This window comes from Silene latifolia, chromosome 1, assembly GCF_048544455.1.
Source record: "Silene latifolia isolate original U9 population chromosome 1, ASM4854445v1, whole genome shotgun sequence".
NCBI lineage: Eukaryota > Viridiplantae > Streptophyta > Magnoliopsida > Caryophyllales > Caryophyllaceae > Silene > Silene latifolia.
Genome location: NC_133526.1, coordinates 139,459,823 through 139,531,911, shown reverse-complemented (window position 1 = coordinate 139,531,911; position 72,089 = coordinate 139,459,823). Strand labels below are relative to the sequence as shown.

Genomic DNA, 72,089 nt, shown 5'->3' with positions numbered 1-72,089 from the left:
CCCTTTCTAGCATTAGGCTAGGACGATCCCGACTCCGGCTAACCCGGATATAGGACGTATCAGACGACTAACTTGCTCATTTAAAAACCGTATTTGCAAAACGTCTTATTAAGACAAATGGATCACGTTATGCACCATAAACCTAATTTGGTAAATGGATGTTTAATTTCCTTCTTGCAGGCAAATCAACCATAAATCCAACTTGACATCTTATACTTGATACTTGGATTAAATCAACCAACTTAGAAAGCTCTCACGTGTTAGGTTTAAATTATTGGATGCGCATTCATGCATTTAAACCGTTTTATCAACTTTTGCATTCAACCAACCAAGATCGATCAAGAGAGGCGCTACCGCGGCGGGCGGGATTGGGTGTCTGATTAAAGGGCTTCCCAATACGTACCTTCACCTCTTACTCAGAAACTTTGGATAGTGGACGACCTTATCCAGGGCGTACGAGAGTCATTCTAGAGATAGGATGCTAAAGAGGGACGATTCCTTATCTTTAGTACCTATGTCAAACACTGCTTTGTGCTTCGTTTGACCGAGGTATAAAGTGGATTCGAACGGGTTCCAAGCATCCCACAAATGCTTGGTGGCGACTCCGAACATCTATAATCGTTTCGAGACCCTTACCGAGACGAAACCGGCCGATCTAAAACGATCCAGTCGAAGGCATTTTTACCCCGCCGATCGTGGCTTTCAAAAGACCGCTATACGTCCGACAGATCGGCTCGGCGTATAGGTGGGCCCATGTCCACAGATGCTAAATTGTGTGATTAATCAAAGGCTTAAAAATGGGATTAATGGCTCACATTGGATCCCTTTGGCAATTACTCAAGAATTGACGGAAAATTAAGAGTGTGCTTAGGATGCCATTTTGAATTCATTTGCAAATTTTACTCTCTTATTCTTATATAAAGGGTGTTGATCAACATCTTCTTTTACACCTTTTACATATCTTCTTACACACCTTTACACACATTTTTCCATACATTTTCATATATGTTTTAGTCTTAGTTTTAGAATAAAATGTAGGTTAGATTTCCTTTATGTTATTTACATTTCCTTTAGCATTTCAATATTGTATTACAATTTCTATTCAAGCATTGTTCTTCAAATTCCAATTCCAATTCCATTTCCATTGTTGAGGTAATTTATTTCTAGTATTATTTCCTTATCATTATGTTTATCATTTTGTTCATCATTAGCTTAATTTACATAATGTAAGAGTAATATATCTTGCCTAGGGGATAAAGGAAGCCATGCGAAATAACTAATCACAATTTTTAAAATGAGATGTCACGATATTAAAATAGTTTCTATAACATGTTTGCATTATATTGTTTAATCTTTGGTTATTGGCTATAATCGTAGATTAAGTTTGTTAATTCGTTCTATAAGTCGAGAGGCACGGAATTGAATTAGACTAAGCATGTGTAGTAGGACGACCTAGTCATAAATGAGAGTTTCTCTAGGACCCGGTCTATGGTTGACACTAAAATTGATAGGTATGTGTCTCTAAGCCTAAACAATTTATCATTATCAATGCATTTCTAAATTAACATGACTAATTAGTAATTTTCATGTGTGACCCGATTTCCTTAGATGCTTTCTTTATTATTGTTTTCATTTTATTTGCATAACCAACCAACCAACCAATAACCGATAAACCGACCTCGATAGAATTCAATCCATAGCAACTTGTTTAGCAAACTCCTGTCTCCTTGTGGTTCGACCCCTATTACTACATTTATTTGTGTTTAGGGAATTTATCTTTGCATAGGTGTGTGATAGCCTATCACCTAAAAAGGAGGCCCAAGGGTATAAATACCCACATGTTTTGAGTTCTAAACACCACCGCCTTACCGTCAATTCTTATGCTTGGCTTTAATCTTGTAATAATCAAAAACTTAATCTTTCAATTTTCATGTTGATTTCTCTAAAATTATTGGGTTGTAATCAAACTATGGTAGGCTAGATCTTTACTACTTGGTGTAATTCATCCAAGGTGCCACCTTTTATCTATGTAGTGACTCTCTAATCCCTTATCTATTTACTTATTGTTTTCCTCTTGTGTTTAATGAATATGTTGAATGATTTGTTGTAAGAATTGATCATCCTTCCATCTATTTCATTTAACTAGTGCAAATTCTATGAAGTTGGTCTAACTCTTGTAGTATTGTTTGAAGCAATTTATAATCTTGTTATTTTTGGGCTAAAGATCACACCTTTGTAAGAGAGGAACACGGGTATTTCATAACTTGTATGGTTTCATCTTGTTTGTGAAATATCCTAGAATTACCCACTTGGTTATGTTCTTAATACCCTTTTTTATACATCATGCATTGGTTAATATGTGATGTTGTCTTATAAGGTGAGTTTTCATACATGGTTTTATTGTGATTACCAATTTATTGTGGGTGAATTAGTTGATAAGTGATTAAAATGGGAGAATAGAGTCTTACTAGAGAAAGGGTGGTTACCAAGGGGTTGTTACACCAAGTTTCCTTCACATATTGTTTCATTGCACTTAAATTGTTTGTTGAATTGTCTCCTTGCTAAAGTTTGCATCCTTCGTCATATTTCTCCATTTTCTCATATGAAAATCTCTTTCCGTGTTAATCCTTATTTGTTCATTGTGGATATCATTGTTGGTAATTAGTTTTAATTGTTGAGTCTTAATTGTCATTAGTGTTTTAATTAGTGGTTGTCTAATAGTTAAAAATCGAGTCTTTAGCTTAAGATCCTTCTCTTGGGTTCGACCCTTACTTCCGCTTTACTATTGTTTTGTTTAGAAGTTAGTAGAGTCAAGTTAAGGTTATAAATTGTTTGTTTGATAGCTTAATTCTAGTTAATTACGACACCTAGGTATTTTACCTATAAGTATGTTCTGAGAAGGAAGATGGCATAGGAGCGATTAAATTAAGATAACTTAAAGGATGAAGTAATTTAAGAAGGGTATTAAAAAGTTTTTAGATTATTCCTATGAAATAATGTAATACTACGGTTTTCTAAGTGGGTTACTCGGCCGAATATGACTTACTCGACCGAGTAAGTGTGTCGTGTGTTTTTGGACAGTTTACTGCCCAGGAATACTCGGCCGAGTGTGGGAATACTCGACCGAGTAGAGGACCGTTCTGACGGGTTTAATTCCGCAGTTTGGTTAAGGTGATTAGGGATTATTATAAATTACGCTTTTACGGTTTCTAAATCATTTTACCAAAACTCAACGACGCTCATATCTCTCTAATCACCCTAATCACTCTCAAGGCTAATTGATCGATCGCAAGTCTACACTTCCGTCTCTTGTCTCGATTTCTTTGGTAAGTCTCTAGTTCTTGTAATCAGCTAATAGGTTGTATTTTAGGGTTTGGCCCTAATTATTGTTTTGGGTTAATTTGGGGGTTTAGGGTTTGGTCATCATATGTGTGTTGATTGTTAATTATCATTGTTGTAGGTGATGATATGGTATTCGTTATGCATTTGTATGATTGATTGCAGCGTAGCGGATTGCGAAAAGGTAGGGTTTCCCTACTCAGTTCCTGTTTAATTGATTTGAGATTATGTTGTATTGCGTACGATTGTTTGTCTGCTGATCATTGTTGGAGTGTTGGTGTGGTGTTGGTGTTTGTGTTGTGATGATTGTGGTGGAGTCACTTGCGGGAGTGGCTTCACACCCTAGTTCGCCCCCCGTGGAACCCGCCACGGGAGGGATGTGCACATTAAGGGACATGGATATCGCTCGTTGATGAACGGGGCTTAGATGGGGATTGACTGCAGTCCCCCACTGGCGGCGAGGATTACTTGTTGCGATGGGAAAAAATCTGGCAGGGCTACACACTTCGGTGTGTAGTCGGTTACTATGTGAGATCTGGAGTTTGGAGGTGGATGATGATCAGCTGGTTGCCCTTTTGTACTTGTCTTATTTTCATTATACAGTGACTGACCCCGTTGTTGTTTTGTAAAATCTGTGGTGATCCATTCGGGGATGGTGAGCAGATTGTGACAGGTGATGATGTTCACTAGTTATGGGTGTTGGAATATGTGTCCTCTGACAATAATGCGATCACAACTGTCGATCATGATGATCACATGTTTAAGTCTCATTTTAAGAATACATGTGGGAAGTAATATTTTACAGTCAACTGGTCCACACATATCGGTAATGATTGGCTGACTAGAGTTTGACATTACTGTCGTGCGACGGTGGTGATCAGTTGATCCCCTTAGGTCATACCTAAAGGGTAACACTCTTAATTGATTATTTAATTGATCGTATTACGATACGGGTTAATTAAATTACTTAAAATTGACGGACGATTTTGGAAGTAATATTTACGTATCTCATTGTAATTTGATTAAATAAGATACGGTCTAAGTTATCGAATTGTTTTATTGCTTACAAAGTAATTATGAATTACTAAGTCGATTTTGTACATGACGTATTTTTATTAATACGTTGATTTTTAATATGCGTTGATTTTTAATATGTTAAAAATACATGACAAATTCACATGGCTAGTAACATGTGACAATTGACAAATGACAAAACATAAAATGGACCATCCATTTTATGTAAGTGCCGAAAAAATGGAGGGAATACAATGTTTAAATTGTGTTAAATTATTAAGTGGAGAGCATAATGATTATAACTAGTTTGTAGCCATGCAAACCTAGTTTTTCTTGAGAAGAATTACTTGCCCATGCATTGGCTCACTTCTCCTCTCCTCTCATCTCTCCCCACCGGTTTTCAAAGGATAATATAGAGAGTTTTTCTCTCTAATTTTATTCATTCATACTTCACATATTATTTCTAGTGTAAGAAATACAAAACTCTCTATATCTTAAGAAAAACTAGAGAAATAAAAACTCCAAAAATCATCCTCTCTTGGCCGAAATTACAAGAGATAGAAATAATACTTTGGGTCAATTTTAGTAAGATTTATATTGTTCTAGTTCAAATAATATTTATCTTTTAAGAGGTTATCTTGGGTATTCATCTTTGGGAGGGATTCTATCTTTGGATCCTTGTTCTTCCATTTGTATGGAAAGCTCAAGAACAAGTGAGTAGGAGAACTCATTTGTGCCCATATATCCGAAAACTCAAAGTAAAGAAAACAATTTCTTCTTTATTCTTATTCATGTTTGCATGCATAAGATCTAAATTAATTTTATGACTAAATTAATTGTAACATATATGAATATGTTGTATAATGAGAATAATAATTCTTAACAAGCGGTATCAAGAGCCTTAGGTTGTTTGCATGCAAATCGGTTATTGTTTTTCCGAGTTATACGATTAACAAATAAAACTTATAAATTTGTGTTTATTATGATATATCACGAAATTTATTATGCGTGTTAAAGTTTCTGATCCTAAAATGTTTTTAGGATATTTGGTTTATCTATGGATTTTATTGTTCATTTTTATTAATAATGGCATTAAAATGTGATTTTTATGATTAAAATGTCATTTTTGGACTAAAAATATCTAAACTTTGTTTTTCCAGTGGTTTTTGGATATGTTTTCACATATATTATATAATGATGGCCTTTAAATTTTCATAATAACATGACTTGTTATCCTCGAAATATGGATTTTTCAAGTTAAAATCATATTTAAATGGTTAATTAGGTTAATATGAGTTATATTTCGAATCTGGTCATAGAAATTTAGTATGTTGTCACATGAAATTTTACAAGATGTGTGTAAAATATTTGGATATAATGAAGTCTTTATGCATGATTTATGAATTTTTGATGAAAAATCACATAAATAGTGACTTTAATTAGTAAAAATTGCTAAAACATACTTCATGACTAAGAAAAAACTTTACATGTTGTATTTTATCACATATTTCAGATCTAAAAGTGAAAAGTTAAGAAAAATATTTTTTTCTCATATTTTTATGGTAATAATTGATAAATCGGATAAACCGCAACATTGTTTTTCTCGATAAATTTCGAAATTTTTAACCTAAGTTTTGAACATTATGAGTGTCATGGTATTTTTCCAGAATGTTCATGAGTTTAAATTTCAAATTTCAAATTTTTTGAAATTTTTATGATTTATTTGAAGTTTATGACATAATATTATAATTTTGAGTCCATTTATGAACAATTTTAAGAAATATAAGTTAATTATTGTCAATATGTTAGTGGAGACTAATGTTGAGTCCTAAGAAGGTTAGGGTAATTAACTTGTACATAAATATGAATTTATGTAATTATTGTGATTATAAAAGGTTAAATCACGCAAATCCGTAAAATCCGATTAATATACGATATTGGCTCCTTAAAGGCGATTTACCATAAAATTGGGCATGTTCATACATATTAGAATGCTGCATTTTATTTATGATTGTCATAATTTTATTTTTATGTAATTTTGAATTATGTAATTTTACTTAGTATGGCCTTAGTTTTAATTGATATTACCCGAAATGTATGGGAATATCGATTCGGTTGTAATTTATTGTGATCTCGTATCACCGTTTTGTAATTTAATAGATTTATTTTATTTACAAATGTATAATAGGAAATTATGTAATTCATTTATAATTTTATTTATTACTTTGTAATTTCCCGGAGTTTCCATGAAGACGGTGTTACCTCGAGATGTGTGCCAAGACCGAAGTTCAAGGGACCAAAGGAGTTGGTTTCCGAATTTGTAATAGTTTATTAGATTTACTATTTTAGGAAGGCCATACAAGGATTTTATTTTTATGTTTTGCATTTTATTTATATGTTGCATGCATCGCTAAATCGCCATAACTAAAACATGCATTGTCAATTTTTATCGAGTTTATCGACCGTGTCAATTACAATTATCGTAGTTCACCGCTTTAGTTCACTTAAAACGTGATAGATAATAAATTGACATGACCTCTCGCTAAAACAAACAATTGAGACTTAGCCTTACCAAAAAGTAGAAACCATGAAAACCTATTTCGTGAGGGAGTGCACTCGGCCACGCCGGGGTACAAACCTTGTTACGTAGGGGAAGTGGGTGATAAATGTCTATCCACCGAATTCATGTTGATGAGGGATTTATCGGCCACACCGTCCCCAAATTAATGTGGTTTTGGATCATGGACACATTTATTCGAAATTTGGATTGAGCTCAATGGAAGTATTCGTAACCGTAGTTTCATGTGTTCCGGGCTTAAGATAAATGTTAATGTAATTTTATCGACCAAGAGTTCTAAAAGTAGAATCGATTAAAGAGTTAATCCACCGAGTTATATTGATAAGGGTTTCATCGGCCACACCGTGCCCAAGTTAATATGAATTTGGGTCTTGGAATCATTTATAATAGTTGGGTAGAGGTCACTATATAAATGCTCATATCGTGTTAATTTATTTACAAGTATGATATTAAAAACGACAAATGTTTTATTCCTTCTATTTTTGTTTTGTAGACCACTTTAATTTCTCATAACAAATGGTCGCACCAAACACCAACGCCACACCTCTCACTAATGCTTCATGGCTCCGATCCTTCATGGATCGTTGTAAACTTGAAAAGAATGGGTCAAATTTCTCCGATTGGGATGCCCAACTCAAATTAGCCGCCCAAGGTGACGACAAGCTTCGTTACCTCACCAAGGCCTCTCCACCCGAACCTAATGCTAGGTCGAGTGCCGCCACTAGGAAAGCATATGAGGCTAACCACAAAGAATCCGCCGCAATGAAAAATGTGTTGATTTTTCCGATGGAGGCGGATCTCCAAAGGAGAGCCTTTAAAATGGGCACCGCTAATGAAATCTATTCCAAACTTGTGACAATGTTTTCACAAACTCCGAGGATCGTCCAATATGAGGCGGCCTTGTCATTCTTTGATCTCGATTTCAAGGAGGGCCAAAAGGTTAGCCCTCACGTGCTCAAATTATTGGAGCTAGTCGAGACTTTAAAGATTCAAAAAGTTGAAATTCCCAAAGAACTCATTGTAGATAGGATTCTACACTCCTTATCCAAAGTCAAAGCATATGTTCAATTCCGGGTGAATTTTAACATGCAAGACAAGGACGTGTCTCTTGAAGAGTTGCACAAGTTACTTGTGCAAGCCGAAAGAGACATGGGGTTAAATGTTAACCCACCTAAGGATGTGCTTAACATAAGCACCAAAAGTAAGGGGAAGTTCAAGAAGTATGGGAAAAGGGTAAGAGGCAAGCTCCCATGTCCACCAAGGCTAAGACTTTTGAAGCTAGCACTTCCAAGACCAAGAAGGGTCCTCTTGACAAATGCCATTATTGTAATGGTGTTGGACATTGGAAGAGGAATTGTTCCAAGTATCTTGGTGACATCAAAGCTGGAAAAATCACTCCAGTAGGTAAATGACTATCCTTTCTTTTATGTTTCTAATTCAACTATGGTATTTTAATACAAAGTTGTGATAATGTATCCCCTTTTTATTGTAAATAGGACCTCCTCCAAGCAAAGACAAGGGAAAGGAAAAGCAAGATTGAGAAATCATCAAGGAGCTAAGAGTAGCTTCTAATGAAGCTTGGCTTTTTTATTATTGTCTTATTTAAGTTATGTTTCGGATTTTTAGAACTATTTTGATTTCCGTGTTCGACATGGAAATAGTTGATCCTTTCTAAACAATTGTTGTATTTTGGATTTTGGTGGCTTGGTTTGCAACCCAAGTCACCCCTTTTATCGTATTTCCTTGTTCTAAAAATTCGTCTTTATATGCTTGCACATAGAAACATATGATCATCCACTTAAAGTGATCTAATAGACAACTATAATGATGGGATTAATTATATGTCCACAAGCTTAAGGCTTGTGTATGATCAATTATAAAGTAATGTTGAGTTAATGAACTCTCCTAAAGGAATGTCAATCACCAAGTACACTCATCAAATCTAAAACTATTAGTCAATCCATGAGATACTCCTCCTTGTACTTCAAAATCATTATTTGTGTCTCATAAAATATTTTTGAATATCTAGTGTATTTATTCTAAATATAGAGTGGGAGAAAAATGAAGACACAAAGAATACAAAGATAATTTGTATACTTGAGTAAATGAGATCTACGAAAGAAAGAATGATTTGTATACCTAAATAAAAAGTATACATGAATAGATGAGATCTATGGTCTCGAATAGATGAGATCTACATGACAAAAGAGACCAAGTGAAGTAATCAAAAGAATATGTTCTTAAGATTACTACACGAGGAGACCAAAAGAAAGTTTTGGAAGAAAATGACTAAAGAAAAGACTTAACAAGAGATTTGGCTAGTTTATGAACAACATTTGACCAAGAGTTTCAACATTGATATTTACTTAAGAGCCTAAATGAAACAAAGTTGCATCCTTGAAAATAAATGAGATTTATAACTAAAAGTTGCAAAGAATGATATGCCGGTATCTAAAAGAGTTAAGTTAATTGTTAACCACGCTAGTGTCATTACTTAACCTCATTATGAAAATGAAATGGTTAAACCTCCTTCCGGAAAAGGGTATTTTGAGAAGGACGTGTATTAAATGAAATTCACATTTAAATAATGACATTGCTACGCATCATTATAAAATGAATGAGTTAGAGATCAAAATCTCTTTCCATAAGTTTAAGATTGAAACCTTTTAAAAATAGGTATTTTGAAAGGATATGCTGGGAACATATATGGTTTTAATCTTAATAACTTGGCAAAGCAAAATGTATTTCAATTCTTGAAATGTTTCGATTGAGTAGTCAATTGCGAAACGTGTGGAATTAAGTGGGAGTTTGAAATTATCATGTGAAGACATGGAATTTAGTGGGAGCAATCATCTTGTAAAATTTATAACTCATTACTCATTGAGAATGACGAGCTAATACTATTTTTCACAAAGACATGTTTGAGTTTTCAATTCTGGATGAAAATGGACTTTGATGAATCCAATCACATCATGGGATGTTGGATAAGTATTGAGATATACACATCAAATCAACGAGAAACGTAGGTTATTCATGTCAATGAAAATGGAATTACCATAAGCAGTCATGGTCATTCATTGAACCTAAGAATGGTTGATCACATGATTAAAGATTACTAATGTTTCCGCCATTAGAATAATCATGCACATGTCCAATAATGAATCATATGCTTAAAAGCATGATAGGTCATTGGCAAGCCATAGAAGAATCGTCATGAATTCTCGAGGAGAACTAATAAGCTATTCTAGTGTTTGACAGAACACTCTGTTATGTGACAAGTGTGGACAGCGGGGGGCCCACGAGGGCGCTTGGTAGGAAGAGAACAAGCGTTTGCATTTTTGTTGTAGTCGCCACCAATTTTTATGGGAAATTGGAACCGTTCGAATACCTCGTGCCATGTCAAGACACAAATTAGAGACATGAACACCAAGCAATCGTTACCCTTAGCATTCTATGTCTAGAATGACTCTCGTGGATTCCAATGAACACGGATGTTCACAGAGATCTGGAGTAAGGGGTGAGGGTACGTATTAGGAAGCTCTTTTGATCGAACACCTAATCCCGCCCGCCTCGATAGCGGCCTCTACTAATGATTAGGGAAAATCGTTTATACTCGATATATCGTCGATTATATGCATGCAATGCAACATCCAAGTTTTAATCCTAACATGTGAGAATTAGGCTAAGTTGGTTGACACGTAATTAGCAAGCAATTAATGTCGAGGTAGGATTTAATGCTCAATTACATGTGAAGACATACAAATCATACAAGAAATATGATAAATATAATAATGAAAATTACAATAATGAAAATTACAATAATTACAATGGATTAGGCGATTTATGTCGAAAATACCATAAAAACGGATAATTTGGAAAAACGAATAAAAGAATGAATCAAAAGAATTAACGAACAAGTCAGAAGGTGATAATACGGATAATAGTTAATCATACGTAAGCTAATTAAACTAGGTCAGGCAACAACGGAGTTCAGAGGCAGAAATCATCCTGGAACCGGCGCAGCAGAGCTGCGCCCTCTGGAAGAGGCGCAGCAATTGCTGCGCCCTCTGGAAGAGGCGCAGCAATTGCTGCGTCTGTTCCAAGGGTGAGTTCTGGCTGTGAAGCCGGAACTGCAAATCTTTAATGTTAATCGGTGAATTTAAGGATTAATTATGATATTCGACTCGGATGAAAGTGATTAACAGATTATTTACATGTGATTAATGGTGATAAAAGCGATAAAACATGGATGAGACGGATGCAAACGAATTATTTACATGAACGAATGATTGATTAGCGACATGAGTGAACTAAATAGGTTAAACGTGACAAATTAATGACAAATTAATGATGAATACAAGAAAAGACAGATGAAAATATATCAAAGGTCGAATTCCAGAAACCTGATATGAACAAATCGAATTCCTACAACCCGGATTGAATTTAATGACGAAAACCCGCAAATATTGGATTATTAGGGATTTAAGTCGGATTTAAATGATGAATTAAACATGTTAATGATGATAATAATATACATGTGAAATTATTTTGATTGTATGCCAAAGAATTAACAAGAAACAAACGAAACAAATAAAAATTGAACGAATTACAGAGGACGAAGGAAGAAGAAAGGAAGCAGGAACTGCGGCAGCCTCACGAAGAGGCGCAGCAGGAACTGCGCTCCTTCGAAGAGGCGCAGCAGTTGCTGCGTCCTTTCTCGACGGTTTGTCTTCTGGAAGTCCGTAAAAAGGGTTTTAAAGCACGGTTTTAGAAATCGGTTTTAAGAGGTGTTTTCGACATAAACCTTACATTAATGATGATACAAAAAGTAAATAACAATAAATAAAAGAGAGATTTACACCCTCAGACTTACATGTTTGACGAAACGAGAAGGGCTAAGTTATCGATTAGCGATGCTCGACTCGAACTATAATGCAAATATGAAAGTGCCCTCGTAAGAGGAAAACGATTAGATTAATTAAGTTGATTGATGTGGAGTTGGTCAAATTGGTCGGTCATGCAAACGAGGCTGGTACTCAGAAGGATCCGAGCTTACGTGGTCGAAAGTTCAAGCACGTAGACGCCAAAAAGTAAGAACAAAGGTCTAGAATGCAAAGGGAGAAGAGAAGGGCGGACACTCGCGTGAGAAATATGAGGAGCAAAGGCTCTATTTATACTAATCACGTGAAGGAATTAGGGTTTCGGAGAGTCTTTGGAAGTGAATCTCGGAAAGATATGAAAAAGATACGAAAATTACGCGAGAAAAGGACTGGGAAGAGGCGCGGCGATCACTGCGTCTCTTGGAAAGAGGCGCACACTGCGTCTGTTTCTAAGTGGTTTCCTCCTGCGGAAGAAAGATTTCCGTGTTTGAGTTATAGAAGGACGGAATAATTTGGTTTTCCTTAATATTTTGTGTGAATATTGCGGGAAATTGTTTACCAAAGATTTAAAGATTGTGAAATATTTATAAAATATGGAATAGAAATATCCGGAACATTCCAGAACATTCTGACTCGGGATTTAATGGTTATCAGAAAATGAAGACGGTTTTAGCCCGGACTCCAAATGTACTCTAATTACTGTCAAAACGACCGTATCGGCGCGTAGATGACAACTAAGAGGTAGACATCAGTATTTGAGCAATCACTTAACGATAAACTTACGAACTGTCACAAATCGTTCCGCGTAACAAACATGCGGCCCAATCATCACCGGGTGGTTTGCGAGAGGTGCAGAAACGAGGTGTCTACAACAAGAAGTTGCACATATTGAAGTTCGAAAGACGCGTAAGGATTTATGAAAATCCTAAGCTTTTCAAGCTAAAAGGAGAAATAAGAAGTTGGAAAGATACTTGTTATAGTAAGAAGTTACTCAAAACTAGTATTTTCTAATATGCTAGGACTTATGAGAAGTGCTAGGCTAATCATCTTGACAATTATTGCAAAACCCTACAAAACGTATACCCAGTGCAAGTTTTATCATCCACCACAATTCGTTGGTTGTGTGATAAACAACAAGAAAGTTCTTTCAAGATAAAGAACCTAAACCTAGGTTGGGAACCTATATGTGTACTTGATAAGGTTCATGCTATGAGAAATAACATGAATATAAAGGAAGAAGCAATACAAGAAGTATGAACATATGGACACATGGTATGTTAAACTTCTATTGCAATCGACTAGTGTTTACACACTTACGATATACATCACAATGTTGTAATATGGTATTGACTACCGAATATGATGTCGGCATTCGTCGTTTGAGTTGTTAATAACTCACCTTATACTTTGTTGCATCCAAACGGGTTGTAGAGACAATTGAACCTCGTTAAAGTGAACACGGATTAGCATTGTATTCGCCCATAGTCACTTACATGAGGTGACGTCTCGAAGTGACTAAAGTGTGATGCGATTGATGGCAAGTTCAAGTGCCATGGAGTCATGTGTGATGACTAGTCGATCACATAGGCAGACTGTTAGGAACACTTTGTCGGGCCTTATGACTGCTTATCGAGTTCTGGCAAATTTATATAGCCTGGTCGTGGCGAGAGCTACTATAGTATTCTAATGAGTCGATTCTTTTTACTAAAGATTGTTCGCCTAAGGTGGCACAGTTTCAGATTAACTTTGATTTATGTTACTACGACCTTCGTAAATGGGGTCAAATAGGCATATTTTGGGTTATGATGGCTGTGGCTAGTCGAAGGGAATAAGTGCGATAGGAATTGTCCACCCCTTGTCAGGGTTATAACAATATCTCAGGGCCACTCGAGGAGTAATGAACTGGAAATACGTGGCCATGCTCGGAAGGTATCTATGGTAGATAAATCCGGTCAATCAGTTATTCTCCAGATCGAGGAAACCACTCTCGATATGATCACTTGCAAGTACGACCCGAAAGACACGTTGCATTGAGTGGGAGATAGTAATAGGACAAGAGAATTGGTGACGCACACTTGTCGAGAACAAGTGGGAGATTGTTGGAATATGTGTCCTCCGACAATAATGCGATCTGGTTATCGATCATGATGATCACATGTTTAAGTCTCATTTTAAGAATACATGTGGGAAGTAATATTTTACAGTCAACTGGTCCACACATATCGGTAATGATTGGTTGACTAGAGTTTGACATTACTGTCGTGCGACGGTGGTGATCAGTTGATCCCCTTAGGTCATACCTAAAGGGTAACGCTCTTAATTGATTATTTAATTGATCGTATTACGATACGGGTTAATTAAATTACTTCAAATTGACGGACGATTTTGGAAGTAATATTTACGTATCTCATTGTAATTTGATTAAATAAGATACGGTCTAAGTAATCGAATTGTTTTATTGCTTAGATGAAATTATTGTTTACGGAAACAATTGAAACTGAATGAATAATTTATTATAAATACAAGACGTTGTGATTTATAATTGATAAACCGTTTTGGTACAAGTAATTATGAATTACTAAGTCGATTTTGTACATGACGTATTTTTATTAATATGTTGATTTTTAATATGTTAAAAATACATGACAAATTCACATGACTAGTAACATGTGACAATTGACAAATGACAAAACATAAAATGGACCATCCATTTTATGTAAGTGCCGAAAAATGGAGGGAATACAATGTTTACATTGTGTTAAATTATTAAGTGGAGAGCATAATGATTATAACTAGTTTGTAGCCATGCAAACCTAGTTTTTCTTGAGAAGAATTACTTGCCCATGCATTGACTCACTTCTCCTCTCCTATCCTCTCCTCTCCTCTCTCCCCACCGGTTTTCAAAGGATAATATAGAAAGTTTTTCTCTCTAATTTTATTCATTCATACTTCACATATTATTTCTAGTGTAAGAAATACAAAACTCTCTATATCTTAAGAAAAACTAGAGAAATAAAAACTCCAAAAATCATCCTCTCTTGGCCGAAATTATTAGAGATAGAAATAATATTTTCGGTCAATTTTAGTAAGATTTATATTGTTCTAGTTCAAATAATATTTATCTTTTAAGAGGTTATCTTGGTTATTCTTCTTTGGGAGGGATTCTATCTTTGGATCCTTGTTCTTCCATTTGTAAGGAAAGCTCAAGAACAAGTGAGTAGGAGAACTCATTTGTGCCCATATATCCGAAAACTCAAAGTAAGGAAAACGATTTCTTCTTTATTCTTATTCATGTTTGCATGCATAAGATCTAAATTAATTTTATGACTAAATTAATTGTAACATATATGAATATGTTGTATAATGAGAATAATAATTCTTAACAATGGGGCCGTCGTGGGGAGTCATCACACGAGTCTAGCTTCCGCTGTCAAGAGGCTTAGCTTTCAGTTTTAATTGTTGAACATTGGTGACAGTACTTTGGTTTTGGATTTTGAGAATATGTAAACTTTAATCATTTATACTTTAATAATTGTGTTTGGATTGTTAACTTTGAAATACTAACCTCGGGCAACCGAGATGGTGACGGTCTCTCACGCTAGGGTGGTCCTGGTAAGGCACCTTGGTATGTGGGGTGTCACAAATAATCCTAAAAATATTTGAAACTTTGATGCCAAGTGCAATTTCTACACTTGTATAACAATTCGAATTAACTCTTTTATGACTCTTTTGTGATAGTCATTGCCGAGCATGTCGATCCCAAGACTGTAAAGGTGGAGAGTTACGGTAGGCTTGTGGCAGCCAGTGTAATTAAAACTTCTCATCACACATTACAGACATGAAACAAAATTTGAATTTTGTTAGGGTATTTCCTCATAAGTGACGAGTTACACTTATTAGGCTCGGATGTAGTGTTAAATATGTCAGGGTTGCTAGGTCGTCGCCCCAAAGCGACGAGCGACCACTACGTCTGGGGGTGGTGTCAAATTAGTTAAGGGCATGCTGCACTTCTTAAGGTCGGGTGTAGTGGAAAACATTTTAGGGTTGCTAGGTCGTTGTACGAAAGCGATGCGCCATCCAGACAAGAAGCAGTGGTGTCAAATATGCAATCGCATTCAAGCCGTGTATTGGCTAAAAAGTTAACTCATAATGGCGCTAATGATAACAAAATGTGATTTGAAACTTCGAACATTGGTTCGTTGACTAGGAGATGCGGAAGTAGTGGAGGTTATGAGAAGGAGGAGGAGGATTCGTGTAATGTTTTTACAAGAGACTAAATGGGTTGGAGAGAAGGCGAGAGAATTATTAACTTCTTGGGGTTACAAACTTTAGTATTCGGGAAATGATAAAGGAAGAAACAGTCTAAGAAAAGTTGTCCGTAAGGAGTTATTGATGATGTAGTTGATGTGTCGATGAAGAGTGGCAGAGTTATGAGTACAAAACTTGTGGTAGCGGTGAGGTAATAACGATCATTAGTGCTTACGCGCCACAAATGGGGTTGGATGCAGCTAGTAAACAATAATCTTGGGACAACCTAGAGGAGGTAGTTCGAGGTGTTCTTACTTATGAGAAATTAATAATAGGTGGCGACCTTACTGGGCATGTAGGCTCTAGGCAAGTCGGTTTTGAGAGTGTTCACAGGGGTTTTGGTCTTGGAAAGAGGAATGAAACGGGAAGTGTTATATAATCTATATTATATTTTGTGCTAATTTAGTGACTTAAAAGAGTGCTGATAATACAAGTGAGATAGATTGCATTTTAGTTAAAAATGGATGGAGAAAGAGCTACGAGAATTGCAACGTAATATCATGTGAGAGTACTGTCAATCAACATAGACTTCTGGTGCTCGATTTTCGAGACAAAATGAACCTACGGAAGAGAAGACCTTTAGCTAATCCCCGAAACAAGTGGTGGAAACTCTAAGGAGATAATCAAGTGGGATTTGTGGAGATAATGATGGATAATGAAACATGGTCCGACGCCTTGGATAGAGATGTAGATTCAGCCTGGAATATGATAGAGTATTAGATTAAGAAAGTAGTGAGAGAAGTGTTAGGAGAATCTAAGGGCGTGCCACCAAATAAGGACACATCTTGGTGGAACGAGGAAGTAAGTCAAGTGATTAAAGAGAGAGAGAGAGAGAGAGAGAGAGAGAGAGAGAGAGAGAGAGAGAGAGAGAGAGAGAGAGAGAGAGAGAGAGAGAGAGATGTATAAGCTATTGGGAAAGTGTAGAATAATGGAAATTTATGAGAAGTACAAGGAAGCTCAGAGGGAAGCCAAAAAAATGCAGTAGGGGATGCTAGTGGAAAGGTCAATGGGAAATTTTATATGGCATTAGATACGAAAGGAGAAAAGGAAATCTATAAATTTGCTTGGATGAGGGACGAGATCGAAGACGCGTGATATATGAAGAGTCAAATGCGTGAAGGATATTGACCACAAAGTATTGGTTGGAGATAAAGATATAAAGGATAGATGGGGGGATATATATGAGATCTATTTGATAATCTATTTAATTAATGGGCAACAAGAACATGATATTGGAGACTTACGTATTAAAAAAATAGTTAATCGAGAATTTATGGGGAGAATTTAAAAAGGTGAGGTCAAGTTAAATTGGCATTATCGGAGAAGATCGGATTGAAGAAAGAGGAAGGACCCGATGGCATATCCATTGACATGTGGAGATGTTAGGGGAGAACGGACTAGAATGGCTGACAATTGTTTTAGACAAGCTTTGAAGAAGTAATAGGATGTCTTTGGAATGGAGCAAGAGTACTTTGGTTTCATTGTTTAAAAATAAAGGTCATGTTCAAGAGTGCTTCAATTACCGTGTGATTAAATTGATGAATCATACCATGAAGTTATGGGAAAGAGTGATTTAACAAAGACTTATGACGAAGGTGAGGATATCTGAAAACCAGTGTGGATTTATGCCCGTAAGATCGACAATGGAGGCGGTCCATCTTATGAGACGATTAATGAAGAAGTATTGGGACATGAAGAAGGATTTATCTTTGTTGTTCATTGATTTAGAGAAGGCGTAAAAGTATCGAAGCATGTATTTTGGTGGGCATTAATAAAGAAAGGGATGTCGCGAAAATATATTGTTCAAAGGACATGTATGAGGGAGCCACTACTAGTATAAGGACTTATGTGGGGAAGACATACGATTTCTCTGTTACAATTAGAGTGCACCAAGATTCAACTCTTAATCCTTTACTCTTTGCTAATATTATGGACGAATATACGGATCAACTAATGACGAGGTTCCATGGTGTATGATGTTCACAAACGATATCTTGTTGATTGATGAAAAAAAGGATGAAGTTGAAAGGGAATTGGAGCTTTGAAAATAGATGTTAGAATCTCGAGGCTTTACACTAAGTAGAAAAAAAGTGGAATATTTGGAGTGTAGATTTAGTGGAAATGGGGATAGGGGCAGGTTCAATAAGTATTGATGGAGAGATAGTCTATGGTTCAAATGCTTTTAGGTATTTAAGATTCGGAGGTACCTTATAAGTAAATGGGGATAGGGGCGGGTTCAATAAGTATTGATGGAGAGATAGTCTATGGTTCAAATGCTTTTTAGGTATTTAAAGATCCGGAGGTACCTTATAAGTCAAAGGGTATATTTTATTGCACGGCTACTAGGCTAGCACTCTTATATGGTACCGAGTAGACGGTAAAATTTGGGCATGTACAAAGGATGAGGATAGTAGAGATGCCTATGCTCTACTGGATGTGTGGCTATATAAGAAATTATAAGGTGGAGGAATGAGGTGGTCCAGGAGAAAGTAGGGGTTGCGTCAATTGAAGATAAGATAAGGGAAAATCATTTTAGGTTGTTTGGCCATGTGCGGCGGAGAGCACCAGAGGCACCGGTGAGGAAAATTGAGATATGGGGAAGGGATAATGTTGTTCGGGGGAGGGGAAGATTGAAATAAACATGCATAAAGGTGATTGAAAGCGTATGAACGTTTCGGGGATTAGTGAAAGTATGGCGGGAGAGAGAGTATTATGAAGAGAAAAAACTCATGTCAAAGATTTGTTGAGTTTAGATATCTACTTTTCTTTTATCATTTTACTTTAAGATTATTTACTTTTTAAAATGGCATACTTTTTTTGTTTTACAAACTCATTTGTTAGTTTTAATTTTCACAATTTTCTTACTTTGCTTTATTTTTTACACACACACTCGTTTCGTTTATCATTGATCTATTCTCTTTTACTTTGTTTTTTCACCTTTGACCATATTGGCAAATTCAAACCTAATCGGATTCAGATGATGATAGATGATGATTCATATTGGCTGACCCCAAACAATTTAGGATAAAATAATTGTTGTTGTTTTTGTTGTTTTCAAGTCATTGCAATTATAATGAACTACCCATTAGGCCATCCATGAGGCTAATGACTTTGATTTATTAAAAAGATGTCGAATATCTTTGAAAAAGAGAAGATCTCGCTAAATAATATAATTTCAAAAATTTGCAGTATTTTTTTCCTTTAAATGTCATTGTGTTTACTAACACTTGTACAATTGTACCCTATTACAAACTAATATAGACCTCGTGCATTGCACGGTAAATACGTGATTTTACTCTTTACTTTACTACTTACAGATTTTAAATAGGAAATGTCTTTCATTAATTTGCGGGAGCCATTTTGGCACTGGGTAATGTTGTTGTTGTTGTAATCGTCCTTATATGGTTTCTGAAATTACAAACTAATCAAGATAATTGAATAATGTAATGAAATATAATATGTATTTTAATTCAAATTATCAATGCAAAAACCAAGTGACAAAAGGAAGAAACAAGCAAATCAAAATCTTATCCTATAATAAAATGATTTATAATTGAAAAACGATGATGAATTTGAGTAGTGGGTTTCTCTGTTCTACTTTTGTGTCCCATTGTATGTTCTACTCCACTTACCTTTTGATATATCACTTGTTTTAAAATAAAATATTGCCATAAATGTGTTAATTTGCTAATGTGTTAGAAGGTAAGTAGAGCGGGATACATGATGGAACACAAAATGGGACAGAGGATCCCCACTGGAATTTGAGAGGTATGTCACAAGATTATAGGGAATGTGTGAGATGAGAGTTTTGCGTAATTGCAAAAAAAAAATTACGCATTTTTATTGCCCCACTATTATAGGGAATGTGAGATAATATCCATCATTATTTATTTAATAAAAATGCCAATAAACCATTTATCAATAACTTTAACTATTAGCTCGTGCAACACATAAACTTTCAAGTCTTTAAACTTGGTAAAAATAAATTCAATCTAGGAAAGCTACAAAGAAGTAAAAAAAAAAAAAAAAAAAGGATTCTTAGGGTGTTCTTTTGAGTGTTTTGGAACTACGATTTCTCACCCCCAAAAATTCCATTTTCAACAACGGTTTATTATGAGGATTTAAAAACTATATCGCCGCACCCAAAGCAGCAAGACTGCGTATTTCGCAAACCCTACCGACGTATCAAACTCCAATCCATTTCAATTGCTCAAAAATAAGCAAAAGAGATCCAAAACATCCAAGATTTCTTAATCATCCATCAAAGCACTGCCTTTTTTCCCCGTTTATCGTCCTCGTTAGTTTTTGCCAGTTGTATTTGCAAAACCCTTTATTGACGAGTTTCAAGTATCATGAAATTCGTCAACATGAAATTGCTTCTTCCATGATCAATGTAGTTTATGTACCCCCATTTTACTCGAATGAATTCATGTATAGCATGTGCAGAAAATTCCATGTCTTCCTCACTTTCCAGAACACCTCCAATACCAAGCTATGAGTTATTACAGAAAATAAATTACCTTGAGCAAATTCCGTACACAGTACACTTTTCTGGCTTTAATAAACTCAATAACATAGCATCCTCAAAAAACATTTAATGGATATAACACCCTTCCGATATTCAAAGTTACACAATTTACAAGGTTAAATTGTTCATAAGTTACAACAGAGCAAAATCATCACAATGCATTTTGTGTTATTAGAAATTAACAGAGGTGGGCGATCAATGCCATTCCAAAGAGAAGTTTGGACAAAATACGAATAAATAGTACCTTTCTTTTAACAAAAACTCAATCAGCACCACAACTAGAAGATTCCATCTCTGATAACTTGTGACCTGAGTTGAGAGAGAATTGTGACTAGAGTCAAAAAAGGTACTACTGCAGTTTGCTATTATACAGCACTATACTTTCCAGAAAAACATGAGCACCCCTCCAATTCTTATACTTTCCAGAAAACATGAGCACCCCTCAGATTATTTGAACTTGAAAAATTTAGGCAAGCAGCTTGCATATGGATGATTAGCATTGCATGAGAGGAAAGGGTAGTTGCTAAGGTAAAACATTAGGGTAAAAATGTCCTTTGATGGTTATTGCTTCCCATAGATAGATGGATATGAAGAAATTCTTAAATCAGACCAAGAAAGAAATTGTTGCGAATCAAAAGAGTTCGAGGGAGTCAGAAGAGTATCTTACTAAGATGTGATGACGGAGGCTACCCACAAAGCATAGCTCCCTGTATCGTTCACGCTGCAAAAAAAAAAAAAGAAACAAAAAAAAGTAAGCCTCTATCAATTGACATGTAAACATTAAATCACTCAGTTGTGAGCTTTTGCGAGGAAAGAAGTCTTGTGTGGACAATATCGAAGTGCCTTAAAGGAGCCAAGGCTCACCATTTGCATGGTAAGAACGTCAAATGTATGCAGCCTTAGTGCCTTACCACTTACCACTGTGTTGTGAAGGTTTAGGATGATCTGAAAAACTAACTTGCTTGCCCCTAAAATTTTCAACCAATGTTAAAGACTCAGGAGACAGTCCCCCTCAACTTTGAACCATGGCTCCATCACTTTAGCGCTATCAAAAGAGTGAACCATTGGCTGGAAATGTAAGAATAATATCTAATGTGTCAACTTCAATGACTTCTACAGGCGAGGGCAATTTATTGACATAAATTACACATTTAAATTTCACAGAGCATCATTCACTCGATACTTTAAGCAAAATAAAGTTTAGAGTGAAGTTACCATAAAGCATCATTCACTAAAGCTTATTCTCTTCCATGAAATTTTGATTATATTCTCTTCCATGAGCATCATTGACTCAAATAGCATTATGGTAATTTTTGGTAACAAAAATTGCATTATGGTCACTTTCTGGAAGCTTTACCAACTCACGGAACAGGATATAATCAAAATTCATCTAAATTAAAAAATTGGAAGCCTAAAATGCAGTTTTAGAGTAGGTCTCCTGAGAGACGGTCTCTCAATAAACTTATTGAGAGACCAATTGCAAATTGATGGAAAAATGGTACCAAAAGTAATGAAATAGGTACGTATGCTATAGATAGAGGTACTAATAAAAATGGTTACAATATATTATAAAATAGGTACGATTATTATGAAAATATGTACCACATGAAAGAGATATTTTGAGTCATGAATAATAATAAAAGGGGTACGAAAAATACATAAAGAGGTACGACAAAAATAACTTATTGAGAGACCGTCTCTCCAAAGTTTCGTAAGCCCGCCATGTCAACTGCCTTTTCTTCTAGCCAGGGAGTCTGCGAGTTGGCCCGCATGGCCTGGTTCATAAGCATTGTGTGTAGCTCAGCCCGATTGGAAGCCCGAAGAAGTGGTTGTGCGGGCTTCCAGCCCATTTGGTTCGGCCCGGCTCGTGGGTTGGTGGGAAGGCAGTTGGAGCTCAACGACTAGTATTTGTTTTTTTTTTTTTTGAATTCAAATTTTCCCTCTAATTTCTTCTATAAATATCCACTTCTTTCGATCTCATTTCTGACACAATTCTATCTAATCTACATTCTATAATTCTCGAATTATCTCTTATTAGTTATAAATTATATTTATTATTAATATTAAATTGTACTTCTTTAATTATATTACCTATATATATCAATATATAAAAAATGTCCAACAATATTAATATCCCTTGAGAAATTGATCAAGAAGAGATTGAAAGAATGTTTGGTGACAGTAAATACATACTTCCTCATCCAATCCAATGTATGAATGTACCCATTTACTTTTGGGTGATCTTCAAGGCAACACATTGGCCGTATTTTCCTTCCTTTATACAAAAAGTTTTTTACAAAAAATATAATTTTATGAAAGATTTTCATAACAAAACCAAATATGCAAATTTTATCTTCTAAACGTTTTATATTTTTTAATGAATTAAAGTCAAAGTTTGACCTTCAAAAGGTAAATGGGTACATTGGATTGGAGGGAGTATTACTCTTATGCTATTAATTTTTTTTGCTTATGTTATAATTATTTTTCATTAATTTGTTTATATTATTAATTTATTTTTCATTATCTTAACTAGTTGGTGAATTCCCTTCAACCCAAGAATTTCAAACTTATATTGGCAATGCGTCGGGGTCGGGTTCAAAAAATGGCGGTGGGAAGAAAGGAGATATTTCTTGGGTTTGGCCGTATTATAACAAAGAACAACAAAAAAAAGACCCTAAGAATCCAAAAAAAATTGTATGCACTTGCAAAATTTGGAAGTAGGCTAGACAATCGTTCCTTAAAAGTGGCGACTCGCCACTCAACTAAATTCTCAAAACTATAAAACCGGTGGAGGACAAAGAACAAAACTATAAAACCAGTGGAGGTCGAAGAAACCAACCAACAATCGGTGGCTATGTCAAAATTACCCGATTTGATAAGGTACTCCAAATCTCGTTTAAAGGTAGATCGGCAAATTGTTTTGAACACACCCATTGACTCAAAATCTAGGCTGACTTTTAGTCAAATATCCGTACAAAATCGACTCGTCCGTCCGTCTTGGAAGGCACGAGTTCGAATCGCAATTATTGTGCCATTAGAACTTTACTAGTCGTAAGGAGTCGGGTAAAATACGTTTTCCTACTCCAATTAGATAAGCCATTATTATTATAGCTATAAATAGAGTCTTTGTAGTTATCGATCAAGTTTGATTACAAAACTTTGATTTGAGAAGGTATTTCAAATCATCGTCTCAAATTAAATAGGTTTTTAACTTAGACAAACATTGGTTCTGACATCTAGGCGGATCTTCGACACAAATATCCCGTTGTTTCGAAGTCTCGCGGTTTTCGAAGCAAATATCCCTATTTCGTTATTGTTCGTTATTTTCGCTTTGGCAAATTCATATCATAAACTTTTCCTCAAAAGTATGTTCTCTCTTCTGAAACATGTTCCTTATTTGCAATATTGGGGATCACTCTTTACACTTTTCTTTTGGTGTATATCAGCCGGTTTAGAGCAAACTCTCCCTCATGTGTTTCAACACTATTACATTCCCACGGGTTGAACTTGGGACTCTTGACATCCGCCATTTCACCCCAAAACAAACTTAAAATAAAATTACAGGTCTTTCAGAAGATTTGCCATATACAATTTGTCAATTTACATGTTCAAATTTTCTTACCTTGCCAAAAAAAAATCCTTGTTTGAAGTACACGACAAAAGACCGACTAATGCCAATCACCACGCTCCAACAACCAAAAACCTATGTTGCTCGGACTCGGTTAGAAGTATTTGACACGGGTACATGTTAAGGTTCGGATTCATCTATTTTATTGAAAAAAAATCATCCTTTTGGTTAAAACGAGGTGTCCGAGTGTCCTACCCATGTCCCTTTTGGGAAAATGCAATTAATTCTTCACTAAACTACAAATAATATTCTCTCCCAACCTCCTAACTAGAGATTGTCTTTAGTAGCCTAATATAGCATCTCTTTAATCACTAAGAGCCGCAAAGAGAAAGCATCCTAACTGATCATGCGCACACTGCAAGACACCATGTAACTGTTATATCTCTTAACAGAGTTGCCATGTCCAACAATATCCTACCATCACCTTTTACTTGATGAAGGATAAGACCATGAGGAGACAAGAAACTTGAAGCAACCAAGCCACATAATTGGCTTTGTATAAACCCACCGTATGAGGCCATGAGGAAACACAGTCGTCTTTCTTCACCAACCCAAATGACCTGTTTGTAGCGTTTAGTTAAGGCCATTGCATGGAAAGGCAAACAATGTTCTACCATTAAGTTTCTTTGGAGAAGTTATTCATCCATTACTTATAATTTTCCTTTATCTTTAATACCATTCTGTCACATAACCAGGGAGCTGCTAGGTGCATCTAATAGATTAGGGAAGAACACCAGCCATAATTCAAGACTGAATGGTTACTCGACTTGACACAATAAGGCAAAAAAAAAAAGGAATCCCTTACATAATACGAATTTGTAGCTTGGACAACTAGGTGCAGCATGGAAGTAATAACTTGAAGATTAACAGCATCAATTCAGTCTCAAACTCTCAATCGCAAAGAAATTGTTGGGAGTCAGTTGAAACATTGTGTAATGTGATAGCAAAGGTACTGCTTCAAGACATTGAACTAGCCATGTTTGAAGTTTAAGTTGAAGTAGGCTATAAGAAGTCCGGGTTAATAATGGAGATTTGAAGCTTGTAATCCAACAACAAGAAGAAAAAGTCCTAGTGGTAAAACAATTTGGAATAGCTATACATATGATACGATTGTTAGCAGTCTTAGCACACATAATCAATAGCTTTCTTCGTCTATCTCGGGGCAATAGTTTATGTATTCCATTTTGGCCTGTCCAAAACCACAAGTTCACATTCCCTTTTTAGGCATGTTTTCTGTAGTGCAGAATGAGTGTGGGACTCCCTATCCCACTTGCATGTGCTGACATATAATGATAAAAAAAATGAAACAAAAGAAATCATAAACTGTTGGCAGGGGCAGAAGGAGTATTAGCATCATCTAGGCATAAATCCCAATTTTGCAATATTCTAATTGACAAAGCACCATTTAATCAACCGACCTCTAAAATAAATTGAGAAATAAGATAGTTTACTTACAGATATATGTCATCTAAGTTTATATCTGGAAATATATTAACAAAAAACCTCAGGCCATCTGCACTTGTATCTCTGCAAAGAATACCTGGCAATTGCATTCATGTTAGTCCCAAAGAGGTCAGGAAGTCAGCTGTTAAAAGTTTGAGTATACCTCTACTCTCAGCAGCTAGAAGATGCTCCTTGGCCATTGCTGGTGCTATTCCTAGCGTTATCGCCGCATCACTGGGACTTATCCCAGTTCGAAGGGAATCTGGCTTCAGTATAAACATTCTGATTCTACCAAAAACCTGAAGCAAAAGTATTTGTATATATAAGAAAATGAAGTGTTGTTTTTAGGACAAGTAGTCAGCAATAACAATAAGTACCCCATCCAATTTATATTGTCTCATTTGACTTCTATAGTCACTTGATATCCATTTAACCAATGTTCTATCACAATATACGCTGGTTTTACCTATAACTTACTAAAATATAAAACACTCCGTCCATCCCACTTTTATTGTCCTCTTTTTGTGATTTCCATATTCCAAATTAATTGTCCTATTTCTAAATATAGTAAGTGAAATAGTGAACTAGCCATTACACCCCCAGTTAAATAACTTCTCCTTTCCCATTTTGCTTATATCTTGTATTTAAGTTTATTGGTCAAGGGGCATTTATGATATTTCACCAATTTCTCTTAAATATAACTTTTAGTCAAAGTAGGACAATAAAAGTGGAATGGAGGGAGTACAAGATTTGTCAATTGATAAATCAAACAAGGCAAACTTTACATATTACCTTTACACTAATATGAAGAAACTAGTGGCCAGGGTTGACATGGCTGACCACCAAAGTCATAAGGGAACAATATAAACGGGATGCAGGTAGTATATCATCTGGCAGAATTCACATAAGCATGCATATGAAAATGACTGACACCAGTCAAAGGAGATTTTCGTTCTGGTGGACAAGGAAAGTTTTAAGCAACATAGCTTCTTAGGCGGTATGACTTGACATATATGTGGAAACACAATAAATGTCACATTATCACTTGAGATGCTGCAACGTATGGGGTAGGGGTGCGGAAGCGTCTTAGTTCGTATTTTGGACTTGTTCGTGATTGAATGCCATTTTCGTGAATTTTGAACGGATGAATTTTTTTTTTTTGAGTTTTTGTGTGAAATTTGGAGATATTTATCAAGTTAGACCTATAACTTGATAATGGTTGGAATCCTCGTAACGCGACAAGGAAGTTCCCCTTAAACGTTGGAGCGCGTCCGCGGCTTAAGTCGAGATTCGAAAACGCGTCGATCTCAATTTTGTCTCTACACTCGTGTAAACCACACTAATGCTTTGACGGTTTTAGAGAAAAGCTTCTCGAAAACAAGTTTTAATTTCTTCAACAATTGAGTAAAAATGAATTACAAACAAGCCTTTTATAAGGTCCTTAGACCGACCTAGGGGGGATGGGGGATGACCACATTTGACCCGTAATAAATATAATTCTACCTAGATCCTAGCATAGTCTAACAATTTAATTTTATGTAGAAAATTAAGTTGACAACATAGATTACAATGCAAGGCAAAATAAATCATCTTGAATTTCCGCAACTGAGTTTCCACACGGCAGCCACCGTGGGCTTCAGTCCTGTTTTCCTTGGTTTGCGTGCTTTGATGCGGGAGCGATGTCGAGCTCTAGCGCACTCTTACTTAACACTGATCCGAATCCTTATTTTGGCGCTAGAAGAAATACGAGCTATGTCACAATGATAAGTTGGACGTCGAGCTCTAGCTGATCCGAGAAGCACCGTCCAAGAAATGCCGTCCAAGAGGATTGCCGCCCAAGTGAGAGGATGATTTTAGTCTTCCTCACCTAGTTTTCCTCACCTAGTTTTTACAAAAATCTAGCATATTTTTTCTACATAATTTTAAATAATGCCTTGGAGCCCAAGCATGCTTAGGAAATTGCCCCTAGCATTTAATGTTGCCTCGGAGCCCAAGCACATATTTGCTATATAAGGGCCAAAATACCTCATTTGTAATCATCCAATTTTCAGGAATATGTAGAGATTTTCTCTCAAACTTTGAACGCTCGCGAGTGTTCTTGTCTTCCTTGCGAGGTCGGCGCCTTATTTCATCCTTGTTTACTGTGTGTTCTTGGTTGAAATATCCTTTGTTTCCCTCCTTGTTCCTGTGTGGTCTTGGTTGGAGATTTCAGTTTTAGTTGAGTTATCTTGCGAGGTTTCTTAGCTAATCCATATCCATTTTACTTAAACATTTTCCGCTACAATTTAAACTAATAAAACACCAAAAATATCACTCACAATACTTCACCAAATCAGGCCCCTTTTCATGTCTAAAATTCACACCGATATGGTACCCGGTTTTACATCAAATTGGATCCATTGCCAGTGTTGAAAAAAAAAAAAAAAAAAAAAAAAAAAAAAAAAAAAAAAAAAAAAACAACAACTTATTGTTCACGTCTGGTACTGTTCACCCGTGAGAGAAAAAAAAAAAGATGTCTCACGATGGTTCATATCAAGAACCATGGGAGGAACGTATGGATGACTTAACTAAACGAATGGCACAAATGAATTACAAGATTGATCAGATTTGTAATCATACTCTTAGAAAGAAGGGGAGGAGGCACGTTGAAAGTTGATTCGATGAGAGCCATCATTCCATTCCGAACCAAGGGGAATAATGATGATGATCGTGGATTAAAACTTGATATCTCGGAGTTTGAAGGGGAACTTGATGCTGAAAAATTCCTAGATTGGGTGAGACAAGCGGAGAGAGTCTTTGAATATAAAGGCTATGATGAACACAAGCAATTCAAGGTTGCTACCTTGAAAATGACCAAGTATGCATTCTTGTGGTATGAGAACCTTAAGAAGCAAAGAAGGCGTGAAAGAAAGAGTAAGATTGAGACTTGGAATAAGTTGAAGAAGCACTTGCAAAAACGCTTCGTGCCAAGAGACTATGAACAAGAGCAAAGATTTGATGCTTACATCTCTTTCTCAAGGTAATTTAAGTGTGACTGATTACATTAAGGAGTTTGAAAGACTAATTATGGTGTGTGACCTTGAGGAACGGGAGGAGATGCAAATTGCTCGATTCATTAAGGGTTTGAGTCCTTCATTGGCCCAACGAGTTGAAGTTCAGAATTTCCTTGATTTTAATGATGTGTGTAAGCTTGCTCTTAAGTTTGAAAAGCAGGACAAAGGAAAGAAACCCCTGGTTGCTCGTGATGGTTCTAAGGGTGTTAATCCTTTTTATAAGTCAAGCGCTACATCATCGTTCAATAAGGAAGCCAGAAAGGAAGAACCCAAAGACAAAGGCAAAGGAGTTGCTACTGATTTCAAATATATGCGTGCTAGGAGTAAGTGTGAAGGTTATGGACACATCGGTAACGAATGTCCCCAAAAGAGAGTGCTTACTCTTCGTTAGGTGAGATTACTCCATGTTTCATGGTGACAAATGAGACGGAGGCCAATTCTGTCCAGAACGATGGAGATGAAAAAGATGATGAGGTTCACACTCATATTGTCGAACCATCATATGACACTGATAAGGAGATGTTCGCGGTGAGAAACTTGCATATTCAATCCACACCGATTGAAATGGAGCAACGTGAGCAGATTTTTCATGCTCGTTGTAAGGTGCATGGTAAGACTTGCAATTTGATTATTGATAGTGGGTCTTGCACAAATGCGGTTTTCTTGAATTGGTGGATTCCTTTAAGCTTGAGACTCGTAATCACCATAAACCATATATGCTGCATTGGTTGAATGAAAACAGTGGGATTAAAGTTAAGAAACAAGCTTTACTTTCATTTGTTATGGGTCCCTATGAAGATGAAGTATGGTGTGACGTTACCCATGAGTGCGTGTCATATTCTATTAGGACAACCATGGCAGTTTGATAGAGAAGTTGTTCATCAAGGAAGGGATAACATTTACATTGTTAGTAAGGGTAAAAACAGATTCCACTTGAAACCCTTGTCACCTAACAAAGTAAAGAAGAAAAATGAGAATTTGTTTATGAATGCTAAAGAATTTGTTGAAGCATTAGAACAAGGGGAACAAGCTTATGTTCTTATGGTTCGAGATGTGGAAGAAGGAATTGGAGTTCATGACGAGATTTGTCCAAATGTTGTTGAATGAGTTTGGTGATGTATTCCGGAAGAGTTGCCACTTGGATTACCTCTAAGCGTGGCATAGAGCACCAAATTGATCTTATTCCAGGAGCTACACTTCCAAACAAACCGACTATCGATGCAATCCGAAGAGGCTAAAGAGTTGCGAAGACAAGTGCAAGAGTTGATTGATCGAGGCTATGTGCAAGAGAGTCTTAGTCCTTGTCTTTGTACACCGCTCTTTTGGTACCAAGAAGGATGGGACATGGCGTATGTGTATTGATAGCCGAGCGGTGAACAATATTACAATCAAGTATCGCTTTCTATCGCCGAGGCTAGATGATATGCTTGATGAGTTGAATGGAGCTCGTGTGTTCTCGAAAATTGATCTTCGAAGTGGTTATCATCAAATGAGGATTCGAGAAGGTGACGAATGAAAAACAGCCTTCAAAACAAAGCAAGGGTTGTATGAGTGGCTTGTTATGCCATTTGGGTTATGCAATGCTCCTAGTTCTTTCATGCGGCTGATGAATGAGGTCCTAAGGCCATTTCTTAATAAGTTTGTTGTTGTTTATCTTGATGACATTCTTATTTACAGCAAAAATAAGGAGCAACACTTGGAACATTTGAGAAAGGTGTTTGAGAAGTTAAAAGAACAGAAACTTTATGGAAAGCTCGAGAAATGCATGTTCATGGTGCCTAGTGTGACCTTTCTTGGTTATATCGTTGGAGAAGAAGGGGTGAGCGTTGATCCTTCAAAAGTGGAAGCAATTCAATCGTGGCCTATTCCTAAAAAACTACTGAAGTTAGAAGTTTTCATGGATTGGCTTCGTTTTATCGAAGGTTCATTCAGAATTTTAGCTCTATTGTTGCATCTATCACCGAGCTAACAAAGAAAGGAGAGTTTGTGTGGAATCCAAGTGCACAAAAGGCATTTGATGAGATCAAAGATAAGTTGTGTTCAACACCTATTCTAGCTTTGCCCAACTTTGACAAATTGTTCGAAGTTGAATGTGACGCTAGCGGAGTTGGAGTTGGAGCTGTTCTAATCCAAGAGAAACGACCTATTGCATTCTTTAGTGAGAAATTGGGTGGAGCAAGGCTGAAGTATTCCACCTATGACAAGGAGTTCTATGCGATTGTGCGAGCACTGGATCATTGGGCTCATTATCTTCGCCCAAAACCATTATCTTCGCCCAAAACCATTTGTTCTGCATTCTGATCACGAGGCTCTAAAGCACATTCATGGACAGCAAAAGTTGAATGCAAGACATGCCAAATGGGTAGAGTTCCTACAATCCTTTACCTTTTCTTCAAAGTATAAAATGGGAAACTCTAATGTTAATGTTGTGGCTGATGCGCTTTCGAGGAGGCATTGTTTGCTTGTTGCACTTGATGCGAGGTTACTTGGATTTGAGCAATTGAAAGAATTATACAAAGATGATCCTGATTTTTCAAATGAACTTATTAGTCCTACTAATTTGTTCTCGGTGCAAGAAGGATATTTGTTCAAAGGAAACAAGCTTTATATTCCTAAGAGCTCAATTCGAGAGCTATTGGTTAGAGAAGCACATGGAGGAGCGTTGGCCGGACACTTTGGCGTCAATAAGACTTATGATATCCTTGGAGAGCACTTCTATTGGCCTAAGATGCTCAAGGATGTGCAAGATGTGATAGCAAGGTGTGCTACATGCCAAATATCGAAAAATTCATTCACTAAGGGGCTTTACACTCCCTTACCAGTTCCTACACAACCATGGAACGAGGTAAGCATGGATTTTATTGTTGGGTTGCCGCGAACTCAAAGAGGTAAAGATTCAATCATGGTGGTGGTTGATCGATTCTAAAAAATGGCTCATTTCATACCATGTCACAAAACTGATGATGCTTCTAAAGTTGCCGAGTTCTATTACAAGGAAGTTGTTCGTCTACATGGCATTCCTAAAACTATTGTTTCCGATCGAGACACTAAGTTTTTAAGCTACTTTTGGAAGACGTTGTGGCGTTTGGTTGGTACTAAGCTGTTGTTTAGTACTTCTCACCATCCCAAACTGATGGTCAAACGGAGGTGACAAATCGAACTCTTGGAAGTTTGTTACGAGGTTTAGTGAGTAAGAGCACAAAGGATTGGGATGTGAAGTTGGCACATGCTGAGTTTGCCTATAATCGTACACCGTCTATGACACCGGCCGTGCACCATTCGAGATCGTTTATGGGATAAATCCTTATCTCCCTATTGATCTTATTCCTATTCCAAAGAAGGAGATGGTAAGTTTTGAAGCTAAGGAAAGACAAGCTGCATTCTTGCGTACTTGTGAGCAAATCAAAGCTCAAATTGAGAAGGCTAATGCAAGATACAAGGAGAAAGCTAATAAGCATCGAAAACAGCCTACATTCAAGGTGGGAGATCTTGTTTGGTTACATCTTCGCAAGGAGAGGTTTCCCTCGAAGCGAAAGAACAAGTTAATGCCAAGGGCCGATGATCCATTTCGAGTGCTTGAGCGCTACGGTGAAAGTGCTTACAAAATTGAACTCCATGGTGAATATGGTGGTATAAGTGCTACTTTCAATATTGGTGATCTATCTCCATACTTGGATGATGAAAATTTGAGGACAAATTCTTTTGAAGAAGGAGAGAATGATGCAGGAGCGATGTCGAGCTCTAGCGCACTCTTACTTAACACTGATCCGAATCCTTATTTTGGTGCTAGAAGAAATACGAGCTATGTCACAATGATAAGTTGGACGTCGAGCTCTAGCTGATCCGAGAAGCACCGTCCAAGAAATGTCGTTCAAGAGGAGTGCCGCCCAAGTGAGAGGATGATTTTAGTCTTCCTCACCTAGTTTTCCTCACCTAGTTTTTACAAAAATCTAGCATATTTTTTCTACATAATTTTAAATAATGCCTTGGAGCCCAAGCATGCTTAGGAAATTGCCCCTAGCATTTAATGTTGCCTTGGAGCCCAAGCACATATTTGCTATATAAGGGCCAAAATACCTCATTTGTAATCATCCAATTTTCAGAAATATAAACCGAAGTGTAGAGATTTTCTCTCAAACTTTGAACGCTCGCGAGTGTTCTTGTCTTCCTTGCGAGGTCGGCGCCTTATTTCATCCTTGTTTACTGTGTGTTCTTGGTTGAAATATCCTTTGTTTTCCTCCTTGTTCCTGTGTGGTCTTGGTTGGAGATTTCAGTTTTAGTTGAGTTATCTTGCGAGGTTTCTTAGCTAATCCATATCCATTTTACTTAAACATTTTCCGTTGCAATTTAAACTCATAAAACACCAAAAATATCACTCACAATACTTCACCAAATCAGGCCCCTTTTCGTGTCTAAAATTCACACCGATTTGATACCCGGTTTTACATCATGCTTGCTCTTATTTGTCAACCCGTAACTTGATTATCCGTTGCATTTATTTTGGGCTTAATTGGACGGGATTTATTCGTGATTCCCGCTGAAATTTATTAGAATTTTTACCCCCCCTCAATACGCATCAGATGCATAAACACTAAGAAGAACCACAATTTTACCTCTTCGTCACTGTGAGACTTGCTTTGAATTACCATAACACCACTATCATACTTCCGCAGCATTACAGGACTGTCATAACAGAGTATTATTCAATATTACCATCTGCCATAAAATCATTAAAATTGTTCAAGAGGAAACATAAAATCATTCTTACACATCAAGCTTCTCCCAGAGTGTGCATGCTTGTAACAAATCATCGGGCGAGATCAATTCTGCAAAAAACATCTCAAATCATATCTAGATTACATAGTTGATTGTAACATCTTTGAATACCTTACTGTATTCCATAAACGAAACAGTAAAATTAACTCCAGGAGAGAAGGAAAAGTACTCAATGTTGAGAGCCTGAGAATTAACCTGTTCCACGGGCCCGATTGAAAAGACAATAAACATCAATAAGGTTGATCATTCCTCCAGCCCTCTCCAGCGGAATCTTCACAAAATCTGCTAACTACAAAAATACAAACATCAGAGAGAAGGCAACGCTGTTTCCTAGTTAACATGGAAATCTAAGCTCCCTTAGAACATATTAATCCAAAACCTTGATCCACAAGGTATAAAAATTGAGAATCTGTATTTTCATGTTACAAACCTCAAACAAATGAAATCCTAAGGATGATACAACAACAACAACAACAACAACAACAACAACATCAGAGCCTTAATCCCAAAATGATTTGGGGTCGGCTGACATGAATCATCCTTTAGAACCGTCCATGGGTGAACGCACACCTCAAAATGCGAAAAAAGGAGCGAAACATAATACAAAAGTCAGGGTAAACTTATAGGTTTTAAAATCGAATTCCGGATTTCATTTATAAAAACTTAAAATTTAAATCGAGAATAAAGATTAAAACGATTTTGAAAACCGAAGTAGAATTTAAGGATCCGGAATACCTTAAAAGTAAACCAAGTAAAATATATAAGAAACTGGTTGGTAAAAAGGTGTAATAAAGGAGAGAAGAACAAATAATTTTTTTTAAAAATTAAATAAAAACACTAAATCTGTCGAATAACATCAAATACTAAAAATCCACATGTATCATTTCCCTCCATTGTGCCCTCTCCGTCACCATACTCTCCTCAAGCCCCAGAAATCTCATATCGTGCTCTATCACTCTCAACCATGTCTGTCTCGGTCTCCGAAGTGCCGTTACGAGCCCTATTATCGGATGGGGATCCAGTTATTGCTAGGTCTTTTCATAATCCGTACTCATATGCTGCACTTGGCAAGACCCTCGTGATCTCGCCGTTACTATAGGGCCGAGCCCTATTAGAGTAGGTAACAAATTTATAGAATCGTAAATAAAAGTTCCGAGATAGAGGTTACTCTTGCTTGCAATCTGAATTTAATGATCTCGTTGCCTATACTGAGCGGGGCTCGGCATATGGATAATAGGGATTGCCAAGTTAAAGTTCCTGGATTGCCTATCTTAATAGGAATTGATAGCAGGTTCGTATTCCTTTAATAGTCCCGGGGATTTAAGTTCCAGAATTGAGAGTCCAATCTTCTTATCTGCCTTACTAAATGAACCAATTTAAGGAAGGGGATTCACTGATAATTGAGAAATGGGAATGGGAATCTGAATCTGACTAAGCCGAAGTGCCGTTACGAGCCCTATTATCGGATGGGGATCCAGTTGTTGCTAGGTCTTTTCCCTAGGGACCTTTTCAATTCTCCAAGTCTCCAGCCTCTGTCTCCTTCTCACATGGCCAAATCATCTTAGTCGATTTTCCACTATCTTGTCCTCTATTGGCGCCACTTTTACCTTTTCCCTAATCACCTCATTCCTTAATCGATCTTTCCTTGTATGGCCGTACATCCACCTCAACATACGCATCTCCGCCACACTCATCTTTTGAACGTGACAATGTTTCACGGCTGAACACTCGGAACCGTAAAGTAAGGCAGGCCTAATTGTCGTGCGATCTTTCCTAAGGATGATACATCTAAAAATATTTGTCTCTAATCTAAAGCTACAGTAGAGTAAAGTTTTGGTCACAATAAAGCATACGAAGAATTAAAATACACATGTGCCGGATTTCAGGTAAGAGTTGTGCAAGCAGATATCGGTTATTGCTAACCTAGAAGCAGCTAATCTATAGCAACAAAATCAATAGAATATCCAATCAAAATACACCGAGGATCAATACTGTGCCAACATGCCCAACACACGTAATTAGATAGCAAGCATAGCATCCCCCCATCTCATCTTCGTTGTCATCATTTTGTTCTCATTCCACCCCAAAATAATAGGTCTTTTTCTATATTTAGTAAAATAAAAAAATGAGAGCTTTTCATACAATCCCTAGTTCAGTACTTCCGCTACATCTCCGTTCATCCCATTGATATTCCTAGTGGGGAGTGAATGGTAACAGTCATGCGATATCTCAATATGTAAATTTCAAATATGACCTCTAGTAACATGAAAACAATGTTAACGGAAGGAGTATTAAAATATTAGCAGCGTAGTCAAATACTTTTATCTCAACCCTGAAATAATGTGCTCCACTCCCACTGTCACTAGAATTTCTCAATAAGAATAAGCCGCGAGAGCTAGAGAGCTTAACTATCCAGCTCTTCCTTCGTATATGACCATACGAGTGTCACCCCGTGGTACCTTTAATAACTTTTTTTTCCTTAAATAAAAATATCGTAACAAGAGGAAACATGTGAAGTAGAAGATGACAACCTGGCGAGACAATTGTTGATGATACAAAGCACCAGCAGATTCTTTAGTAACAGGGGATATGATACCAACACTGAGCAACCAATCTTGTATCTCTTCTTTGGACCCCATTTCGTCATCATTTGCTGTACCGGGTTGATTATTTGGTGCCGACAAGAGTTTTTGCCTCATCTTCTCTGCTAACATCACCATTTCCCTGGCTTTACTCTACAATACAAGATACATGATGAAAAGTGTCATCAATCTCAAGGTATAGCATCAAATAGAATGACCCATTGTGTCAAAAATTGAGGTGGTACTGAAAATCATAAGCCAAAAAAAAAAAAAAAAAAAGTGGAAAATGGGTACCATGAGGGCATTTAAGTCTTGAAAAGCATCGTGTAAGCTCTTATCAGTACTCTCCCACATCTCCTGCTCCTTCCTCAATATCCCTGCAACTCCCACAACCGGCACCTTAATCGCCACGCTATTACTACTACTACTACTAGTAATTTCGCCCCTTGTGGAGGCGATACCATCATCATGCGCTTGGGACGATCTGGCCCGCCACGCAGCCCAAAGCTTCTCGTAAAAAACCTCATGATTATCCGCCTTACCCCGCATAACCACCGTCACAGTTACCACCCGTCCCTGAGCCGGGTTGGAAGACGGGTCAACCCGACCGGAGTGGGATGCGGAGACATCGAAGCGGACACGTGGGGAGGAGATGGAGAGGAGGGATTTGAAGGATTTTGAAAGAGGGTGGATGTGGGTGATGAGAGAAAGAGGGATGAAAACGGCGTGGTTGTGGTGGATCCAGATAAGACGGTGGGTAGTCAGGGTTAGGAGTCCGGATTTAAAGGGTGGAGAAGAACCGGATTCGATATCGACGGCGGATATGAGGTAACATTCTACTTCGCCGGGGTTTAGGATTGGTCTGCCGCTTGGAGTTAGTTGTGCTGCCGGCAGCCACTTGTCCGACATTTTTTTGTTGTTGCTATTTACTCTAGTTGCCGGGTAAGACTCGATTTCAACTCGGTATGTTCTGGATTATTTGTTTGAATTTCCAAATGTTGTAAAATAAAGAGAAAGTCAGAGAGAATATAGACAACACAAAAAACGTATATTATACCATTAAAAGGGGTTATATTAATATATATATATATACAATGAGGTAGAGTTTGCAAAAGATAATACACTCTAGAATATTATAAGAATATGGACATCCATATAATATTATACTATAATATTTCATAACATTCTCCCGATGTCCATCACTGAAGAAGATGCGTTTAAAAACCTTGCTAGAAAAACCTCGTGGGAAAAACACTACTGAAGGAAAAGAGTACACTAATCTTCAAACACGCATAACAAGTTGCCTCTTTAAAACCTTTTAATGGAAAACCCAGTGGGACAAAACCATGGCTAAGGAAAAAGAATACAGCGCGCGCTACTCCCCCTGATGATTACATAACTTGATAAATCTTGAAATGATCCATGATTTGACATAACTTATCGATCATCGAAGTAGTACCCATTGTGATTAATAAACTTGAATCTTCGATCAATAGAAATTCATGACAGCTTCAATATCATATATATTTGAGGACTCAAAGTCTAGATATAATCATTTCACTTAATACTTCCGCAATAGTAATATAGTTTCTCCTCAATAAACGACATAACATTATATGCTAAAACAATTGTCATCTCTATCAATCATGATGACATGACTAAACTATAACCTAATAATGCGCTTATAGTGCTACCTCGTTAAAAACCTTGCTAGAAAAACCTAGACATTCTCATTGTAGATTTTTACTATATTATTCTAATCGTTATGGTACTTCTGACCATAAACTGGTTTCACATGTTTAGCAAAAAAACTCATTCAAATCTAAATTCCAATATGCTCAAACTTCATGTTGAGACAATAATAATTTCCTTCAAGTAAACTCTATTTGAGTTTGAATATATTCCATTTTGAAAATAATCACGATAATCCTTCAATCATGTAATAGAGGTTCATATATAATCATGAGTTCCCAAAACTCAATTAATCAAACATCATCATTTGATGATCGTTTATAAGAGGCTCCTATAGGGAGTTAGCCTTATCTCATAAGATAACATGTCTCCTTTTTAAGCATTTATTAACATGTGCTTGCATATGATATGAAACAAATTTCTAAAATAACATATTCTAAAACAATGCAATAATAATAATGTATATAATAAAACTAAATGCAATGATGAACTTACTATCTCTATGCACATGGTGATGACTCGATAATGCAAACTGTACAGTATTATTTTCCAATATTCATAATTTGGATTGACTTCAAGTCAATGAATGGACTTCAGGTCCATGAGCTCATTCATAATCATTGATTATGTGTCGACAATAAAATTGGACTTATTTATAAGATCCTCATTATCTAGTCCATTAAATTCCGCGCACAAATGCATATCGGTTCCTTAACCATATCGATATAATTTCAACATCTCGTGATATTTTCAATACTGAATTAGTGTTATCGGAATATATATGGTATCATTCCATTTCCATATAGGTCATCTATTATTACTCAGATATCTATGTCACTTCCATGACATCCACATTTCTTTACTTTAGAGGAGTACCAACTGCTCATGCTTGCCATTTTCTTATTACTTGAAAATATGTGAACCGATATGACTTTCACACTACCTTTCATGTGGGGTTATTGTTCAATTTGACAAGAATCTCATTTTCATTACATATATTTTCTATGACTAATTTATAGCTCGCTATACCACATATAGGGCTAATATGTCTATAATTAAATCATAGATTTTAATGTAACATATTACATTTTGATAAGGTGATCAAACTGGTATTATAATACATCTTCATAACCAAATGAATACCATCATTAATCTAATTCCGTGAACCTCTACTTGATGTATTTCATATTGAAAACAAACCGTTGAACTTCAGATTCAGTTGGGGATAACATATTTTTTATTTTATTTTTTACCATCTTTTCCTTATCATTCTCCCCCTAAGGTGGTAAAAAATATAACCAATGTATAGTCTAAAAATTTATCATAACCACCTTAGACCTCAATTTCTCATATCATCGATGAGAATTTATATGGGCATTTTTGTACAATAACAAAATCTTTTGGAGAGTAACATATAATGCAGTTGGATTTTAAATGTGCTGAATCACAATGCCCTTTTTGGAGACTAATGATTTCATATAATAATCAATATGTGATTTTCACAAAATAATTACTCAAAAAAATTATTGTGTGGCTATAAGCCTCTTAATATAGTGTCAATCCGTACATAAATATTTAAGTTCCTTATTACACTCAGAGTAGTTGTTAGATCTCCAATATCAAATATACTCAGTCGTCGTGTAATGCCTTGCTTTAATAAATTTACACGAGAGAGTTTTAGCACTTATATTTTCCTTAGGATAAACTCCAGGTTTATCAAAACGTGTATGTTAGGAACCTGGATGGCCTCAACTGTCACATTTTAACCATTTCATGTCAACTTTCTTAATTTGCCCAAAATCCATGGCAATCTTTCATATGTATCACACACCACATTTTTTTTTAGTTGACTATATTTCTCATGCTAATCTTATGGTTAGCAATACTTTATCCAACCGGATAAATGATGTGACATAGGACACAATAAGTGTCCCATTTATGTAGGCAAGACTCATCAATATTCCAATAAGCAATACTTTAAGTATTTTCATATGACCAACATTTATAATCATCAACATATAAAATGATGACACACTCATGCTTATCACATCCTTTTAATGTGTTGTATAGCATGATGATACATGTAAATTTACCACAATTCAATTTACAAATCAATTATTCCCTTAAAGGTTGATAAAATATTCAACAACTCTCAAATTAGTTGTATTAGTTCTATTGTTCAACCATTCTCCATATATCATATATTGGTCACATGATCACTTTTATTTCAGGACTAAAGTAAATGTCCTCCTCCATACGGAATATTAGTGTTTTAAAATAAACACATCACGTCCTCGTATTTGACCACTACATACCGATGGCATAACCCTCCAATAAAATCATAATTTCACATGGAGACAAGATATCACTCATAAAGAGTTAAAATCATCTTTTCACCATACCGTGTGATGCGTGTCATTTATATAATGCTTTACACCTCATTTTACACGCATTTCAGAGCTCATTTATGTAGTTTATGCTACTATTCTCCCTATTTCCGTCTACTTTCGTGTTTTTGTACATTATTGCAGAAATGTGAAGAATCCAGCGGAAATCAAGCTAAATCCGTCCCCGAGTACCTTGCATTGCATTTGACGTGAAGTATTTACTCAAGGAACGAGCTTTGTGCGCATTTCGAGGCCTGAAAGATAATTTTATGAAGAATTAGAAGCGGACTATCAGCTAAAGCAGTCGATCGACTGGCCTTCATGGTCGATCGACCAACGCACGACTTACAGGAGCTACTGTACACTGCAGTCCAGTCGATCGACCGGTCACAGTGGTCGATCGACCACACCGCTAATCTGCGTGAATTAATAGAACGAGGAATAGGAAGCCCATTGTGTTTTAGGTTTTGAGAATAAAGTTACGTGATATTTCTATATAACGTAACCTGCTCATTCAATTTTTATCTAGTTTTATTATCAGAAACTCTTTAGGGTTCATAGCTTAGAATAATTTCCTTCAATAAAAGTTACTTTCGCTTTCGGTTTTTGATCTTAATTCCTGCAATTCTTCCGTTCGGTATTCTTCTGCTCTTATTTCAGTTTTATTACTTTATTTCGTTCGTAGTATAGGAATTGCTAGATTAGTTTCCCGAAGCCAAAATTATCGTTTTAGTTTATTTGCTTGTTTAATTATTTCAACCATGAATTCAGTAGTTTATTTCGTTAATCTTATTGTTACTATTATTCCTAGTATGAGTAGCTAAATTCATTGTGCTAGGATGTAGGGAATCTGTAGGTTAGGCGGCATTAGAATTAGGAAGACCTGAAATCGCATGCCGGTCGATCGACCACCCTACCTGGTCGATCGACTGGCCTCGTGAGTTTTATTTTGTTTTAATTAATTAAATTGTTATATTTGACGAATCGAATGCATGCGACTAGTTAAATGCTTAGGAATTGACCGACTCAATAAAGATCGAAAGATAGGGAAGGGAATTAGCCTACCTAATTGAGACGACTAGATTAATGAGATCGAAAGATGAGTTAATTTAGCCTTTTTAGTCACTTTTCAGGACGAAAATTAGTATTAGTGATATTAGGGACCTGTAGCGAGATCGAAAGATGCTACCTATAAGAATGGACCGAGAGGACTTCTTATTTTCCCGTCTCACGTGTTTGTTTTAGACCTACCTAGTATACTGCCGCCGAAACTATAGTGAACCGACCATCTTAGCACCTTTTTAATATTTGATTTTATACATTTTTTCTAGTTGACTTTTATATTTCATTGCCTTTAGCTATAAACCAAATCAACTCAAACCCCCACTTAATTGTTACCTTAGACTGAAATTAGGCAACTAATAATTGCATTTGCCTCTCTGTGGTTCGACCCTGCTACCGCTATCTATAGTTGTAGTTGAATTTATAAATATTATTTTTGACACCTTACGACGGGTATCAAATTTTGGCGCCGTTGCCGGGGAGGCAATTGTTTTAATTCTTAGTTGTTTTATTTTAGTCTGTTTCTTAGTTTAAGGGACATTTGTTCCTTAAACTATTCTCATATTCTATTTGTAGTTTCCTCTTATGCGCAGGTCACAGGGTGGTGAATTACTACCATTCAATCCCGAGATTGAGAAAACTTTGCGCGAGTTGAGACGATCATCTAGAGTATTGCCGACAGAGGAAGAGCTGAGTACTCTGTCTAGTTACTACGAGAACCAGCTGTTTGAGGAAGATCCACCTACATCTCCTATTTCCACTTCATCAGCTGAGACCGTCACATCTCCAGACATGGCTGAAGAAGCAACTATAGCCAGTCACTCGGAGCCGACAGCTGCGAATCTTTATAAGGGATTCGCATTACCAGGGACAGACGAGAAAATTCGAGCGAAACCGTCTTATATCAACTTGGTCGAGAGAAACCAATTCGGGGGAGCTGCAAATGAAGATGCAGCCAAGCATATGGAGACATTCATTGATTATTGCTGTTCCATACCCCCACCAACCGGTGTGACCCAGGACCAGGTGAAGGAAACTATGTTCATATTCTCTCTTCGTGATGCTGCAAGGGAGTGGTACAGAGATCTGGACCGAGCCGCTAATGGGATCACTGATTGAAATTCGCTGGCCTTAGCATTCTACAAGAAGTATTTCTCTGCCTCGAAGACGAATGCAATTAGAGCTCAGATCACGAGCTTTAAACAGGGGCCTGATGAGAACTTTCATGAGGCGTGGGTCCGTTTTAAGAAGCTGGTGCGAACTATTCCACACCACGGTTTCGAAAAATGGAGCCTATCACTACAGGAAAAACGCGGGAAACTGACGGAAAAATAAAGCCCATACTGACGGCCTTTCCGTCGGTATTTCAATTTACTGACGGAATTTCCGTCAGAATCGTGGTCACTTATTTTCGAGTAAAATACATCCATCGTGGAATTTCCGTCGATCTTCAAAAATCGACGGATATTTGACGGAAAATCCGTCTTTATTTATAGGTAAATAGTGACGGAATTTCCGTCAGTGTTTAGCATTACTGACGGAATTTCCGTCAGTTGTGTCTGCCACGTGGCATTCCACGTAAGTTTCTGAAATCAAATTAACAGAGGGTAGTGACGGAATTTCCGTCAGTTTTTAATTTCTTGACGGAAATTCCGTCGGTTTGTGGGACACGTGGCGTTTCGAAATCAAATTAACGAGAGGGTAGTGACGGAATTTCCGTCGGTTTTTAATTTTCTTGACGGAAATTCCGTCGGTTTGTGGGACACGTGGCGGTTTCTAGTTAAAACGGAAAATGGGGAGGAAAACGCTTGATGACGGAAATTCCGTCGGTATTTTGAAAATGACGGAATTTCCGTCGATGTATTAAAAATCAGGCACTGGAAACGGCGACTGCTTTGCCCGGCCACGATCGTTTTTGCATCGTTTCAAATACTGACTCTTTGCCGACCACGATGCCTATTTGCATCGTTTCCAATATAAACAAAACCTGCAAAACACATCCAATCGTCGACCGCCAAGCGGGAATCCATTTTCACGTCGACCGCTAATGCGGGAATCAATAGACAACAAAAAAGAAGGGGACGCAAATTATTTTACATAAAAACATAGTCAAATTTGTACATTGTCTTACAAATTAAAAAGAGAATTGTTTTACCATGTCTTTCATACTTACTAGACGACAATACTAACTAAACTAAAGTTCTAACCTAAAGGCTCTAACCTAAAGGCTCTAACTTAAAGGCTCTAAGTGTTTATAGGGTCAATAAAACTACCACCAATACCTCCAAACCCGTCATCACCACCCCCAAACTCATCCCGTCTATGTGGAGTAAATTGTGAACACGTGTTTGGGGGTTGAGATGCTTGCAAATCAGCCCAAGCCTTTCTCATTGCCGCCATTTCTTGACTGTTCACGAACCTGTCTTTCAAGAGCAACTCGAGCGGATCGCTCATCATTCATTTGGGTGGAAAATCGTGAAATTATGCTAGGAGCATAAGATAAAGACCGTCGGCCAACTTTGTTAGGAGGAAGATCATACCATATTTGGGCCCCTGTAGGTCCTGTCCCAAACATCCGGTTCTTCTCGTCAAATCCTCCTACTGACCTTGTAGTAGGCTGAATCTCGTCGGAGACTGTCCAGTGTGGCAATGGCCGCCTCATCTCCTCTTGGAAATCACTTATTTGAAAAAATAGAAAATCGTCGAAATGATATATATATATACCTATCTTTATAAGAAAGAGATTATCGTTCTTTGTAATAAAAATAAATATTAAATTAAATTCAAGAATTTACCTCAACATCAGCCGCTCGAGGGTTAACCCACTCGCCCTTCTTATTTTTCTTCGTCTTCATGAACATCTTGTGGGGGTGGCCTCTTGACCCTGAAATTATTATGGAAACAAGTAAAATCAAGTATATTTTTGTCAATCATATATATTAACCACTTTTTAAAAGCAATATAAACAATACTTACCAATTCCTTGAAAGCATCGGAGCAACTCTTTCGACCAAGAGTGTGGGTGCCCAATGCTTTCCCATCTTTTCCACCCGACTTCCTATTTGCCGTGTTGATTTTCGAATGTTTGGCAAAAGTAGTATCATTTGGCCTATTCCTAAGGTTCTCCAACCAAGAAACAGGCACCCACTTTGGCGGTTTCTTGTTATATTTTATTCCATTGATAAGAGTGGTAATCCGCCTCGTTACCCTGCGCCGCCACTCGGGAATAGGATCATACCCAGGATCGATGGATCTTACATGAGTCTGTTTCAAAAAACAAGTGTGAAATTAGTTATATAAAACTTTGGAAAATTCTTATAAACTTAAGAAAATTATTATAAACTTAAGAAAATTATTATTGAAAAACATAATTACCGCAAAGTAATTCCACATCTTCCGAAATATTTATGCGTTACTCGCTTCACCCCACCTAGTGAAGTACTCATCTCTTGTGTTACGGGTGAACGACCAAGTAACATATTTCTTGATTGGTTCGTCATCCCACCTGAAAAACACATAAATATTTGAAATTAAAACGTAAATGTTAAGTTTTTTTAAACTTAAGAAAAATTAACATAAACTTACCAAAAATGATCTGGCCGAGCACGGGCCTCCGAGAGAATCACTGCATGTTCTCTGTCTATCGATGGAAATTCAGGATTTTCCTCATCCTCAACCTCGTCGTCCTCCCGATTCCGTTGAGATGCATTTGCCTTACTATTGCTCCCAATCATACGGCGAAAAATGTTCGGCATAATCCTTTGCATGTTAACAATTCAAATCGTTAGTTCAAAACAACCATTTTGCGGGGTATATATAAACAATTGAAAAAAACACTATGGAAAAGCGTGAACTAATTACCACTTGCCTCTTCTTTAATGCATTTTATTGGGTGAATTGAGAGGTTTCTTATAACCAAATCTTGAAAATTGAAACACACTATTGATGTTAAGCTAAAACGACATGTATAAAACAAAAAACCAAATAGCTTAGAACGACAAGTAATAAAAAACGGAGGGCATATTTTATTGAATGTTTAATAATTGTACAATTACAACTAGTCCTCCTCACTATCACTATCACTACAAATCAAAACAGGTTCATCATCTGAAAAAAGCACTCCCACTTCTTCCTCTGATTCCTCATTTTCGTATCTAATAAGTTCTTCAACTTCATCTTCATCCCCTTCTTCTTCGACGTCTCTGTCATATTCCCCTTGACCTCTTTCCACTGTCACTTCGTATACATCTTCATCATCTGTATCTTCCAACAAAATCGGTGAAATTGAGTGATCATTCACAACCACATCTTCTTGAAAGACACTTTCTTCAATAGGAGCATCAACTTGTGATCTTGCCTTGGTTTTAAAAACCGCGGACCACTGAATACCTTGATTACCTTTCTTAATGGTTGGATAAGGAGCATAACAAACTTGATCGACTTGAAAAGCTGCCACAAATGGGTTATGTCCACGAAGTTTCTTTTTCTCGTTTACATCTACAAGTCCATAAACCTTATGGATACTAAGTCCTTGTGAGGAATTATCAAGCCAATCACATTTAAACAATATAACCCTATAAACCCTTTGCCCGGCATAATAAGAAAGCTCAATTACTTCATTTAGGGTTCCATAGTAGTCCAACCCTTCAGTTGAATTCACAGAAACCCCATTGCTTAACGTAGACTTCGAAACATCAACTCCCTCCTTATAAGCTCGAAACTTATAGCCGTTGATGGAATACCGTCTCCAAGACTTCACCATGTTACTAGGACCCAATGCTAAAGCTATTATTAGATGATCCTTCAATCTATGAACCTATGAATAAAAAAATGTTAATTAAGTTGTTATATTTTTTTCAATATCTAATAAGAAATCTAAATGTATAGTTCAATTTCAAAGAAAATGTATCATCACTTACTTGATTTCGGAACCATTTCGGAAAACTTTTCTCATGTGATGCCCAAACATCATCAGAGGATGTGACATCAGGAAAATTGATTTTGATATCTGCCTCAAATTTCCTTTAAGTAGGGAAAGCATGTTTTAGTTATGTATTAATTACCTATAAATTCGATCTAATTTGATAATTAAAAAACAATTGAGTAATGATGAAGTATTAACTTACTTTTCATAAGTATCTAAAAAATCTCCACAGTTCCTTAGCACATAAAAATGAGCTTCTTCATACTCTTTCTCGATTAAGTACCTCTCGTATACATTTTCCGGTTGTAGTTCCCATGTCATCATTGAATAACTCGGGTAACTTAGATTTCAATTGGTCATCGGAATTTACACCAACATCTAAGTCTTTTGCTTTTGTGTCAATGTGATCTTCGAAATAAAAAGAACAGAAATTTGAAATTTCCTCTAACAAAAAAGCGTTGCATATTGAACCCTCCACCCGAGCTTTGTTGCCAATCTTTTTTTTATATGATTAAGAAATCTCTCAAATGGATACATCCATCGATATTGGACAGGTCCTCCAACTTTTGCTTCATAAGGTAGGTGAAGAGGCAAATGCTCCATGGAATTGAAAAAAGACGGGGGAAATATCTTCTCTAACTTGCATATTATCTCCGCAATGTTTGACTCTAGACGTTTCATAGAATCAACTCTAATCGTAGAAGTACACAGGTCTCTAAAAAATTGGCTTATCTCAGTTATTGCATTCCAAGGACCTGTCGGGAGCAACTCTTTCAAGGCAACGGGGAGTAGTCGTTCCATAAAGACATGACAATCATGACTTTTCATGGAATGTAACACCATCTTTTTATGGTCAACACACCGACTCAAATCTGAAGCATAACCATCCGGGAATTTTAAGTTAGCAACCCAGTCACATAGAGCCTTTTTCTCCGCGTTTGATAAAACAAACCTAGATGATGTGTTCCGTTTATAACAAAGTTCATTAAAGTCTTCTTTACCCTTAGTGTCAAATTTAGTTTTACCTGGTACATCCATGATGGTGTTGATAAGCTGTTCAAAATTTTTTTTCTCAATGTGCATAACATCCAAGTTGTGTCGAATCAGCAACGTTTTCCAATAGGGAAGTTCCCAGAATATGCTTTGTTTCCACCAACCTTCATTCTGATCTTTCAATCTTTTCAATTCTTTATCGAAGCATCAACTATTTTAGGCAAGTCTTTTACGGATTCCCACACTTCATCACCCGTTAGTTTTGATGCGGCTATGCGATTCTCGTTTTTTTTTGTTTTTAAGAAAATGCTTACAATTGTCGCGGAAAGGATGATCAGGTGTTAAGAACTCACGGTGACAATCAAACCAACAAACCTTTTTGATATTTTTAAGCCAAAAAGATCTATGATCATTTTCTGGACAATAAGGACAGACACGATATCCACTTGTGGACCAACCAGAAAGCATGCCATATGCCTAGGAAAATCGTTGATCGTCCACATTAATGCGACCTTTAATTGAAAATTTTGTTTCTTAGAGACATCATAGGTGTCCACGCCGGTTTCCCAAAGTTGTTTCAACTCTTTGATCAACGGTTGGAGGAAAACATCTAAATTTGTTTTCGGATTCTTAGGACCAGGGAACTAGCCTGGACAAGAAAGAAATTGTCTCTTCATGCATAACCAAGGAGGTAAGTTGTACGGAGTCACAATCACGGGCCAATAAGAGTATTTCGTCCCAAACTGCCCAAAAGGTTGAAATCCATCCGTACACAAACCTAGCCTAACATTACAGGGTTCACTTGCAAAATCTGGATGCTCTCTATCGAAATGCTTCCACGCTTCTCCATCACTTGGATGTGCCATTGTCCCCCTTTCTCTTAATCGAGAGTTTTTGTAGTGCCAACTCATCTCACCTGCTATGTGCTTGGTTGCATATAGTCGTTGTAACCTTGGCGCAAGCGGAAAATAAGTTATTGGTTTACATGGAATTCGCCTCCCACTTGAATTCTTTTTACCTTTATACCGAGATGCACGACACTTTGTACATTCTTCAAGATTAGAATTTTCCTCCCGGAAAAGCATGCATCCATTGATACATGCATCAATCTTTTCATGGGGAAGTTGGAGTCCCTTCAGAACTTTTTTAATCTCATAAAAATTGCGCGCCATTTGATTTTCCTTTGGAATTATGTCACCAACGAACGACACAAAACTATTAGCGCATCTAAGAGATATGTTGTTCTCACATTTGATTGATAACAACCTAGCAAAATGCTTGCAACAAACTCATATCACTTCCCTCAAACACCGGTTGTTCAGCTTGCTCTAACATTTTAAAGAACGAAGAAACTTGGGGGTTCGGGGTTTCATAACGCACTTCTTCATCGTCAAGGTCATCAGGATTAAGTCGATCCTCCAAAATTTGGTCAACAGTATCACGCAATGCATTTTCCACGAACTCACGGTAAGGATTCTCACTAGCATTTGTACTAGGTAGTTTCTCACCGTGATACGTCCATACATAATAATTATCGGCTAAACCATACGACCAAAGATGAATTTGAACATCTGCTTTCCTTTTAAAACCTAGGTTTTTGCATTTCTTACACGGACACCTCATTTCACCTAAATTCTTGTACTCACTACTTCCCTCCGCGAATTTAATAAACTCTTTCACCCCCTCTGCATATGCTTTCTTGGGTTTCTTTTTTTCGTCTAATCTTTCATACATCCACTGCCGTTCTAATCTTTTCATGTTATTATATATCTACACATTTATATATATCATTAAAAAGATAATAACCTAACAACAATCAAAATCAAGCATAATAAACAATAATTTAACATTTTAACCAATATAAATATTGTATTTCTTTGAATTGGGTCCTTATCACTCCAACCTAAACCCATCAATGTACGTTTTAAGTCACTAGCAAACATGTACTTGTGATTTATTAATGAGAAAAAAAATTCGGCAGCAATTCCCATCCGTTCTCCAAATACACAATATAGAAGAAATAATTACTCTACATATGCATTTAGAGAACATTAAAGGAATTGTCACCAAACTCTTTTCTCATTAACAAATCACAAGCACATGTTTACTACCTAAGTGACTTAAAACGTAAAAGACGATCCCAAACGGGGACTATTCAAAAATTACTCCTAGTGAGTAATTTTTGAAGCGTACTAGGTCAATATGAACAATAATTTTAACAATATTAAAAACAAAACATACAACAATGACTACTTTTTCAATTAACAAAAACTAACATGATTTACTTTTCATTTTACATATCTAGTCTAATTCATATTTATTCTAATTAACATTTAACAATAATCTAATTTTTAATAATAAAATTAAATATCTATTTTAACTCAACATGCATACATTAAAAAAAAAAAATATAACTAATAATCTAAATTAACAACATACATTAACAACATACATACGTCACAACATTGGCTTTTATCCTAAGTCAACATGCATCAACACCAACCCTTTTTCAACAACAATTAAAACAATAACTAATAATCTAAATTAATTAAACTAATTAAAAAAATTAAAAAGAGTAATATCCGTCGAGTTTTTCACAATTCGACGGAATATCCGTCGAGAAACCTCGACGGATTAAAACAATAACTAATAATCTAAATTAATTAAACTAATTAAAAGGAGTAATACCTAATTAACTTGACAAAAAAAAATGAAAAAGGAAGCGCGGGCGGCAATGGCGGTGGCGGGCCGATTGGCGGGGGGGAGGCGGCGGCGGCTACTACTATTAACAAAAAAAAAAAAAAAAAGATAAATAAGAAAAGGAGAAGGAAAAGGATGAAGGAGAAGGAAAAAGATAAAGGAAATAGAAAAAAAAGATAAAGTTAATTACCTTATAGTGATGGCGACGGCGTGGTGGTGTTGGTGGTGGTGGTGGTGGCGCCGAAAGTGGAGGAGGGTGGTGGTGGTGTCTGGTTTTAAGGAGGTAAGGGGTTAAGGCGATTTTAATTGATTTGGGGGAATTTTAGTAAAGTGAAGGAGGATCTCTTCGCGTGTTTCAGTTAATAGAAACCACTGACGGAAATTCCGTCAGTTAAATTAAAATCGACGGAAATTCCGTCGTAGTCTTATTATCTTGACGGAAAATCCGTCCGCTCACTTTATCGGAAAAATAATGCAATTTGTACACGTCGATTAAAGTAAAACTCTGACGGAATATCCGTCGATTTTTCAAAAAAGCGACGGAATATCCGTCGAAGAGGTCAATTATTGTGACACCTGTCACACACTACCACCAACTAATAATTGACCAAGTGACGGATATTCCGTCGTTTTTGAAAAAAAACCGACGGTTATTCCGTCGAGGGCAAAAGTGATTTCAGTGTAATCCAATTTAACGTGCAAAGACCATTGTGATTTTCCGTCGGTATTAAAAGATTGCGACGGAATATCCGTCCACGATTCTTTGGCGCCTTTGACTTGGTCAACGCGCCGATAGATCTTGACGGGATATCCGTCAGGAAACTTTCTTGACGGAATTTCCGTCACACATCCGTCGATAACCCGTGTTTTACGACGGCCTCTTTTTTCCGTCGGTAGGGCCGTCAGTAACCCGCGTTTTTCTTGTAGTGTATGCAATCAATTTTATAATGGGCTTTATGACGACCAGAGGGCTATCCTGGATGCAGCAGCTAGTGGCAGATTCCAGGAGAATATGGGAGAGACTAAGGGGTGGAAAATTATTGATGATTTGGCCACCCATAAAGCTGAATATGGAAATTCCAGGGGAAATCAAAGGAGGAGTGCTGAATCCCCTTTTGTAGCTGCATTAGAGGCTCTTACGGCGAGATTTGATAAGTACGAGTTGGGAGGAGCTTCAAAAGGAGGGATCTATCATGTGAATGCTGTTTCAGACGGTCCTTTCATCTGCAAGAGATGCGGAGGAGAAGGACATGTTTCAGACAATTGTCCTAATCCCTATGAGTTTTGTGCTGCCTTTCAACATTATAGGCAGACAAACACGTATTTTGAGCCGAACGTCCATCCGAACTTGAGGTGGAGCAGCCAAAATGTCTTAAATCCGACTCCACCTCCACAGCAGCAGCAGCAGCAGAGTTATGTTCCCCCACATAAGCAACGACAATCATATCAAAAGCCTCCGTATGTCCCTCAGCAGCAGCAGTCCCAAGGCTTCGATTTTGCCGAATTGAAAAATTTGTTGCTGAAAGAGTCTCAAGCTAGAGAGGCCGGGATGAAAATGTTAGAGAGCCAAATTGCTCAATTGGCTAGCAAGAATACAACTCGAGCTCCGAGACATTTACCAACGCAGACGGATCAAAAGAAGACCCTTAATGCAATTACTTTGAGGAGTGGGTCTATCCTTGATGGGCCCGCTATGGTCGAGGATGTCACTGAAAAAGATGAGGCGGAACCGAGTAAGAAGAAGGCTGGAACGAACAGTGGAAAGAAAAAGACGATTACCAGGTATGTCAGTCGATCGACTGACATACCCAGTCGATCGACGATCCGCGAGATGATGAGCTTCGGTCATGTAGAAGTCAGTCGATCGACTGACCAACCTGGTCGATCGACTGACTACGCTGCTGATGGTGAATCTTTTCGTCCTCCAATGCCAAATAACTTGCGGGACCACTTGTTTCGCGGTACGACGACTCCGACAATATTGAGGCAAGGCTCGAGTGCTGATGGGTCAGTCCCGGTTCCGAAGTATGACCCGATGACGATTAATGGTTCGTATTTGAGTCGGTCTGAAGAAGGGTCATGCTACAACAAGGAGAAGGTAGTGGATTTTCAGCCTAAATCCACCGACGCCGGCATGAGAGATTTAGAGGAGAGAGCTAAGTTGCTTCTTACAGCCCCTTATCCAGAGAGATTAGTGCCGACAAAGGAACAGGTATCATTTAATAAATTTGAAAATGTTATTCGTAGCTTAAATGTACAAGTTCCTTTCCTTGAGTTAGTTAATCAAGTGCCTGCTTACATGAAATTTATGAAGCAAGTTTTGTCTAAAAAGAAGTCACTTGAAACTGTGTATACTGTCGCACTAACTGAGGAGTCGTGTTCTTATCTGACCCACACTGCACCTCATAAGCTAGAAGATCCAGGTAGCTTTTCCGTTTCTTGTAATATTGGTACCTTCTCAATTGAGAAGGTATTATGTGACCTAGGAGCTAGCATTAGTGTAATGCCCTTGAGTCTTGCTAGGAAGTTGAAATTGACTAGGTTTGCAGTTACCAACATGACAGTACAGATGGCTGACCGATATGCGGTCCAGCCTATAGGAGTCTTAGAGGATATTCCTGTGCAAATAGGAAAGTTCTTTTTCCCTGTTGACTTCGTTGTACTAGATATGCCTGAGGATGCCCATATTCCTATCATATTGGGTAGACCATTTTCGCACACTTCTTTGGTGCGATTATAGATGTTGGTTCAGGGACTTTGACCTTCAAAGTGGGGAAACATTCCATTGTCTTTGCCCAGACAGCTAAGAAGAAAGACCCCATGTGGCCAGTCACTTGTAATATGGTTTCTGAAAAGAGATCCTATTTTGTGCTTCCTGATATGCCTGTCTCTATTCCTATTCCTGTTGTAACCCCTCCGCCCCATATTGGGAGCAAATTGGAGGAAGATTCGTCTATTTCAGATATTGCAGGAGCTGGTTTGGGGAAGGAAGAGCTGCATGTTGCTCCAGCTGTGAAGGAGCCAATCATTTCAAGAGGTGGCTTAGGATGTCTTAGCTATGGCACAGATGAGGAGCCTGATGATGAGCCAGTCAAAGTGAGGGAGTCCGACTTGGATTCTGATGAGCCGGATGAGGTCATTGATTGGGGAGATGCTGAAGATGTTGATCCGTTGAGTTCTGCGGATGTTGGAGTTGAGAAGAGTGCGGCTGAGAAGATGAGCACTGTAGAGGCTACTTCTTGTAGCCAGAAGCCGAGCAAGTGGGCCATTCCGTGGCCGTTCTTGATCAACTATTAGTTGATCAAATGCTTTTTCAAACTTTCATTTTATTGCTTTTTAAGACTTTTTATTGTTTTTGTGTGCGCGAGACTTCGCTCTTTTAAGTTTGTTTAGGATTTTTAAGCACTTTAGACTTTACATTTGGGTTTTGCGCAATTTTGGGCGCGTTATTGTGTGTATTTGCAGGTTCATAGGCCATGTTAGCTCAATTTATTGAGCTAATTCGAAGAAATCGAAAGTTCAAAGGTATTTGATCGATCGGCGCGATATGGTCGATCGATCGAGCTGCGAGTTCCAGGAGCTACATTCTGTTCACACTTTGGTCGATCGACCCGGTATTTCTGCCAGACTGTTTTCGATCATTCCCCTGCTGTGTTTGATCGATTTGCGGAATTGAGGGAGTCTTTTCTCCGCTTTATTTTCCGACTCATTTCTGATTTCTTCCGTTTTTTCATTTTTCCACATAATTTTGCGGTTCATAATTGTTTTCTCGGTTTTATGCGCGGTACTATTGTTTGTCTTTTCAGGTACTTATTGGTAGCACTGCTGGCTACTGAAACCTCCTAGCTCACGCTGGTTTGGGGAGGTTTCCTTTTGTTGCGCTTAAAGTCTTGTGAGTTTCCGAGTCCTTATTTCATGTCTTATTTAATTAATTTTATCGCAAAACCCCATTTCCTTTTGCTTCTTTATACATGATTTTGCACAATGGGGACATTGTGTGATTTGGTTTGGGGAAGGGTTTTGCGTTGCATTTCATTTGCTTGCATTCACGTTTACATTTTTGTTTGCATTGTTTATTTCATTTCCCTCATATATACAAAAAAAATCCAAAAAAAAAAAAAAAAAATTGAAAATTTCAAAAAATTCAAACAAAAATTCAACGTAATGCACGTTTATTTTAGCATATAGGTTGAGTCGGAACGGTAGTATTTCAATGATGACATTGCATTTGCATCTGTTTTTGCCTGAGCCTTGCTAATTGACATGTTATTAGTAGAATCATATGCATAATCTACGAGTTTTCGTTAATTTATTCGCTGAATCCTGAGACTTGACTTTGATTTTTGGCAAACTACTTATATTTTCTGAGATTTAGAGCTTATAACTGGTGTCATTCATGACCAGTTCATCTATGATTGTGAGTAGTTACTTCTTATGAGGCATGTCATATCATTTTGCATAAATATGAACTTAATTTACTTAATACCTGTGTGCATTCGGTTTGTGGTTAGTTGACACATGTGGTAGAGGTTTTTCCTTTATTCATTTTGTCCATAAGCTCCACACTGCCAAAAATAGCCTTTTTTTGTCCCGTTACTACATCCTATATTTAGCCTGCCCTTGTCAAGCTAGTAGTTTGTGTTCTTGGGGTTGTTACTTCGTTTTTGGTGGCATATGCTCATTAAGAGATGATGTTGGGAAGATGAAAAAAGGAAAGAAAAAGAGAAAAAAATAGAATTGAAAAATGATTCCAAAAAAGAGAAAAAACGCATGTGTACTGTAGAGGACGGTCGATCGACTGGCATCATTGGTCGATCGACTGAAGCCCGAGAAGAAAAAGAAAAAAAAAAAGAAATCAATTCGCATAATTCAAAATCTTTATTCAAATGGCGATTTTTGCTCCCATGTTGCATTTCTATCTTATGGGGAGTTGATTGATTAATTATTATGGAGATTGCGAGATTTGTGCTTCTAATTAGCACCGGTTTTATTGTTGATTTTGAGCAAGAAGTTGGATGTTGTCATATGGTTTTGTTTAGGTACTAGCTTGATCACCTATACCTCCACATTCCCATGATTGTTTTGCCTCTTCTTACCCATACCTCACATATCCATATATACCTCGGCATGTGTCATGGTCATTTGTTGGTTGGAATGCATATGTACGGCTGTAGAGATCATTTTCATATTAGATTGCAGGCATGTTCTTATAGCTCGTAGTTAGGTGAGAGTCATTACAATATTACTTCTTTCTATCTTTTACATATACTCACCCGTATTCATTGAGTGATATGAGCGACCCGTGAGAGTCCAATTTTAAAAGTCTTGCAAGGTTGACGGTTCAGCAATTTTTAACGACTACATAACTCGTTTGCATGATTCATATTGCTAATTGATTGTTAGTTGTTGCATTAAACTGGTTTAGACTTTACAGTTTGCATTTCACTCTGAGGATGAAATCGTTCCAATTAGGTTTTAGGATCGAGTCTAGTTCTTGCTTGGGGACAAACAAGGGTTTGGTTTGGGGAAGTTTGATGCGTGTCATTTATATGATGTTTTACACCTCATTTTACACGCATTTCAGAGCTCATTTATGTAGTTTATGCTACTATTCTCCCTATTTCCGTCTACTTTCGTGTTTTTGTACATTATTGCAGAAATGTGAAGAATCCAACGGAAATCAAGCTAAATCCGTCCCCGAGTACCTTGCATTGCATTTGACGTGAAGTATTTACTCAAGGAACGAGCTTTGTGCGCATTTCGAGGCCTGAAAGATAATTTTATGAAGAATTAGAAGCGGACTATCAGCTAAAGCAGTCGATCGACTGGCCTTCATGGTCGATCGACCAACGCACGACTTACAGGAGCTACTGTACACTGCAGTCCAGTCGATCGACCGGTCACAGTGGTCGATCGACCACACCGCTAATCTGCGTGAATTAATAGAACGAGGAATAGGAAGCCCATTGTGTTTTAGATTTTGAGAATAAAGTTACGTGATATTTCTATATAACGTAACCTGCTCATTCAGTTTTTATCTAGTTTTATTATCAGAAACTCTTTAGGGTTCATAGCTTAGAATAATTTCCTTCAATAAAAGTTACTTTCGCTTTCGGTTTTTGATCTTAATTCCTGCAATTCTTCCGTTCGATATTCTTCTGCTCTTATTTCAGTTTTATTACTTTATTTCGTTCGTAGTATAGGAATTGCTAGATTAGTTTCCCGAAGCCAAAATTATCGTTTTAGTTTATTTGCTTGTTTAATTATTTCAACCATGAATTCAGTAGTTTATTTCGTTAATCTTATTGTTGCTATTATTCCTAGTATGAGTAGCTAAATTAATTGTGCTAGGATGTAGGGAATCTGTAGGTTAGGCGGCATTAGAATTAGGAAGACCTGAAATCGCATGCCGGTCGATCGACCACCCTACCTGGTCGATCGACTGGCCTCGTGAGTTTTGTTTCGTTTTAATTAATTAAATTGTTATATTTGACGAATCGAATGCATGCGACTAGTTAAGTACTTAGGAATTGACCGACCCAATAAAGATCGAAAGATAGGGAAGGGAATTAGCCTACCTAATTGAGACGACTAGATTAATGAGATCGAAAGATGAGTTAATTTAGCCTTTTTAGTCACTTTTCAGGACGAAAGTTAGTATTAGTGATATTAGGAACCTATAGCGAGATCGAAAGATGCTACCTGTAAGAATGGACCGAGAGGACTTCTTATTTTCCCGTCTCATATGTTTGTTTTAGACCTACCTAGTATACTGCCGCCGAAACTATAGTGAACCGACCATCTTAGCACCTTTTTAATATTTGATTTTATACATTTTCTCTAGTTGACTTTTATATTTCATTGCCTTTAGCTATAGACCAAATCAACTCAAACCCCCACTTAATTGTTACCTTATACTGAAATTAGGCAACTAATAATTGCATCTGCCTCTCTGTGGTTCGACCCTGCTACCGCTATCTATAGTTGTAGTTGGATTTATAAATATTATTTTTGACACCTTACGACGGGTATCACCTTGTCCTCAAGACTGCATTAATTATATGGGTGAAATGAAAAATATATTGCATCACCAATAAATCTCGTATGCCATAGTTTATGAGCTTTTGACATCCATGAATAAACTCCGAGTTTATTCTTATTTTAGTACTCAAAATGATTCACCGTATGAAAAATGTGAATTGCAAACACCGAGAACTTCAGGCCACGGTTTTAATATTTGTAAACATTATGAACTCCAGGTCATAATTTTGTATATGTAAATACTATGAACTTCGGGTCATAGTTTCATTATTTGCAAACACTATGAATTTCAGGCCATAGTGTAAATGTCAAAATTTTAACCCATAAATAATTTTTCCTTTCTCATATCAAACTTTGAGCATATGAGTCTCACATGACTTTTATGAGATATTGTCATTTCTTTCAATGAACAAATTTTGGCTCAATAAGGCCACATCATTAAGCTCAATTAAGGCTTCTTTACTTGGCTCATCAAATGGCACATTATTAGGCTCAATTTAGGCCGCAACATTAGGCTTATCATAACGCAATGCTCTCAATCTCTGTCACCGGCAGAGTCTTTATGAGATGTCACATTCTCTTATAGGAATAGATCAAATTACAGATTTCACTATACTGTTCAACTTCAGGTGAACAAGAATCAACTCGCAAATAAATTTGCCTTTCATAAAGACCGCTTTATTAATTTGAAACCCAAATGCGGTTCAAAAATCGCAGCTGTGAACTTTTGGCCACTATCATTTACACGTGGACTTCTGGCCACTTATACTTATACAATATGAATATATTCTATTGATGAGACGGTGTTAAATTATTACACACCTTTAAAACTTTGAACTTCTGACCAAAGTTATAATATGGGCATATCTCCCATCTTTATAAAATAAATCTTTTGGAACTTCTGGTCCTATATGCCCCTTCTCAAAAAAAATTTGCATAACTGATAAATTTCACATATACTCTATGAATACCATTATATTTATAGATATGTAAAATTGCCAAATAAAATTTAATATTTGCATGATCATGACGTTAATTACAAGCTTACGACTTAATTAATTAGCATTAGCAATAAAATACGCCAAGTGAAGTAGATAAAGTTAAACTTCCCAATAAAATCATAATTATTACGGAGTAAGTTTGTATTGTACTGAAAAACCAAATTAGAGTAAATAAACAACAATATGGAAATCCACATGTACGTGCAAGAGTCCAAGATTATGATATGCTTAATTATGACACTTAATTAACCTAAATCATGCGACATATCTAATGATAACTTGTTAATATCACACATTCATATATACTGATATGCTAGTTTTCATGAACTCAAATACTTAATACACCACAATTTAAGCATGATATCCATTTATGTACAATCATTAAGATGATACCACAATTTGTTATGGACGCACGATTTGGATTTACAAACACAAATTCACACAACAATAGACCAATATACAGTATAAAATTGATAAAGCATTAGAACGTACGACATATCGAACCATTACTGCCCAAATTTATTCGAGGATCACTCTTAACTTACATTGCTTGTTACCCGGTAAATAATAGTTGCGAAAAGCATACCTGAATTAGCAAAATAATAGAACAAGATCTGATATGAACCTTTATATTATCAGCTCTGAATAATAAGTAATCGTTCTTAATTTTATTTGCTCATTCGATTAGGACTCGTGCTGATAACATGTTGTAAAATAAAGATAAGAGAATTGTAGAGAGAAAGTTAGAGAGAATATAGAGAGAGACAAAAAACCGTATATTATTCTATTATGAGGGGTAATATATACAAATACAATGAGATTAGAGTTTCCATAAGATAATACACTCTAGAATATTCTAAGATATGGACATCCATATAATATTATACTATAATATTTCATAACACAAACTAGCTAATCCAATTTTATCTCTTACATTCCCTTCCTTCCTTCCTGGATTCACTGTTTTTTTCTTCGGCTTTTTCCCATTGTACCCTTGAACTTTGGCAAATTACACATGCTACCCCTCAAATTAACTTTCTACATATGGTATCCATGAGATTGACTTTGACTTTCCAAGATGCCCTTACTAATCTTTCCGTCATAACGTTGTCTATCTATTTTCATTTGGCGCCCTTTGTATAACTAACCCACCCCTCATTTTGTCTTTATCCATATCTAAAACACACACACCCAACTAAAAACCCTAATTTTTCATTCTCATGCATTATCACTCAACCTTTTCATCCTCTTCATCAAAAACCCCTATTTTTCCCCTCAATTTCCAGAAAATTACCCAGAACTCTAACTCTAATATGTCGGTATGAATGGTGGCGATTTGGTATGAATGGTGGTGATTTGGTTTTGTGAATCAGAAGCAAATAATTTGATTAAGGGAAAGAAGAAGGAATAAAGAAAACGAATGGAGAACATGCAGAAGAAGGAAGAGGGAGGAAGAACATGAGAATAAAGATGAAGATGTAAAGCTTAATTAACAACAATGAGCCCATGTTGTAATTTAACCGGAAACAAGAGGTAAAAAAAAGGCCAAGTTTAGTCTAAGATAATTGGGGTAAAAGTTAGGTTTATTGTAAGTTAAAATGAAATTGGGATTAATATGAGAGTACCACTTATAGTATGGATTATTCTTATTAAATTGTCCTTATAAAAATGAAAGATATGTTTTTGTATTTTTCAAATTTTATTTTTCAATTTTTTATAAATTTTGGAATATAAATTCTCATCCTCACCTTTATTTTGGACATTGTCCTCAATGTACAACATAGGGATAAAGAATGAAAAGGAAAAACATATTTTTGATTAAATTTTATTGAAATGAAAGAATATGTTTTTGTAATTTTTGATTTTTGGAAAAGGAAAAAAAACTTGTTTTTGGATTTTTTAAATATATAGGAATTGAAATAACAATGCAAATGCAATGCACTCTATTTCCTTGCTGATGATAAGTTCCTCTTACCAAAAAGAGAAGTGTTGTTCACCAAACTACCTCAAGCCCAAATCTTCTCAAAATTTGATCTTAAAGCCGGGTTTTGGCAGTTAGGCATTAAGTTTTTGCATACCAGATCACTATTTTCAATACGGGCAAGATAACCAATAAGATTATTCTCTTGGAAGCATCCATGGTATGATTTTGGACCCCGTAAGCCATTTGATAATGGAGTGTAGCCGCATATGTGTTCCCAATTTGTGGTGCTCGAGTGATTTTGAGCTCGATCTGGATATTTTGAAGGATTTGGGGATCCTCTAAAGCCATGTTGAAGTTTGAAAATAAGGTAATGAATACAGTACCAACATTTAAGGTTGTCTGGAAGGTAGCCATACAGGCATGTCTGTATTCTTTGTATATCTAAAACAACTACAAAATATGCCATTATGCAGGGTATTCGACTCAAAATAGGTTATCCAAGACAGATAAATGTCAACACAGCATTGTAAAAGTAACAAATCAACAATTAAATATCAATTTAGCATTACTCGCTCGAGTATAAGGTACCCGATCGAGTTCCCAAAGGATACTCAATTGAGTGTAACACACTCGATCGAGTATCAGGCATACTCGGTCGAGTAGCCGGTTTACAGATTTCTTTTAAGCACGCCATACCTGTAACTTTGCCATCTACAAATCCGACTCAATTATCCATGGTAAAAAATCTGCACTTATTCTCCACGACACACAAGTTAAACGAGTTATAGACCTACTTGTCTCGGTCCAAGGACACAAATTACACAACCACACATAAATGCACCAAGTCTAAAACAAGAATTCAAGTTCCTAACTTAAATAACAAAATACTAAATCCAACAATTATTTAAAGAACATAGGGCATGCATTATGCTCCAAGACAGGCCATCCTCACTGAGCTTGATCACCATTTTCCCCATCGTCATCCTCCTTCATATCTCCTCATACTGCTCCCGAAGTTCCAGCACCATCTTAGCCACCCGACTGTAATCCGCCAATATAGAATCCACTGCTTTGACCTTGGGGTCCACCCCAAGATCCTACCAAGCATCCAAAGTCGTGGTTGATACTTGTTCCCCACTCCAACGGTTGGACTCCATAATTATGGAAGACTCCCTCATCATTTCCTTATCCTCTCCACCAATTTGGTTGCCTACATTCCCTTCCCACATTGCTGCTATGGGTCATCTCATGCATGGTCACGATTGATACAATAAGTAAGTTCCGCCATTTGAAATCGTGGGTCATGGGATGATGGGTATTGAGGGTATCAAGAAGGATTAGCAGCGCCCTGCACTTCTGGGGCCTGCGGGGACGTGGAACGATCACGAGGCTCTCGAGTCTCCTCCATTTAAAATCTAAGGTGGTTCGGAATGAGGTCAGTTTGAGGTGGAGGGCGTGGTGTACCACTGATCGCATCATGAGCACTCAGATGATCAATTTTAGGAATATTGTTCTTATCCGGAAGGGTCATCCATGACGTACCCCCAGCTCTCCAGGCACAACCTCTCTCATCCAACTCCCTATGCCACTTAATTCCTTTTATATACCCCTAATTAAGCAACGGAACAAGTTTAGTCATAGGTATATCACACGGACCGGGTTTGAAACCAGGTAACCTCTCAGCCAAGCGAGTCACAATCATTCAACAATCCAAGAAGCTCTGACGGTATATGGTCATCCGAGCCAAAGCAGCACGCAATATGACAGTGGCACTAAAGTTGAAGGGTTCCTCTCGACACGGGTTCAAATAAGAACTCAAAAGCATCACTTCCCGCGAATTTAGTTTACTAACATCCTTCCTACCGTAAAGCAGATAAGTCATCATTCACAGAAAAAGTCGCAAGGTCGGGTGTTGCACATCATTAGCCAACATAGCACTAACCTTGGGTTTATCCCGCCCGGTATACAAATTTAGGTATTTAGTTGCCCTCATCTCGGGTAGTGGTTTGGTAAGGTTATAATACACTTCCTTAGATATCCCCACATGTTCTGCAAACTCATCAATAGTCATGCCAAAGTTGGTGTCTCAAGCGGAAAGATACAGTTTGCTCCTCCTTGTTGTACACATATGAACTCAAGAACTCAAGAGTCATGGATATATAAGAAAGCTTACGGAGTCGGTAAGACCGGGCAAACCCAAGATGTCGAAGATGTGGTGTAATACCCCATACTTAAAAAGGCATATACTCGGTCGAGTAAACCGGGTACTCGACCGTGTAGAGTGCACTCGACCGAGTGAGGGACCGAGTGAGACCTGTAACTTTGTGAAATATTGTGATGTTGAGCCACTTAACCGAGTGGCGATTCAGTCGACTGAGTGAACCGGGCACTCGACCGAGTGCTCTGTCGCTTTCCAGCTTTTGCACGGGATTGTGGTAGGTGGCCTATCACTTTCTAATCCTTTTTTTTTTTCCAGATTTCCTCCCCTAAAAATACTCCCACCTTATCCCTTCTACTCTCTAGAAACATCTCTAAACATCACAAACACTATCCACAAAGATTTAGCTCTCACATTTGAAGATTTGTTTTCCATTTCTTGTTCTTGGTCATTTGTTAACATTTGTAAGTTTATCCTTAACCTTTCTCCCTTACTCTTATTTAGTAGACCTTAATTTCTCTAGTAGGTTGTCTTATAATTAATTAGGGTTTGACTAATTAAGTGGTGGTAATTAAGGATTAATTAGTATTATTAATTGTTGTAGAATATATTTGTGATAGTATTCCTTAATTAATTGTAGGATGTGGCTTCTTAGAGGAGGATTAGTATGCTTGCTTGTGCTAATTGGAGTTTGCTAAAAGGTAGGTTAATCCTACTCGGTTTCAATAAGTATAAATGGTTGCATGTGTCATTATTGTATTGTTGTTGCATTATATTATGATTTTATGGATTATGAGTGTTGGCTTAATAATGTTGTTGGGTGTTCTTTGTGTATTGAGTAGTAGTGTTTGTCTCATATGAACATTGTAGTTGCACGATAACATGATAGTTGGCATTCGTTGTTAGACTCATAATATGTGGAGGTTGCATCTTGGCATGGTAATGATGTACGACAACTTGAAGAGTTGGTATGGTTATGAGTACATGTATTTGATGGAAATCAGTAACACCCGGGCCCAAACCGGGTCGGGAGCGGTTACTTATGATAGCTCTCCAGGCTGTGTACATGGCCCATAGATCAACACGGGTCCTTTATAGCGCATTTTGTCCTCACTCATGCACATCCCGGGAACCTTCCCAGGAGGTCACCCATCCTAAGACTACTCCCAGTCAAGCACGCTTAACTTTGGAGTTCTTTCGCATGGATGACCATAAAAGAAAGTGCACTTTGTTGATATGAGTAGTACTTTCAATCCCTTTAAGCACTAGTCATTTAAGCCTATCAATAAACCTCTTCAATTACCATGGGGTGTTACAATCACCCCCACTTGAAGAACGCAACGTCCTCGTTGCGCCTGGGAGCATAACCGCTAACCCAGAATCCTCCCCCGCTAGGTGTGTGATCACAATGGAGTGTATAACCACTGCTCCAGGAGCATATAACAACTGTCTCCGATCACCACACGGTCGCATGGTTGCTCTAATACCACTTGTAACACCCCGGCCCAAACCGGGTCAGGAGCGGTTACTTATGATAGCTCTCCAGGCTGTGTACATGGCCCATAGATCAACACGGGTCCTTTATAGCGCATTTTGTCCTCACTCATGCACATCCCGGGAACCTTCCCAGGAGGTCACCCATCCTAAGACTACTCCCAGTCAAGCACGCTTAACTTTGGAGTTCTTTCGCATGGATGACCATAAAAGAAAGTGCACTTTGTTGATATGAGTAGTACTTTCAATCCCTTTAAGCACTAATCATTTAAGCCTATCAGTGGACCTCTTCAATTACCGTGGGGTGTTACAAAATCATATTTTAAATATCACATATTTTGGTTTAAAGTTTTAGTCATAAAAACTTAAGGATCTTATGCATGCAAAACTAGAATAAGAGTAAGGAAAAATCGTTTCATACCATATGAATATTTCGGCCAAATGGGCACAAATGAAGGTCTCCTACCTTCATTTGTTCTTGAGCTAGAAAATAAATTAGGATGATCATCCAAGACTTCAAAATAGAAGCCCTCCAATAAGTAGCACCCAAGACTATCCCAAAATCCCACAAAATAATATGTACTAGATATTTGTAATGTGGTTTACCTTAAAATCGATTACTAATACTCATATACTATTACTATATTATTAGTGATTGATTTGTACAAATTAGATTCATAAAAATGATTTTTATGAAGAACAAGAGAGAGAGAGTGTAGTGATTTTCATAAAAACATGAGAGAATGAATAATTGAAAAAAATCTCTCAATTTTCTCATTTAAAAACCGGTGGGCATATATGGTTTTAGGACCATTTTTCTTTTTCCTTTTTGTCTTCACAAGACAAATTAGTGTAAGGCTTTGTCATGGTCAAGTCACTATCAAGTGTCATAGACAAATGAATAAGACAAATGAATAAGACAAAACTTCTAAAATTGCCCATCAATTTTCGGTTATGATGTGTAATATGGAGTCCATTTTATTTTTGTCAATTGTACAATTGTATGTCATGTGACATGTGACATGTCTTATGTCATGTTTTAATTTAAAATGCATATTTAACAAATTAAATATCATTTACAAATTAAATTGATAAGTGCATATTTTATATACTTTCATCCCCTATATTAGCTCCATTTTATTTGGTATTTAGCACTTATCATAGTGTCATGAGCCAATATTTGTTGTTCCAGTGTATTTGCTTGTCTTAACATGTTTTTGTAGGAATCTAAGCATTTAGAGGCTTTTCCCTATCATTTTATACACTAAGTTCATTAAGCTAATCAAGACCAAGTGTTGGACTAAGCATGGAGCATTGGATTGGGTTTTGCATGAAGAAATTGATGGATTAGTATGAGTAATGCAAATGTTGCCAACAAACAAAGTCAAAGCCCAAATGTTCAAGTCCAAGTCAAGGTGGAAAGCATAAGATTCCAACATGCTTAGGATACCTTTTGGGAGCTCTAAAGATGTTAGATGGAGCATTTACCCGGGTGCATTAAGGGTCATTAATCACGCACTTAGGATTCCTCAAGCAATTAAGAGAGGAATTAAGAGTAATCACCCGGAAACACACGACCCCGATCGGGGCCACCTAACCCCGATCGGGGCCGCATGCATCTCAAATGTTTACGTTTCTCCTTCCTCTCCTATAAATAGGAGAGGTGTTCCGAGGTCTTAGTATCCAATCTTTACGTCCCATTTCCACTTTACAATAGCATTAAGCTTCATATTTCTCTCATTAGTTTACTCATTTTAGTTTACAAGTTGTTAAGCTTTCCTTAGTTTAATCATTCAACACTTTGTATTCAAGTTATTGTTCAAGCATTTCTTATTCAAGCATTTTGGTTATTATTTGTTCTTCCATACAAGTTCATCTCTTTAAGGTATTTCATTTTATAGTTTATGTTTCTATTTAGTTTCTATTTAGTTTATAATCAAGCACTCCATTTAGATTACTTTAGTTTAATTTCTTTTATATGTTAAAACATTTAGTTCATATAAATCACTCAACCATGTTTGTCATTTCTCTTTATTTAGTTTGCAATTTACACCTTAACATGAGTAGCTAATTTCCTTAGTCTAAGGGTTAGGGGAGCCATGCAATAATCAAATATGTAACATGATAAAATAGATTAATAATAATATTGTTCATATTGCTTCTATCACATGCTTGTGCCACAATGTTTAATCTTTGTTTAGGGCCCTATTCATTTGATTAAGTTTGTTTATTCGTTCTATAAGTCGAGAGGCACGGAATTGAATTAGACTAAGCATGTATAGTAGGACGACCTAGTCATGGACGAGAGTTTCTCTAGGACCCGGTCTATGGTTGATGCTAATATCGTAAGATGGGTATATTTAAGCCTAAGCAATTGACAATGTTATTAGTACCAAGTTTATCATGATTATATGTTTACCTTTGCATGCGTGACCCGAACCCCTTAGACTCCCTTTTATTATATAATTTACATCATAATTCTTATTAATCATCAAACAACCAAACCAAACCAAATCGTAATCGACCTTGATAAAAATCTACCCATAGCAATTCACGAAGTAATTCCCGTTTCCTTGTGTTCGACCCCTATTACTACATTTATTTGTGTTTAGGGAATTTATCTTTGCATAGGTACGCGATAAGCCTATCAAATTTTGGCGCCGTTGCCGGGGAAACGGTTTTATTGCTTATTGAATTATCGATTTTTATCTTGTTTTCCTTTTTCTTGGGGAACACTTGTTCCTTGAGACCGTTACTTATCATTTTCCTAGAAATTGTTGTCTTATGCCCAGGTCCTCTCGTAGTGGAGAATTGCTTTCACCGGATTCCGAGCCCGAGAAAACCTTTAGGAGAAGACGACGTTTTTGGAAGGAAGTGAAAGAAGCCACTTCTCCCATACAAGTTGAAAGTGTTAGAAAGTCTTACTTAGACGATCTAGAGGTTCTTGAAGAGGAGGAGGTTTCTAGTTCATCATCTCCACCACCACCACCTCCATCATCTACTACCAAAAAGATGGTGAAACTTTCCGATCATTCAAAGCCCACCGCGGCCATGCTTCCGGCCGGAATCACTACCACTCAAATCACCGCGCCAGAATTCGAGATCAAACCGGCTTTCATTAGCCTTGTGGAGAGGAAGCAATTTAGAGGAAGTCCTTTGGAGGATCCCAATTTGCATGTGCAAAATTTTTGTGACTATTGCTCCATGATCCGTCAAACGAGCATCACCCAAGCCCAAATAAGGGAAATACTTTTCCCTTTCTATTTGAAGGACAAGGCCAAGCTTTGGATCAATAGCCTTGACCGCACCGCCATGGGAATCACCAATTGGGAGACATTGGCTCTTGCTTTTTACCAAAAGTTTTTTCCACCGGAGAAAACTCAAACTTTGAGGAGCCAAATCACCGGATTCCGCCAACAAGCTCTTGAGAGCTTATATGAGGCTTGGGAGAGATATAAAGAACTTCAAAGACAATGCCCACATCATGGCTAGATGAATGGTTTCTTGCAATAACATTCTATAATGGATGTTGTGCTGAGTCCCGAAGGATTCTTGATTCCGCCAACAATGGGCGGTTTGATCAAATTGACACCGACCTTGCTCATGCCACGATCGAATCTATGGCGGTCCATGATGCTCAATATGTCAATTCCCGAGTGGTGCCATCCAAAGGTAAAGAAGAATCTCCCAACAACTCCGTTTTGCTTGCTCAAATTGCTTTGCTCCAACAACAATTGGCGGAAAGAGATGCTAAAGATTCCATCCAACAACTCAATGTCGTGTCTTCAACAAGCCAAATCATTGTTTGTGACGGTTGTGGAGGAGCGGGTCATTATGCCGCTCATTGCCGAGCCCCCATCGAAGAGGTAAACACTTTTCAAGCTTTAAGACAAAGTTTATATCCACCGGGTACATTTTCCAACACTTATAACCCAAATACAAAATTTCACCCGAACTTGTCTTACAATAGCAACAATGTGCTTAACCCTCAACCCCCACCACAACAAAATGCCTATGTCCCTCAACAACAAAAGTATATCCCTCCACCGGGTTATCAAAATCAACAAAGGCCTCCACAAAACAATTACCAACAAAGTCCACCACAAAATGGCCAACAAAACAATCAAGGAGTTGGTAAGCTCGAGGGCATGATAATCCAAATGCAAAGGGAATTATTGGCTCAAATTCAAAAAAATGATCAAGCTCATAGTGCCGCGGTCAAGATGTTGGAACAACAAGTGGCTCAATTAGCCGCTTCTAGCTCTCAAAGGAAGAACGGTCAACTACCTCCCCAAGGTGAGCAACCACATGAGACCGTTAATTCTATTTCCTTGAGAAGTGGTTCAAGCTATGATGGGCCATCCATGACTTTGGATGATGAGGTGGTTGTTAAAAAGGCTAAGCTTGGGGGAAATGACAAAAAGAAGGCTAGTGAAGAGCCTATTGTTAAAGATCGTGTGCCATTTCCTCATCGATTATTGATTCTAAAGAGGAAGAGCAAGCTTGATGACAAAGTTATGGGGTCTCCTATGCCAAAGGAAAGTGATGAGGTGGTTGTTGAAGAAATCCCTCCTAATGCTAAGGAGAGTGATGCCGTTACGAAGAAGGTGAGTGTTCCCAATGAGAATGGGAAAATGGAAGATGTGGAGGATGCTCCTCCAAAAGAAGTTGTTCAAATACCATTTTCCCATCGTATAGCAAAGCACAAGGAGGAAGGTAAGTTTGCTAAAATTTTGGAAGTTTGTAAGAATTTGCAAGTCACCATCCCATTTATGGAATTGATTACCCAAGTCCCTTCTTATGTAAAGTTTATGAAGGAAATCCTCTCAAAGAAGCGATCCTTCAATGAGGTTGAGACCATTGCTTTCACCGAAGAGTGTAGTGCACTCTTACAAAACAAGTCTCCCCCAAAACTTAAGGACCCCGGTAGCTATTCTATTCCTTGCACTATAGGAAAATATACCATTGATAAGGCCCTTTGCGACCTAGGTGCTAGTGTAAGCGTCATGCCCTATTCCCTTTGTGAAAAACTTAACATGGGTGCTTTAAAATGCACAAGTATTACATTGCAAATGGCGGACCGTTCTTTAAAGCGACCTCTAGGTGTCTTAGAACATGTTCCCGTCAAAGTTGGCAAGTTTTTCATACCCGTTGACTTCCTCATACTTGATATGGCCGAGGACTTACAAACCCCAATTATATTGGGTAGGCCATTTTTACGCACCGCGGGTGCGTTAATTGATGTGAAAAATGGGAGGTTGACGTTGGAAGTGGGTGATGATCGGGTTTCCTTTAGCAAAAACAACACCATTAGAAGCCCAATGTTACAAGAGTCTTGTTATTTATTTAGCACTATGGACTCTTCTTATGCCTCTACTATGCTTGGATCCTTACTAATGGATCCGTTAGAGGACGATATGGGTGTTGTTTGTTTTGTAGGTGACGATGCTAAGGGCACTATTGCTAAGAGTGCCAAAAAGAAGAAAAAGGAAATTTTATTTGAACAATTTCAAATGGTTGCGGAATGCAAAGATAGCTATGAAATGGAGCTTGGTTGGTGGCAAGCTCAAGTACCAAACTTGAATCACATAGCTTCTTACGTCGTGCGGGACGTTAAACCAGCGCTTCTTGGGAGGCAACCCAAACTTTTTATTGCTTTTATTTATTTTTGTTTTTAATTTTCTGCAATTTATTGTTTGTAGATTAGTAATAAAATGTTCGACTTGATGATGTTTCTTTTTGTGATTTTTAGGTGAAAATGAAGGAAGAAGAATTAGAAGTAAATTTAACACGCTTCCCCATGCAACAACCCCGTTCGGGGACGTGGTTTTCGAAAAACGAGAAGGAGTTAAAACAAATGCGGAAAAGAGTCAAAAATCTGAAGAGGAGGTCAACCCCGATCGGGGTTGGTGGCCCCGATCGGGGTCGTGGTTCTGTAACTTCTTGGCCTTTGTTCTATGTGGGTAAAAAAAAAATAGATTTCTTTCTATCATTCAAACATACCCGACGGTACTCATTTCCTCCTTTCTCTCTCGTTTCTTCACATTTCTTCACTAAAATCACCAAGAAACATCTAAATCCCCCCCGAATTCATGCTAGCTTGGGGGAGATTGTCAAGTCAAGTAAGTCTTTAATTGCTTTGCATATTAGTTTAGATCTTGTAACCCATTAAACATAACCTCTAGTCCTTCTTGTTTTGTGCTTTGAGCCATTTTTATGGTTTGATTGGGTGATTTGGATAGTTGGCACATTGAGGACAATGTGATGTTTAGCTTGGGGGGAGATATTGCATTTGCATATAGTATAGTTTGCATGTAGTGTAGAAAATTTGAAATTTGAAAATTTTTGAGAGAAATTTTTGCTTTGTGGTTGCTTGTAGCCTACTTTCCTCTTTGCTTATCCTAATAATGGCTTGTTGCTAATGATTTATTCTTTAATGATGGGATATTAGCTACATGGGGATGTCTTGACATAGTGGGTGGGAGATGAAGAATGAACCGAATAGGCTTGATCTTGACTATTGGCAAGCTACAAAAATGGTAAGGTAGAGCCTCTTTAGACCGATGCATCCATATCCGGTCTCTCTTAGGTGAGTGTAGGTGTCTCCTTATGATGTGTGTTTCATCAAAATGCACAAGTATGGTTCTCATGTCATCTCTTTGTAAGCATGCATTCATTTGTTATAGCATTTTGGAGCCATTCACATGATATAATTGCCTTTTTGACCCCCTTCACAAACAATTTTCCCTAGCTATATTATAACTTGCCTACCTTATTGAGCTAGTAGCTTGTTTGGTCTTGTTTGGGTGCTCAATTGGGATTTGTTTCAAATTTTGAATATCATGTGAGCTTGGTCTTAATGCTCTTGAAAAAGAAACGAGAAACGAGGAAGAAAATGAAAGAAAAAAGAAAGATGAAAAGTGAAAAAGAAGAATGATGAAAAATGAGAATGAAAAGAAAGGAAAAAAGAAAAAAAGAAATGAAAAAAGCATGAAAGTGAAATGAAAGAAGAAGTATGAATTGAAAAGAAAAAAAAAAAGAGAAGAAGAAGTTGATGTAGGAAGCTCTCATGCATTATTCATATATTTTGGAGAGTTTTCTCATGCCTTCTTCCTACTCATTTGGCTTCTTTATCATGCTTACATTTGATTGTTTTGGCTTACTAGTTTTGATTGATTACCATACTAGATTGCGGGCATATTATTATAAGTCGAGGATAGTTAAGTGTTTATTCACAAAAATTGTCCTTTCACATAAAAAAGAGTGTGAGTGCCCCGTGAGAGTCATTCAAAGTTTTCTATGCTACGCCGTCATGTAAATCTCAACCAGGCTTTGCTTTATTCCTTGCCCATGTTGTTTCGGGTTTTTAAATCATTATGCTTAGCTTGTTTGGATATTGCAATTGATGGAATTTGGTTTCTTGCTTGAGGACAAGCAAGGGTTTAGCTTGGGGGAGTTTGATAAGTGCATATTTTATATACTTTCATCCCCTATATTAGCTCCATTTTATTTGGTATTTAGCACTTATCATAGTGTCATGAGCCAATATTTGTTGTTCCAGTGTATTTGCTTGTCTTAACATGTTTTTGTAGGAATCTAAGCATTTAGAGGCTTTTTCCTATCATTTTATACACTAAGTTCATTAAGCTAATCAAGACCAAGTGTTGGACTAAGCATGGAGCATTGGATTGGGTTTTGCATGAAGAAATTGATGGATTAGTATGAGTAATGCAAATGTTGCCAACAAACAAAGTCAAAGCCCAAATGTTCAAGTCCAAGTCAAGGTGGAAAGCATAAGATTCCAACATGCTTAGGATGCCTTTTGGGAGCTCTAAAGATGTTAGATGGAGCATTTACCCGGGTGCATTAAGGGTCATTAATCACGCACTTAGGATTCCTCAAGCAATTAAGAGAGGAATTAAGAGTAATCACCCGGAAACACACGACCCCGATCGGGGCCACCTAACCCCGATTGGGGCCGCATGCATCTCAAATGTTTACGTTTCTCCTTCCTCTCCTATAAATAGGAGAGATGTTCCGAGGTCTTAGTATCCAATCTTTACGTCCCATTTCCACTTTACAATAGCATTAAGCTTCATATTTCTCTCATTAGTTTACTCATTTTAGTTTACAAGTTGTTAAGCTTTCCTTAGTTTAATCATTCAACACTTTGTATTCAAGTTATTGTTCAAGCATTTCTTATTCAAGCATTTTGGTTATTATTTGTTCTTCCATACAAGTTCATCTCTTTAAGGTATTTCATTTTATAGTTTATGTTTCTATTTAGTTTCTATTTAGTTTATAATCAAGCACTCCATTTAGATTACTTTAGTTTAATTTCTTTTATATGTTAAAACATTTAGTTCATATAAATCACTCAACCATGTTTGTCATTTCTCTTTATTTAGTTTGCAATTTACACCTTAACATGAGTAGCTAATTTCCTTAGTCTAAGGGTTAGGGGAGCCATGCAATAATCAAATATGTAACATGATAAAATAGATTAATAATAATATTGTTCATATTGCTTCTATCACATGCTTGTGCCACAATGTTTAATCTTTGTTTAGGGCCCTATTCATTT

The 72,089-nt window shown here is 37.1% G+C and overlaps 1 protein-coding gene and 1 non-coding gene across 3 annotated transcripts; both read right to left on the bottom strand.

Moving 5' to 3' along the window:
• Window positions 1–20,666: 20,666 nt before the first annotated feature.
• On the bottom strand, window positions 20,667–37,148 carry LOC141609761 (vacuolar protein sorting-associated protein 36). Of its 2 annotated transcripts, XM_074428581.1 has the most exons (9): window positions 36,424–37,148; window positions 36,079–36,282; window positions 33,743–33,836; window positions 33,540–33,597; window positions 33,385–33,454; window positions 25,882–26,017; window positions 25,731–25,815; window positions 21,315–21,368; window positions 20,667–20,956 (listed from the first exon to the last, which is right to left on the bottom strand). In XM_074428581.1, coding segments are annotated over exons 1-9 (1,317 nt in total). In that variant the 5' UTR covers window positions 37,039–37,148; the 3' UTR covers window positions 20,667–20,955. The 2 variants fall into 2 exon arrangements, with proteins under 2 accessions (XP_074284682.1, XP_074284681.1); XM_074428580.1 differs by lacking the exons at window positions 33,385–33,454; window positions 33,540–33,597; window positions 33,743–33,836 and having other exon boundaries at window positions 36,424–37,124.
• Window positions 37,149–66,887: 29,739 nt separating this feature from the next.
• LOC141619566 (small nucleolar RNA R71) lies at window positions 66,888–66,996 on the bottom strand. Its single transcript, XR_012531740.1, has one exon. It is a non-coding gene; the product is annotated as a small nucleolar RNA R71 (small nucleolar RNA).
• Between the last annotated feature and the right edge of the window lie 5,093 nt (window positions 66,997–72,089).

What these genes read in the sequence shown, in the direction of transcription:
- LOC141609761 (XM_074428581.1), bottom strand. Translation starts at nt 37,038, where the DNA reads ATGTCGGACAAGTGGCTGCCGGCAGCACAACTAACTCCAAGCGGCAGA. An exon ending in TCTAGCTGCTGAGAGTAGAG is followed by an intron (nt 25,816 to 25,881) that starts GTATACTCAAAC and finishes TGCAATTGCCAG; the next exon opens with GTATTCTTTGCAGAGATACA. An exon ending in AACTTAGATGACATATATCT is followed by an intron (nt 21,369 to 25,730) that starts GTAAGTAAACTA and finishes TTTTTTTTGCAG; the next exon opens with CGTGAACGATACAGGGAGCT.